This window comes from Xenopus laevis, chromosome 2S (assembly GCF_017654675.1).
Source record: "Xenopus laevis strain J_2021 chromosome 2S, Xenopus_laevis_v10.1, whole genome shotgun sequence".
Lineage (NCBI taxonomy): Eukaryota > Metazoa > Chordata > Amphibia > Anura > Pipidae > Xenopus > Xenopus laevis.
Genome location: NC_054374.1, coordinates 24,447,886 through 24,519,974, shown reverse-complemented (window position 1 = coordinate 24,519,974; position 72,089 = coordinate 24,447,886). Strand labels below are relative to the sequence as shown.

The window sequence follows — 72,089 nt, the reverse complement described above, 5'->3', positions numbered from 1 at the left end:
TTGGTTCAGAGATGAAATTTTATATGGTAGAGTGACTTATTTGCAGTGTAAACAGTGTGATTTAGAAATAAAAACGACACCATAAAAATCACGACAGAATCACTTTAATATTATACCCCTGCTAGTATTTTAAGATATATTTGGTAATAGATAAATTAAAATTCTTTCTGGATCTTACATACAAAAACTGTCCATACCATTATTCAAAGCAAATAGGGAGGATCATCAGCCGCTGCCAATGAGAAAGTGTCTGAGGGAGGAGAAGGAGAGTTATTGGCTATACGCTTTTTCTATATACACACAAACCATGAAGGAAACAAAAACATGTTACCAATATTTGAAAAACACATGAAAATAGAATTGCTGATTTAAACACCAACTTCTCTCGCCCAGCATTTCCTTAAAGGTCCATTAGACCAGCTGCAATATCCCCTGCTGAAAAACCCAATAACACCAGTGAGGCTCCAAACCCTTTTTCTTTAAAACATACCTAGGTAAAGTGAAGGCAGCAATAACTGAACAAGGATACATCCAAGTTTTAACATATTCAATAATGTTCAGATGGTAATAGCTCCTCATGTTTGCCACAGTTCCTATTGGTCTTCTTTTCAGTAGGAGACTCGTTGCACTGACATCAGGGATTCCTAATCCTAAGGGAAGATTTATTAATGCGGGCTCAGGTTCTTGTTCTGATCTTTCTCAGTCTGGCGAATATAGTTCATCGTTATCTGAAAGGCTGCTCCTTTGTTCTGGATATATATATATATCTATATACCTATATATCACAGTCTGCTGGCTTGTTTGCATCAGTGAGTGGGAAAAAGATAACAAACAAAAGAAAAATGGTTACTGTTTCCCTTTAACTTTTATTATCTTCCCCTCCCATGCTTTCAATGCATTTATTACAATGAAGGGAGGGTTATTGCATAAAGCGAATGTGACACTTGGCAAACTCTCCGCTGATGAAACAGACTGTATCGCCTTTAATGACGGGATTTTTGCCATTAAAATGTATATTGACAGTTTGCAAATCAAGTAAATGCCACTGGTCAATAAATGAATCCCAGTATTGGCCATAGATTTTACTTCGCAGGACTTTGGTCCAGAGAAAATATTCTTGAACTCTAGCTGCAGAGTAGAGATGTTGAGTCCAAACATCAATTCAGGTTTAATATTAATGTTCATTGTTATGTTAAACCACTGGAGTTACAGATTCTGGTAGCAAAGTGATGGTGGTTAATTAATGTCTATTTATATTTAGGGTTCATGTTCTGTTTTTTTATTCTCACTTTAACTTAAAGGAAAACTATACTCCCAAAATGAATACTTAAGCAACAGATAGTTTATATCAAATTGAATGACATATTAAAGAATCTTACCAAACTGGAATATATATTTACATAAATATTTCCCTTTTACATCTCTTGCCTTGAGCCACCATTTCGTGACTCTATCTGTGCTGCCTCAGAGATCACCTGACCAGAAATACTACAACACTAACTGTAACAGGAAGAAGTGAGGAAGCAAAAGGCACAACTCTGTCTGTTAATTGGCTCATGTGACCTTACATGTGGTTTGTATGTGTGCACAGTGAATCTTACGATCTCAGGGGGCGGCCCTTATTTTTTAAAATGGCAATTTTCTATTTATGATTACCTAATGGCACATACTACTAAAAAAGTATATTATTATGATAATGGTTCATTTACATGAAGCAGGGTTTTACACATGAGCTGTTTTACTCAGTATCTTTTAATAGAGACCTACATTGTTTGGGGGGTATAGTTTTCCTTTAATCACATTCCAGTTGGTTTCAAAATGCAGCACTGATATATATATATATATATATATATATATATATATATATATATATATATAGTCCACGAGGTAGCCAGCACTCTCGATAAAAGGTTTGAGTCGCCTGGGTGCAGTATCAAAATATAGATATATACCAAGCAAGAGAAGGATCCGCACTCTCAGGTCTTAAATACTGTCAAAAAAGTTTTATTAAAACATGCGAGTCTGACGTTTCGGCCTCCTCCGAGGCCTTTGAGAAAGGCCTCGGAGGAGGCCGAAACGTCAGACTCGCATGTTTTAATAAAACTTTTTTGACAGTATTTAAGACCTGAGAGTGCGGATCCTTCTCTTGCTTGGTATATATATATATATATATATATAATATATAAAAAGTACCCCCTCTTTACAAGATATTCATGGCTTTTGTGTATTTGTATATATATATATATATATATATATATATATATATATATATATATATATATATATATATATATATATAATATAATATCTACAGATCAACAAATTTCCTATGGGCCAGAATGTAATTTATAGACTTATAAACGGTTCATTTCTAAGTCAGAACATGCCATTTACATCTTATATATTTTACATTTACATTTATATTTATATCTTAAATTATATCTTACATTTCCATTTATATCTTAAAGAGACAGCAGTTGTTACTGCCGCACTCTCCAGCCTGTCCACCTCACGTCTGACCTCTTCCTTATGCTCCTCCTTCTTCATTCTTGCTGTCTTTCCTTCCCTCTCTGTTCTTGTTCTTTCTCCCACCGTCAGTCCCTGTCTTGCTCCCTCAGCGTCTTTCTCCCTTTTCCACTCCCCTCTCCTTCTCCTTTCCTAAGCAGCTTCTTTCTTTCTCCTGACAACGTCCTTGACTACTTGGTGGTCAGAAACTGACCAGTGGGTGGCAATGTTGTAACAAAACTAGTCCATGTTAACAGTACATGTAGCCTTTAATAGCTTGGAATTAAAACAAAAGAAATAATGAATGTAAAATGCTAAAGTGCTTAGACTATTTTACATTAACTTATTTTAGAAGTTTACTTATCCTTTTACATTTATTTTTTTAAATGTATAACGTCACGTGATACATCTTAACCACATTTGTATATCCCAACAATGTGGTGTACAAAGTGACGGGAGTGATATCAAGAAAAGTAATAGTGTTAGTGTGAAAGTCAGAGTTAAACTTTATATCACAATTGTTCATTTTTTATATAAGCTAAAAATTGTTTAAAAAGTTGTGTTGAATCTTACGAAACTGAAAGTATATCAATATACATCAATGACACTAAAGGTATATTGATGATATACTTTTAGTTTGATCAGGTTCAAGGCAACTTTATGTTAATGTTATCAATGAGAACAATTTGAATTGACAGTTGAAGTCTGACTGTCACGCTAACGCTATTAGGAATGGAAATGAATCTTTGGTTCCATCTAGTGGCTATAAATATAACTATATCAACAAATTACACTGACTCATTGGGCACTGGGTAGCTGGCAGAAACAGAAGAACAAATCAGCCCTTAATTCAGACAACAGATGCACATTATGCAGGTGGTCTTGGCCGTGTCACAGCACCATCCATGGTATAAATTTAAAAACCCTTTATTTGCATCAAACGACTTTAATCTATCGCAAACCGCAACATTTCAGGCCTAAGCATGACTTTTTTTTCAAGCCACTGGTTCACACGAGGTAACACAGCTTTATACATTTTAAGATATCGCCATCTGTCGGCATATTCCAAGATTAGCAATACAGATAAACATATGCATTTTTGACATTGTTATTGTTGAAACCGCTTATTTGACTATATATATATATGTATGCATAGTACAGGGCCATGAATATGAATAATTTTCAAAATAAAGCTTTATTTATCCAAATAAGTGGTTTCATTTTATCGATGATGTCTTCTCTATATGGATGGGAGCCCATTGAACCCAATGGGCCTTCCGTGATGATATTAAAGGATAAGTAAACCTTTAAAATAAGTGGATGTAACTTTAACGAGGGTGATATTGCCAGCACTTTTGTAATTTACATTCATTATTTATTTTTCTTACATTTCAAGATATTTAGGGATATATGTACTGTTAAGATGAATGAATTTTGTTACAACAGCACCATCAAATAGTAAATGAAGTTGTCAGGAGAAAGAAAAAGGCTGCTCTGATGTTCTTCTGCTTAGGAAAGGTTTGATAAAGGTTTTTAAAAAAGCAGAAGAACGTCAGAGCAGCCTCTTTCTTTCTCCTGACAACTTCCTTGACTACTTGGTGGTCAGACTGGTGGGAAACTGACCATCAGTTTAGGTGGGTCTGTTTTAACAATATTCATTCATATTTAATAGTATGTGTATCCTTTTATATCTTGGAATAAAAAATAAATAAATAATGAATGGAAATTACAAAGTGCTTAGAATAGGCTCCTTATCAATTTTACATTCACTTATATCAAAGGTTGACTTATGCTTTAATAAAAGTCACGTTCTATTCTTTGAAGTCTGAACTTTACCCACTTTCCCCTTTTTTATATGCTCAACATTGTTTTTGTATGAACTTTCTCAGCCATAAAGATTCCAGAATGCTTGGGAACTGGGGTTTTCTGAATAAGGGATCTATCTTATCATTTGGATCTTCATACCTAAAGTCTACTAAAAATCATTTAAACATTAATGAAACCCAAATGAATTAATTATATCTTAGTTGAAACCAAGTACAAACTGTTTTAATACTACGGAGAAAAAGGAAATCATTCATAAAAAATGGGAGATGGTCTTCCTATAATTTGGAGCTTTTTGGATAATGGATCCCAGACAACGCCAGTAGATGGCGCTGTTAGACTGATAGGTGTCATTCTGTTCTGCTGGTAATTGTTTTCCTAGCATTTGACTCTTTATCTGTTCCTTCCTCCCAACTTGTAGGCAGTTCAACAATGTTTTGTCCTAAGTAAAATTAGCAGCTTCTGTGGACCTCTCCTGTTCTAATACACGGTCCAGAATATAATAATTACTGTCAGTTCCCTGCAAACTGTAAAGATCTGACTGTGTACAACTGTCAGTTGTCTAATTTCACTTGCCATCCCTAAACCTTCGCTCCCACCGATCCACTGGGAAAGTACCTGCAGCTCCACCTAGAGGGGATTCACACTATTTTGCCCGTTCTGTTGAATTTGTCACAACAACAAGGGGATTTCAGACCACTGACTCTTTTTTCATCAGGGACAGTGAATCACATGGATGTAGGAAAGTTCTCAGACTGTATACAGATATTAATGTGGATTTAAAGGAGTCAGAATTAAAGTAACACTATCATCCACTAAGCTGTTTGTATTATTTTCAGGCACAAACTATCCTTTTTTTGTTCCCGTGCCTTATGACAGGCTTCACCCTACCTGATACTGATTGATATCTGTGATGTCACAGAAACTGATGTAACGCTAGGGACTTGTAGTTCACTGAATAGAAAAGTCCCTTTATCTTAAGCTGCTCCATGTTTGTATCTTCCTGGTTCTTGCGAGCACAGACCTCCCTGTCTTCTGCTCATTTGCAAGTACAGGTATGGGATCCATTATCCAGAAATCTCTAAATTATGGAAAGGCTGTCTTCTATAGACTCCAATTTATCCAAATAATCCAAATTTTTAATTAGTAATTAGTAAAACAGTAGCTTGTACTTGATCCCAACTAAGCTATAATAAATCCTTTTGGAAGCAAAACCAGCCTATTGGGTTTATTTAATGTTTTCATGATTTTATAGTAGACTTAAGGTATGAAGATCCAAATTACAGAAACATCCGTTATCTGGTCCCGAGCATTCTGGATAACAGGTCCATTACCTGTAGCCACACAGAGAGGTAATGGAGGGTAATGTTGTATCTGGGAGCACATTATTTCAATGAACTAAGCTAAAATAAGTGGGAGAGCAAAACTATTTTCCATTACTGCTTGATAATAATTAATAATAATAATAAAGCAAGAAAAATGCATTTCTAAATTTTAAGTTCTATTTATACTATTGAAAAAGGATTATATAGAGTGAACAAAAAGCTTTTTGGCCTAATCAAAAAAAAAAAGTAACACCAACAACTTTCCATTTCAAATTAACTAATTTTCACAAATTGTTCTATTAAAATTGATTTAAAGGAACAGTAACATCAAAAAAATAAAAGTGTTTTAAAGTAATAAATATACAATGTAGTATTGCCCTGCACTGGTAAAACTACTATGTTTACTTCAGAAACACTATTATAGTTTATATAAACAAGCTGCTATGTAGCCATGGGGGCAGCCATTCAAGCACAGGATACATAGTAGATAACAGATAAGTACTACTATAGTTTATATAAATAAGATTCTGTGTAGCAATGGGGGCAGCCATTCAAAGAAGAAAAGACTCAGATTATACAGCAGATAAGCTCTTTACAACATAATGGTGTTAGCTGTTATGCACTATTTAACCTGTGCCATATAGCTGTTTTTTAAATTTCCACCATTGCTACGCAGCAGCTTGTTTATATGAACAACAGTAGTGTTTCTGAGGCAAACAGATCTGTTTTACCAGTACATAGCAACAGTATATTATATTGTCATTTCTTTAAAACACTTTCATTTTTTGGTGTTACTGTTCCTTTAATTAACCAAATAAGCATTCCTGGGGCTTTCCTTAGCCTTGTATCAGTGCTAGGAACATGCTAACCTTGTCTTTCCATCATCCTTTGTCTTGTTGATATGAGCCCCAGGGTCTAAGTGATCCAACCAATATGGCCAGTGGCCTTCTGCACGGTTCTCTGCTCTTGCTGGTGTGTAAATGGGGGAGTTTTTTGGGGGGCAGTGATCATTATTATGGGTTCTTTCCAAAAGAAGTCATTTTGAACGTTGTTGTCATACGCTGAAGGAAAGGTGGTGTGGACAGCTTGCTAGGTAGACTTTACAGCAATTTTGGTGGGACAGTTGGGTAGACCCATATAGGTCAGGGCTCAATAGGAAGTTGTTTGGATGGACTGGTCTTAACTGGGTGTGGCAAGTGAATATTGGGGTGTTGACTTTAGCATTAAAACATAGGTATTTTTAACCATGGGGAAAGGGGAATGCTACAACAACAAGGGGTTTAATTAAAGGCATACTGTTATGGGAAAAAAAGTTTTTCCAAAATGAATCAGTTAATAGTGCTGATCCAGCAGAATTCTGCACTGAAATCCATTTCTCAAAAGAGCAAACAGATTTTTTTATATTCAATTTTGAAATCTGACATGGGGCTAGACATATTGTCAATTTCCCAGCTGCCCCTGGTCATGTGAATCACTCTTTACTGCTGTACTGCAAGTTGGAGTGATATCACCCCCTCCCTTTTCCCCCCAGCAGCCAAACAAAACAACAATGGGAAGGTAACCAGATAACAGCTCCCTAACACAAGATAACAGCTCCCTGGTAGATCTAAGAACAACACTCAATAGTAAAAACCCATGTCCCACTGAGTCACATTCAGTTACATTGAGAAGGAAAAACAGCAGCCTGCCAGAAAGAATTTCTCTCCTAAAGTGCAGCCACAAGTCACATGACTGGGGGCAGCTGGGAAATTGACAAAATGTCTAGCCGCATGTCAGATTTCAAAATTGAATATAAAAAAATCTGTTTGCTCTTTTGAGAAATTGATTTCGGTGCAGAATTCTGCTGGAGTAGCACTTTTAACTGATGTGTTTTGAAAAAAACATGTTTTCCGATGACAGGGTCCCTTTAAGAACGGAATAATAAATCCCTTTGTATCATTGTCTGGAGTCTGAACTCTTTGTATCTCCACTGTGTGTTAATATTCTATAAATATCAGTCTCTTATGATTGGTGTAAATTCCCCTTTCTGTTCTTCTCTGACACTTCTTAGAATGCCGACACTTCCTACATTGCCTTCCAGGTGAATGTGATGGTTCCGGGCAGAGCCGACCGGTCAGAAAACACCTTCAATGCATTTAAAGGTTATGTTCCCACAGGGCTGATTTAGTCACATTCACCCTGGGGAATCTTATTGGGCTCCCAGATGAGACACCTTCATCACAGTTATTAATTCATTCCTGACTGTCAGGGAAAATTCCTATTAATAAATATTTAATATGTAAAATAAACCCTGATACATTTCCATGCTGCCAGACATTTTCAATAATGAGATGACAGGCAGTTTGTGGCTTTAAAACAGATATTTGCACTTTATGTCACCAACAGCTACCAGCTCATACTATTATGTTTAGGGGCCAAATCATGCACTGACACAACCATCAATGGACCACAGCAGGATCTCAAGGGCCGCTAATGATAGAGTTTTGGAGAAGAGCCCTAGGAGGAGGCTGATTGGGAAACAGAAGCTTTTATTCAGCAGAACAAAGATAAAAGCAGAGCATAGAGTTTTGGTGCACATTATTGGTAATTTAAAAACTTTCCCTTTGGATAATATGCTATAGATGAAAGGTAGAGGATCCATGACTCATGGACTTGACCTGGCACTGCCAGCATGTGATATCCGCCCCAAGAATCAGTTCCCTAATGAGCTGCACAACCAGTGTGACATCACACATCAATATATGTGTAAGCAGCGAGCAAACTCATATAGGCAAACAGCACCCCAGAGGCAAGCAGCACCCCAGATGCAAGCAGCACCCCAGTGGAAAGCAGCACACCGGGGCAAGCAGCACCCCAGAGGAAAGCAGCACACCGGGGCAAGCAGCACCCCAGTGGAAAGCAGCACACCAGAGGCAAAAAGCACCCCAGTGGTTGACAAGAACTCCAGATGCTATAACTACCTTTATAAAACCACAATGTATCCAGTTGATATCAAAATGTTGAGGCAAACTCATTGCGTGTATCCATAATTATACTGTAGTAGTGAAACACACAAGTTTGTTTGTACCATGGGTATCCCCTGCATGGGTTGGAGGGGCCTGAAAATATGTTTATATGGGAGGCTTAGGCTATAAAAATGTGCCCCTGTTCCCAAAGAAATAGAAAAAAATAGATCCCGACAAAAGAAATTATCCATAATCATTGTCTCATCATGTAGGTGACTGATACATGAAACGGGAATACATTTATATTTTGCAAGTCTCATCCACAAAGAATTAGTGAAAGAGGATAATTATCTTGATTGTAATCTTTATCCATTCACATACAGTATTTTGGTTGAGTTCAAAAAGGGTCAAGTGAGGACAACGATTGCGGCACCTGTACGGCATATTTTAGCACAGTGCGGCTGCAAGTGCATCATCTTCCAGGGAATGTGGCGTAACTAGAGTTTGGGAGGCCCCCCTGCAGACAAACATGGGGGGCCCCCTTCCCCTTGGAGAACTAATGAAGCACATGCCAACATTTTGGAAAGCGGGATAAAGTAAAGGGTTGTTGGTGATCTGTACAGATGATAAGGAATTGAATGTTCTGCTTCCAATTAAGTTGCTCAGTGCCAACAACTCCACTGTGTCAGTAAATCAAAATAGTAAAGTAAAGGAAGGAGAACTCCAGCAGACTCTCTGCAAAACGTTTATTCCAGGTTGTGGTTACACAACATGTTTTGGGTTGATACTTGACCAGAGGTAAACAGTTAGGACCACCGTACGAGTTTTACCTTATCGTGGTATGGTGGCTTATCAATTTTATTATCATAATTTTGTAACTAAAAAACCCTGTTTTGCAAAATACATGCATTAGCTTAGATACGAAATTCATTTGTGAAACAGGGGACCAGGGAATGTGCATTGATCAATTTCTTTCCTTTTTGTATGTTTGTAACTATCTTGGCCAGATCAGCTGCACTTCCTTTGTATTTTTATTGGCCTTGGAGTGCTCCCACATATCCAACTTCAACTTTGATAAATGCAAGGTTATGGCAGAAATAATACAGCATAAATGCAAGTTATACACTAAATGGCAGTGTGTTGGGAGTTTCCTTAAGTGAGAAGGATCTGGGTTTTTTTGTAGATAACAAGTTGTCAGGCAGTGTCATTCTGTGGCCACTAAAGCATATAAAGTTCTGTTTTGCAAAAAAGGGCATAAACTCAAGGGATGAAAACATAATTATGTCTCTTTGTAGGTCCCTGGTAAGGCCACATCTGGAGTATGCAGTGCAGTTTTGGACTCCAGTCCTTAAAGGAAAACTATACCCCCCAAACAATGTAGGTCTCTATTAAAAGATACTGAGTAAAACAGCTCATGTGTAAAACCCTTCTTCATGTAAATGAACCATTATCATAATAATATACTTTTTTAGTAGTATGTGCCATTGGGTAATCATAAATAGAAAATTGCCATTTTAAAAAATAAGGGCCGCCCCCTGAGATCGTACGATTCACTGTGTACACATACAAACCACATGTAAGGTCACATGAGCCAATTAACAGACAGAGTTCTGCCTTTTGCTTCCTCACTTCTTCCTGTTACAGTTAGTGTTGTAGTATTTCTGGTCAGGTGATCTCTGAGGCAGCACAGATAGAGTCACGAAATGGTGGTTCAAGGCAAGAGATGTAAAAGGGCAATATTTATGTAAATATATATTCCAGTTTGGTGAGATTCTTTAATATGTCATTCAATTTGATATAAACTATCTGTTGCTTAAGTATTCATTTTGGGGGTATAGTTTTCCTTTAAGAGGGATATAAATGAGCTGGAGAGAGTGCAGAGACTAAGTGACTTAAATTATGAGGGGAGACTGTCAAGGTTGGGGTTGTTTTCTCTGGGAAAAAGGTGCTTGTGAGGGGACATGATTACACTTTACAAGTACATTAGAGGACATTATAGACAAATAGCAGGGGACCTTTTTACCCATAAAGAGGATCACCGTACCAGAGGCCTCCCCTTAAGACTAGAAGAAAAGAACTTTCAGTAGAAGAAGAGTAGGTGGTTCTTCACAGTGAGGACAGTGAGGTTGGGGAATGCACTTCTGAGTGATTGCATCTTGGAGTCAGGAAGGAATTTTTCCCCTTCTGATGCAAATTGAAAAGGCTTCAAATGTTTTCTTTGCCTTCCTCTGGATCAACTAGCAATTAGGCAGGTTATATATAGACTAAAAAAGGGTGAACTTGATGGACGTACCTTTTTTTAACCTTACTATGTTATTATGTTACCTCCCGAGCTTTGTGTTTAGCTCAAAATCCTCTGGGAAGAAACCAGAAAGGCAAGTGTCCTTGGACCAAGGACACAGGCCCAGATTTGTGGCGAGGCAACAAAGGCCCAGGCCTAGGGCGGCAAAATATTAGGGGAGCCATGCCGCCCAGCTGCTTTCTGGGGAGCACTTGGGCCATGCAGCTCTCCAGTGCTCCGGCACATGTGTTTGTGTGCTCGCAGGGAGGCTGGTAGTGCGGGCAGTCTCTAGGACTGTGCAGCCTAGGGATGCCCGCTCGGGAAATCTGGCCCTCCAAGGACAAGTCCAGAGAAGAGACCCTTAGAAGTTGTTTAATTGTCACGTCCTTAGAATCATATTTGCTTTCATTAGACAACATATTTATTTTTGTGTTTAAATTCCCTTCAAGAATAGAGATAAGGCGGGTGAGGCAACAGAATCATTTTTCATGATCTCAGTTTATTGTTTCCTATTCCTTTCGGTACCTCGTGCTCATTTTATGGCTTTTTATAGACTTCATAATATGATGGCTCTGTGTTACCATAAGTAGAGCTTTCAGGTAAGACACACCTTCTGCATTCCTTCATCTGCTCATGATTGTATAATCACATCATTACTTCTATTCCTTCACCCGTGTGCACCACGCCCCTTGGGGAATTTCTCCTTGGCTTAAAGGGGTTGTTCACCTTTAAATTAACTTTTACTATGATGTAGAGAGGGATATTCTGAGACAATTTGCAATTGGTTTTTATTTTTTATTATTTGCAGTTTTTGAGTTATTTAGCTTTGTATTCAGCAGCTCTTCAGTTTGCAATTCCAGCCATCTTGTTGCTAGGGTCCAAATTACCCTAGCAACCATGCACTGATTTGAATAGTAATAACAATAAATCTGTAACCTTACAGAGCTTCCCCATCTCCACATCTCACAAATGCCCTTAACTTTTTACTTACCCTTCTGAGTTCACGGCAGCCATGTTCTTCTTTTCGGTCTTCACCGGGAAGTAAGTTCCGTATCAGCGCATGCGCACTTGGAGCAGTCTTCGGGTTTTTGTCAACTGCGCATGTGCCAAAAGTCACGAAAATAGCCGAAGCGCCAGAAGAAGACCCGATGAAGACCAAAGAAGGAGAAGATGGCGCCCGTGAACTTGATACCGTAAATCTGCACCGAGGGGTAAGTAAAAAATTAGGGGCATTTGCCCAGAGTAGCAGCTAGGATGGGGGGGGAGAGGGAGGGGGGTCTATGTAGGGTAGGAGGGTAGGGTTTTTTTTTTTTAATAAGGGCTTCACTTCTCTTTAAGTAATATTTTCCATGGAACAGAATGCTAAAAAATCCTATTATGGATGTAGATCATAATGGCCAAAAAAACTTTACTACTCAACTGCTGCAGTCTATATAGGCCTGTCAAAAAGGGCCAAGTGCTGGAATATAGCCCCCAACTCCAAAGGGCACTCAATTCAAAAATTCAAAGATATATTTCCAGTCAATTCTCAAAGTTAAAAAATCACTTTTTATTCATCATAAATATTAAAAAAGTAGGCATACAGACCAACCGATACTCCGCCCTACGCGTTTCGCACCCACAGGCACTTATTCATATGAATAAAAAGTGATTTTTTAACTTTGAGAATTGACTGGAAATATATCTTTGAATTTTTGAAGTAGATCATAATGGGACAACGTCACTAAAAGTAGACTTTGCATTAGTAAAGTATGGGCAGTCCTGCACTAGCACTTTATTTATAGTATTGAAAATATTAATAGAGTCCTCTTTCTATGTTGTACCCCTCCCTTAATTCCCAAACCTAATTAGCCGGAAAGCATAGCAGGAAGTACATTTTATTTCACCTAACCACATTGACATAAGGTTTGATGAAATGTTTTTTTTTAAATATGTACCAGCTATTACACCATACCTGAAACTGCTTGGAATAGTTACTATTATTCACAGTTGGGCATCAACTCAACCACAACTTGGCAGCAAGGGGGCACATTGTTTCTCATTTCCCTGTGGCACTTCTGCCTTTGTTCTGTCTTAGTGTGAATGTTCTCAGTGGGCTCCAGGTCTGGCCTAGAGTAAATATGTCAATTAATTGTCTTGTAATGAAAGTGTCTCAACTGTGTTGGGTCTTTGTGGATAGATGGACTGTCGCATGTATGTACTGGCAAGAAGAGAAGCAGAACCTGGATTGGGGAACTTCATGATAGAGTGGAACTGGGGGTGTGGGATTTATTTGAAGCAACACATTGCATTGCTGAGAGACCTTGTTTTGTTAGATGCTGGGTTGGACAATGGAATGATGTTGGGGGCAGGTCCGGACTGAGAATTAAAATAGCCCCTGACATTTCAGGTACACAGAGGCCCACTCAGCCCACACAGAGGCCCAAACAGCCCCCACCAGCCCACTAGATACAGAACTCACAGTTTGCCAGTCCGGGCCTGGTTGGGGGTGTAAGTGAATATATTACAATTAGGTGGTGCACCATGGAAATGTTAGGACAGCAACTGACCCTGATGAAGAGGTTGAAGGCTGGTGAGAATGTTGGTTGTGGAACTTTTAGGTTGGCAAAGGCTGTCACACAATATTACTATTGGGTCTAGGGAAGTTATAGTCCAGATGGGTGATGACTGTGCTACCAGGTTATGGTACATGGGTAATGAGGCAAAGAAACTGCCCCACTAACAAACATTTGAATGTCCTGAATAAGTCGACATATGATGTACCCCGAGGTGCCAGGACTGGTCATATAGCAGGTACACTGCCAAACTGTAACAGGAAATACCATATTGCTTGGAGTAGACATCTCACTGCACACTTGGCAATGTGATTCTACCATTGGGAAGCATCTGAAAGTGTAGCCCTGAGCTGCTGAGTAACTGTGACTTTAATGTAGGTTACGTGTATTACTTATTATACTATAAGGAACAAACAAGCTTAATATGCAACCTGTGTGCTTTGTACTCTATAGCTCCTTCTATGCTTTATATGTATGTACCACCTTTACATTATTAGTGTTTCCAAATATAACAGGTGACAGTGAGCAACCATGATGTACCCTTTGCATTAGAGACAGAACCTGCTTTCTCAAATGGGTTTATTCCTTGTTCCACCAATTACAGGGATGGGATTCGTTATCCAAAACCCGTTATCCAGAAAGCTCCAAATTATGGAAAGGCTGTCTCCCATAGACTCCATTATAATCAAATAATCCAAATTTTTAAAAATAATTTTCTTTTTCTCTGTAATAATAAAACAGTACTTTGTACTGTATCCAAACTAAGCTTTAATCATTCCTTATTGGAAGCAAAACCAGCCTATTGGGTTTATTTAATGTTTATATGATTTTATAGTAAATGGTGAAGATCCAAATTACAGAAAGATCCATTATCTGGAAAAACCCCAGGTCCCGAGCCTCATCCCAAAATTGAATCAGTGGGGCTTATTTATAAACAATGGGCACATTAAAACCAGGGCAATCACCCCTGGAAACCAATGAAAATGTTGCTATTGCTGTTCAAACTGCAGCTGATTGGTTGCTACAGATTACTGCCTACATCACAGTGTACACTTAAAGGTTTAAAACCTTCAAATAATACTAAGCAACGCTGTCCCATTTCTCAAAAAAAAAAAAATTCACGAAAGCTTCAAAATTAAATGGGCGTCCGAGGGCAAGTATTGAGCATAGACATTAAAAACAGAAGTTCAATTTGAGCATTTAATTGACCATTAAAGGACTGATTTAGAATCCATAGCATTTGTTGTATAGAATTGGTTTACTAGAACTGCTAATAATTTCTGCACCAAACGGTATGGCATCACCGCTAGTTATTGTTGTGCTTGTAGTGAAATGCGTCAGTAAGAGTAGAAAATCAAGGTGTGACCCTTTGGGTTACTTGGCGTGTGACTGAATCATTATTGTTACCAAGTTACATCACTGTCACATACGCAACTCGTTAAACCTATATAGTAGTATCTTGTGATCACATGTGATTTGGGAATTTCCTAGAGCTTAGTCATGTGGCATATATGCAAAGTGAAAGCTATAACTCCATTGGAACCTCAAAATGTGCCTTTAATACAGGTAGAGAGGCATTTGTGGAAGACATTGCTGAAGGAGCCACAGGCGAGAGCAGGAGAGATAAGATTATTGCCTGTGAAACGCGTGGGTGAGATTATATTTGATCCATTCCTTTATGTTATCCATTTGCCTCTTTTATATGTTTTTAAGGATTCTGTATGTGGAAATTTATTGCGTTAAAATGTGATAAAATCGTTGCATATCTTCATTGTCTGTAGACAAACAGCATGCCTCTGTTTTGTGTGTATATATTTATGTACTGAGGTTCTGTAGGTTACAGTTTGACTGTATTATTGGTCTATATATATTGGTCTAAATAACTGGGTACAACTGTGGGTCAGGCTGAGGCGAAATAGCCCTGTGCAGGGTCTGGAGATTCATCCTATATGTTTAAAGGGATCCTGTCATCGGAAAACATGTTTTTTTCAAATGCATCAGTTAATAGTGCTACTCCAGCAGAATTCTGCACTGAAATCCATTTCTTAAAAGAGCAAACAGATTTTTTTATATTTAATTTTGAAATCTGACATGGGGCTAGACATTTTGTCAATTTCCCAGCTGCCCCTGGTCATGTGACTTGTGCCTGCACTTTAGGAGAGAAATGCTTTCTGGCAGGCTGCTGTTTTTCCTTCTCAATGTACAGGTAGCTGAATGTGTCTCAGTGAGACATGGGTTTTTACTATTGAGTGTTGTTCTTAGATCTACCAGGCAGCTGTTATCTTGTGTTAGGGAGCTGTTATCTGGTTACCTTCCCATTGTTCTTTTGTTTGGCTGCTGGGGGGGAAAGGGAGGGGAGTGATATCACTCCAACTTGCAGTACAGCAGTAAAGAGTGATTGAAGTTTATCAGAGCACAAGTCACATGACTTGGGACAGCTGGGAAATTAACAATATGTCTAGCCCCATGTCAGATTTCAATAAAAAAAAAATCTGTTTGCTCTTTTGAGAAATGGATTTCAGTGCAGAATTTTGCTGGAGCAGCAATATTAACTGATTCATTTTGAAAATTCTTTTTTCAAAAAAAAAAAAAAGCCTACTGTATCATATTTTGCATTGCAATACGTGAACCACACCCCTATCTGCATCAGCCATGCCTATTTTGGCACACCTCCATTCTGCCAAAACTGATATCCAATAAACCATATTCCATTTTACCTGGAAGTCATACATTTTCACACTTAAAACTGCCAGGTAAGGATATCATTTTGCAGCTTTATTCTTTATTCCCCTGCACTAAGCACAATTCAGCAGGAACAGCCCCTAAGTTTGCTCATAACTTGTACAGAGAGATCCCATAAAACTATGGCAGCCTATACTCCCCTGTATTAAGCACAATTCAGCAGGAACAGCCCCCTGAAGTTTGCACATAGTCTGTACAGAGAGATCCCATAAAACTATGGCAGCCTAGATATTCCCCTGTACTAAGCACAATTAAGCAGGAACAGACCCCTAAGTTTGCTCATAGTCTATACAGAGAGATCCCTTAAAACTATGGCAGCATAGGTATTCCCCTGTACTAAGCACAATTCAGCAGGAACAGTCCCCTAAATTTGCTCATAGTCTGTACAGAGAGATCCCATAAAACTATGGCAGCATAGGTATTCCCCTGTACAGGGCCGGACTGGGGGTAAAAAGCAGCCCGGGCAAAAAAAATCAAAGCAGCCCACGCAATGTCCTTGTACTCATCCACTCATATATTGGGGTAAAACTGCAAACAATTATGTGCATAAAGAGCTGCCTTTCTCAAAGTGTAACAAATAAAAAAACAAACAAATACAAAAAGTATTGTAGAAATTATACCTATATTGGCTAACAATAAAAATACACTGCAAGCTTTTGGAGCACCAGCAACAAGGCCCCTTCGTCAGGCAAAATACCTGACAAAGGGGCCTTGGTGCTCTGAAAGCTTGCAATGTATTTTTATTGTTGGCCAATATAGGTATAATTTCTACATAATGCATAATTTCTGCATAATTTCTACAATACTTTTTGTATTTGTTTGTTTTTTTTATTTGTTATTTTTGCTACTGCCTAGGCTAGGGGGAGAAGGGAGGGGGTCTATGTAGGGTAGGGGATTTTAATAAAAAGGGGTTGGTTCTCCTTTAAAGAATGAGTAAAAAAATGAGTAACAAGTTTAAAGGACCAGTAACGCAAAAAAATTATGTAAAAAATCCCTTCTACCCACCTCCAATAACACATCTGACCTTGACAGGGTTAACTATCTTAAATTTTTTCCACCTAAATAACGACCAGAAAGCCCTCTTTTGGTTGTACTGCTGAAGTTAGCTTCTCTGGATTCACGGAGCCTGCACTGTTCTCCTTCTTTCCATTCCTGCCGGTTTGGAGAGTGTGTGGGTAGTTATATTTGCTCAGCCATGATTTATATGCAACAGTACAGGCTCAGTGAAACTAACTTCAGCAGTAAGGGCAGCAGCAGCCAGGCCAGCCATAAATATTCCAAGGACTGCAGAAAGCCCTGAACAAAGTCAGCACGAATGTACTCACTCCCTTAACTGCTCGCAGAGACAGAGTATTAGATACAGCAGCCTGTGCAGGAAGCAAATAAGCCAGTTATCTATGAGCAGCAGGTCTCCTACACGGTTTGCGCGTCTCCCAGGGAGAGAATGAATCCTTGCGCCTGCTTCCTCCTACACATCGTGACGTTGCTGTGATCTACGACGAGGCATCGCTGGGTTAAGGTGATTAAGGGGTTGCGGCCGTGCTCGTTCGCGTGTTTACAGGATCACTCACTGTCAAGTGCAGAGCAGTTTCCAATTAGGATTATCGATCAGGAGCGGCCCAATTGAATAAAATAAAGAGCGGCCCCTCGGGCAAATGCCCGCACAAACAGATTGCCAGTCCGGGCCTGCCCCTGTACTAAGCACAATTCAGCAGGAATATGTGGACAGAAACACACAGGGGCTCATTTATACTAAGGTACTAATTCCCCATAGTGAGTAACTTGGTGCAGGAGAGAGCCAGGCTTTGGTGCGAAGGAGCTCTAACCCTTGGCCAGGGCACAAGTACAAGTCATACCTGTAGCTAATAATAAACATGATTTACAGTAAATGGTTGTAGAGTGCATGTGGTGCTGTATGACTCCCTATCTTTTTTTATGTTAGATTTCTCCTTTGTATGGCCGCCCTACTCTGCCCGCATGATTACTCTACAATCCAAGGGTGTGTAATTCAGCCCTGGGAGAAGGACCTGTTTGGCCAGTGTGGTTGGAAATCCCCACTCACAAAACAGGCTGACGGTGCTACTGTATCCTTACAACAACCATAAAGCAACAACTGTGCCTTTGCAAATCTGATACATCCTAATGGCTGAACTCAATGCATGCTCGTTTTTTTTCAACGTCACCTGTTATATGATAAGTAAACCTTTAAAATAAGTGAATGTAAAATTGATGAGGGTGCTATTCTAATCACTTTTGTAATTTACATTCGTTATTTATTTTTCATTAATTCCAAGATATTAGGGGATACATGTAGTGTTAATATGAATGAATTTTGTTACAACAGCACCACCTGCTGGTCAGTTTCCCACCAGTCTGACCACCAAGTAGTCAAGGAAGTTGTCAGGAGAAAGAAAGAGGCTGCTCTGATGTTCTTCTGCTTAGGAAAGGTTTGAGAAAGGTTTTTATTTTTTTTTCCTAAGCAGAAGAACATCAGAGCAGCCTCTTTCTTTCTCCTGACAACTTCCTTGACTACTTGGTGGTCAGACTGGTGGGAAACTGATCAGCAGGTGGCGCTGTTGTAACAAAATTCATTCATATTAACAGTACATGTATCCCTTAATATCTTGGAATAAAAAATAAATAAATTATGAACATAAATTACAAAAGTGCTTAGAATAGCACCCTCATCAATTTTACATTCACTTTACTTATCCTATAGCAGGTGACATTTAAAAAAGACCCACATGCATTGAGTTCAGCCATTTGGATATATCAGATTTGCAAAGGCACAGTTGTTGCCCTTGTAGATGTCTCTGCTTGTTGTGTATAGGAACAAGTTGGTTCAACCTTGCGGATATTCCAATGCTGTTTGGCTATGAGTTTGTTTTAGCCCTGCCCACATCAGCGCAATTTCACATATGAATCTTTCGATTTTCTTAGATAATTTATATAATATAGCTATAGGCTATAGCAAACGGTATGCATATATTATATGTACTAGTTGTTCATCCCATTCCCTTCATCAATGTAGGTATTTAAATGAATTATTGCTACGCTGGCTTTCATCCTTATCCGCAAAATTGTATCATCCATCGTAAATTTAAAAAAAAATAGCCCCTTGTTTAGAATACGTCAGTACATTTTATTGACAATAGCGTGAAAGTAATCTCTGCTTGTCAAAGGGAAACTAATTTTTTTTTTTCAAAATGAATCAGTTAATAGTGCTGCTCCAGCAGAATTCTGCACTGAAATCCATTTGTCAAAAGAGCAAACAGATGTTTTTATATTTAATTTTGAAATTTGATATGGGGCTAGACATTTTGTCAGTTTCCCAGCTGCCCCAGTCATGTGACTTGTACTCTGATAAACTTCAGTCACTCTTTACTGCTGTACTGCAAGTTGGATTGATATCAACCCCCTGCCTTCCCTCCCCAGTAGCCCATCAGCAGAACAATGGGAAGGTAACCAGATAACAGCTCCCTGGTAGATCTAAGAACAGCACTCAATAGTATAAATCCAGGTCCCACAGCTACTCCTTCAATTACACTGAGCAGGGCCGGAACTAGGGGTAGGCAGAGTAGGCACGTGCCTAGGGCGCAAAGCTGGGGGGGCGCCAGGCACGCACCTCCTCTGTCGCCTACCCCCAGTCCGGTGCCCGACTCTTTGTGGTGTTTTCCCCAGCAATTTGCACATGGGCACATTCGCAGAAGCTCAAAAGAAGTAAAAACTACCACTTTTCTTGAGCATGCGCACGCAAGCGCCACCTTGCGCATGCGCACTTGGGCTAAGCCAGCGACGCGTCCGTCGGCTTTCCTTGGGCGCCTGTGCGGCGCGGCCCGGCCCTGACACTGAGTAGGAGAAACAACAGCCTGTCAGAAAGCAGTTCCATCCTAAAGTGGTGGCTCTTTCTGAAAGCACATGACCAGGCAAAATGACCTGAGATGCACCTACACACCAATATTACAACTAAAAAAAATACACTTGTTTGTTCAGGAATTAATTTTTTTATTGTAGAGTGAATAATTATTTGCAGTGTAATTTAGAAATACAAAATACATCATAAAAATCCTGACAGAATCGCTTTAAAGACGGCAATTTTCCACATTGATGAATATTATCCCTCTGTCCTAAAAAAAAAAGAGAAAGTAAAATTCTTTTCCCCTGTTTCCAACACCAGGGGGCAGTGCATTTCTATGGAGCTCACTGGATGAGCGCACAAAGGATTTCCAGGCTGCATTGCGAGTCTGAATGGAATGAATAGTGAGAATTACTCACTGACAATATTACTCAGGACACATGACCTTGATGGCTTTCTGTGACATGGGATTTCTAGGAACATACTGATTTAAAAGAAATGAAAAACAAACAAGAAAAGGTCCTATTTTTATTGTAAGAAAATTCAGGAATTGACAATAAAAAGAAACCTATGTATATAACGTCAACATATGAATAACGCAGGGCACTGGGGTCAGTTAATAAGTGAAAAGTTCAAAAGAACAGGTACAACTTCTCATATTTATTTGCACTTTCCACCCCTCCCTGAGCTGCCGAAAAATTCCTGCAGGTTTGACCTACATTTGCTGTCAATGTATAGTGGGTGCTGAGTGCAGAGCGCAGCCCGACCCCAGATCATACCTCCCAACATTTAGAAAACAGAAAGAGGGACAAAAAAGGAGTATGGCGAAAATTTTTGACCACACAATTTTTTTGTGGCCACACCCCGTAATTACCATGTCTATTTTAGAACATTGGTAGGTTATGAAAGTTTGAACACATTTTTATGGTTTTTATATGTTATTACAGTTGTGCTAATGAAGCTGAATTGCCCTTTAAGCTGTGAGTCTGCATTCTTATCTTATCTAAAACTGTTACAAAAGTGTCTTAAGTATGTGTTCCGGGCTCTCTGCCAAAAGATCTTTTTCTGGCTGTTCAGTGCAGCAGATCAAAGAGAAATTCAGGAAATATCAGTACAAATCCGGGACTGGAGGTTGAGCTGTTAAAAGTGGGACTGTCCCGCTTAAAACGGGACATTTGGGAGGTATGCCCAGATGCAATCTCTTTTAAAATGACCCCCTACATAGAAATGAATCAGTACATCAGTAGCGTCTTCTAAAATATTTTTAACCCATTACATGCTGTGCACTGTAGAATCTAATCCTTGTGCAGAATTCCCATTATCCAGCATGTGATTTATTCTACCTCCTCCTCCAGCATAAAGTGCTATTATTATACAGAACAATTAAGGAACTCTCAGCACCTCAAGCTCAGTGTCAGAACCAAAGCAAATAAGAGCGGGTGCCAAATCCTGACGCAGGAATGTTCATTAACAGGAAAAACAAGGAAGCTGGAAAGTGGAAATCATATTCATTGTTATGGTGATGATTCTGTTTCCTTTTATACTTCCATTACACTTGTGTAATTTATCACCAATGTTAGTGTCTCTTTTATACCCCACTGACTTTAGGCTGTAAGCTTATGGACAAAGCCTGCTCTATCAGCTCTCTTGGTTGAGCTGTTCTTTATCTTACAGTTAGCATTATGTTACAGATAGTGGTATTCTAACACAGTTTGCAATTGGTCTTCATTGTTTATTTTTATGACACTTGCCCCCAACCACTCATTCTCAAACCAAGGGCCAGATTTACATATTGGGTTCCCCTAGCCCTGCTGCCTTTGTCATCCCCGTCCCCTCCCTTTTATTTGTGTAAATTTTCATCATCACGACTGGCGCATGAGAAATTTTAAAAACGATTGTATCTCCTGCGCATCCCCAGTGTTTCTGAACCAATGTGGCAGCATGCCCTCCGCTAAAATCCTGCCGCCTTAGGCCCGGTCCTTGGTGGCATTTGCACAAATTTAAGGCCTGCTCAAACCAAGGGGATTGATATACAGGTTCTCCTCCCATTGCTGCTATAACTAGGGTTGCCACCCGGCCGGTATTTTATCGGCCTAGCTGGTAAAACACCTGCCAAGGCCGGGGCCGGTATTACAAATTTACCGGCAATGTAGCTGCCGGTAAATTTGTAATACCCTTAAAAAGACCCCTCGGCCCGCCCCCAATCCCCTGTAAACTTAGCTTGTACTTCGGCTTTTGTCCTGGACGCGATGTGGCCCCGCCCCTTTGCATCACAACCCCGCCCCTTTGACATCACACCACACCCCTTTTTATACCCGCCCCCCCCACCAGCCAGAAAATATTTTTTGCAAAAGGTGCCAACCCTAGCTATAACTGTCGCTACTCTTCTGGGAAGGTTCACAGTAGATGTTGGAAGATTGTTGCTGGGAATTGCTGCCACAAGAGCATTAGTGAGGTTGGGCATGGATGTTGGGGATCAGGCTCACAGCTGGTGTTCCATTTCATCCCACTGGGGTTCAGTTGTGTTGAAAGTAGAACTAAAGCTTAACTAAAGAACTAGCTGGAAATGTTGTACAGGGTCGGAACTGGGCCGGTGGGGCACTGGGCCCGCCAGCCTAGACCCGCTCCCTACTTGAAGCACCGTAGTTCTACCTACCTTCCTCCCTGGCTCTGGTCACTGCTGTTTGAAGGAACAAGCAAACGTGGGAGGGCCAGAGGGGGGTTGCAGCTTGCGTCTAGGGGGCCCAGGGGGGTGTCCGACACTGATGTTGTACATTAAGTTTTCGTCTTCTGTACCAGCCCAAGGCAATCACAGCCCTTTAGTAGTAAAGATCTGTTTCTCCAAAGATGCCCCAGTAGCTCCCCATCGTCTTTTCTGCTGATTCACTGCACATGCTCTGTGCTGCTGTCACTTACTGAGCTTAGGGACCCACTCACAATATACAGTACACATAGAATAGAAATGTCACAATATAAGGCTGATTAGTAATTAATACAGGTAATTATTACATGGCAGCACAGAAACCAGTGCAATTAGCATCAGAATTTAATAATCAGCCCTGTAGCATCAGCTTATATTACAGGCCAACCTAATTTTCTGATGGATAATTAGTGACGACCCCAAAGCTTAGCTTCTCAACAGCTGCTCAGAGCCCACTGATACTCAGCAATCCCATTTCACAAAGTAGGACAAACCGAATTGTCATTGTTTGTTAGTCTGAAGGTTTCACTGGGACCAGGGACCCAAACTATGGAAACATCCTGAGACTATGACAGATTAAATGACTATAGCTCTTAGAAGAAGAGTGTGCGTAACCCCGTACATCCGTTCATAGACATCATAATAAAGAACACGCAGCTTCTTTCACGTCTGTTATTTATTCCACGCAATAAAGGTTTATTACTTATTTTTGGTTTACTCCAATGTACACTTTAATGTAGCTTATATTTAGCTGCAGGAAATGATTCAGTGTAATGAAAATATAATAAAAGTATAATAAAAGGATAATGGGAACTTATTAACTGTCCATCTGCACTTGTTCCCCTTTCCTTGCGTATATCGCATGGACAGGGTTCCCTTTTCATTTCACTAGAAATCAGGAGTGTGTGATTAATCATAGGAGTGGCGGTATATATGTATATAATACACAAAAGCCATGAATATCCTGTAAATTATATCCTTATAAACGGTGAGTTCTGATGTAATTTCTGTCACATGACTCACTGAAACTTGTGTATTATAATAAATAAAGTACCCCCAGTTGCAAAATATGAGGATATTAGACGTTCCATGACCTGTATAAAAGGTATATTATATGTATAGTATATATATTATATGGTCATGATACTCCTCGGTAACTTATAATATCCTTATATTTTATAAGAGGGGGAACTTTATTCACTATATATGGTATAGACAGTTTATAAATGTGACTGTATGGATACTGTATGTCTGTTTATGTGTGTGTGATACATTGTGCAGTATGTTACAGTAGGGAACACTCTCTGTTACTTCTGTCATTATTACACCCCTTTTCTGTGCCATGACAGTGTGTTGCTCACAATATGATTCGATGCAGATTCATTTAGCTCACTTACCGTATATACTCGAGTAGAAGCCGTCCAGAGTATAAGCCGAGGTACCTAATTTTACCTCCAAAAACTGGGAAAGCTTAATGACTCGAGTATAAGCCTAGGGTGAGAAATGCAGCAGCTTCTGGTAAGTTTCAATCAAAAAATTGAGCGTTTCTGCTCCCATTGAAGTTGCCGGCGCCTCATTTTTGGATGCCGGCGACTATTCTTAGACGCCAGCGACTATTCTTAGACGCCGGCGACTATTCTTAGATGCCGGCGACCGTTTTTGCGCTTGACCCGAGTATAAGCCGAGGTAGAGTTTTTCAGCATATTTTGGGGGCTGAAAAACTCGGCTTATACTTGAGTATATACGGTATATGTGAATATGTAGCCTAGTATCACTCCAGGAATGCAGATTGAATAAGTGCAGCAATTACGCAGAATAATGTTCCCCAGAGCTTTGTTGTCATTTTTCCACGAGTTTTTGCGCTCACTTTTCACACACCTTAATACAGTATTCTTAAACTCCTCAGTGATTTCTAATATCCTTATCATTTACAGTTGGGGGTACATTATCCCTTATAATATATGAGTTATACTCAGAGTTACATGTATAACTCAGCCTGCAGCCTTGTGCCTTTATATGGTCACAGAACCCCTCAGTGACTTCTAATATCCTTATCATTTACAGTAGGGGTACATTATCCTTTATAATACATGAGTGATACTCAGAGTTCCCTGTATAACTCAGCCTGCAGCCTTGTGCCTTTATATGGTCACAGAACCCGTCAGTGACTTCTAATATCCTTATCATTTACAGTAGGGGGTACATTATCCCTTATAATACATGAGTGATACTCAGAGTTTCCTGTATAACTCAGCCTGCAGCCTTGTGCCTTTATATGGTCATAGTATATATATATATATATATATATATATATATATTTATATACTGTGCATAGGTATATATATATGTGCTTCCTTTCAGTCTTTGGGTAAATACAAACTGTGCATATACAGAATATTTATATACAGGCACAGGGAAGGGTTCTTTGATTCTCTTTGCCATTGAGGTTCCTATGTTCCACAGCAGGCTGCAAGTACAACAGGCATTTCAGGTACTTACCACTTTCAGAACAGAGGATAGTGCTGGTAAGTCTGATCCCATTCCGGAGCCACAAGCCCTGCTGCAGATGTTGCCTGGAATTTACCATTAAATCACTCTGGAAATTACCATGAAAGAGCCTGTAAATACGTATGCAAGTGGCCCGCTAAATAATGTTTATTAAAACACTGTTTAATTTACAGATTAGAATATTTAATATGTGTATCCAGTCATTAATGCTGTGATTATACTGTGTGTGTGATGGGGCAGGGGGAGATTTAGTGAAGTTGTGGGTGGAATGGGGAATTGAATTTATGCGCATGGCTCAGATTTTGCAGAATTTCTCTGCAGGCGCTGACCCAGAGTTCTATATTCACATGAATTCTGCAGCCTCAGAATCATGAAGAACCTATGCACCAAAATATAGATTGCTCATTGGCATTAACAGGTATTCATATCTGGTCACTTTTTCACAGAAGCAAATGATCTAATGATGGCATGCGCCAACTGCTGCCTTTCACAGGGGGTTAATCGAGGGTCTTTGCAGCAGGTTTTTGTCCAGGAAAAGGCAAGCTTTATGGATTAAAACTACAGAGGTGTTTTTAAAGGGCTTGTTTACCTTTGAATTAATTTTTAACACAATACAGAGAGTGACATTCTGAGACAATCTGCAATTGGTTTTCATTTTTTATTATTTGTGTTTTTTGAGTTATTTAGCTTTTTATTCAGCAGCTCTCCAGTTTACAATTTCAGCAATCTGGTTGCTAGGGTCCAAATTACCCTAGCAACCATGCATTGATTTGAATAAGAGACTGGAATATGGATAGGAGAGGGTCTGAATAGAAAGATGAATAATAAAAAGTAGCAATAACAACATTTGTAGCCTTACAGAACATTTGTTTTTTAGATGGGGTCAGTGACTCCCATATGAAAGCTGGAAAGAGTCAGAAGAAAAAAACAAATAATTCAAAAACTATAAAAAAGGAAAAACTTGCTTAGAATTAGCCATTTTATAACACACTCAGGGCCTTTATTTATCAATATATTAAGTACAAATGACAAACTATAAAATACTATAAAATCCGAAGTTTAAGTGGAAAAAAAAAATCAAATTTTTCGGGAATTTAATAAATCCAGAAGTCCGAATAAATCAGTTCTCCAACTCAGACCAGCTGAGTTCATGTAAAAGTCAATGGGAGAAGTCCAGAAGATATCCTGATCTGCGCTGAGTTTTGCGCATTAATCTGATTTTGTGGTTTTCAGGCAAAAATCGAAAAAAAAAGTTTTCTGGTGTCAAATCTGAAAAATTCATATGATTTTCATTTTTCCAGAATTAAATAGAGTTTTTTCCAGCACAGGAAATTTTCTGAAAAAATGTATTAATAAAGAAGGGGGAAAAAAATCTGTGCGGATTTGGTTGGACTATTTTACCGAAAATTATCAGAAATCTTCAGATTTTGATAAATAAGGCCCCCCAAGTTAACCTAAAGGTGATCCACCCCTTTCAGTAATAATCATTTCACAAATTTGCGTTCTCAACAGAAGCAACAATAATTATGACTCACACACATGTAATTTCCTTGATATATTTCCATCGCTAGTGTTTTGCCAACACAAATACAATGAGTAAATGTCAGATTTCAGTTTCAAACCAAGGTTGTGTCTCTGCATTAAAGCTAATGATTGTTTGTGTAGTGGCAGTCGTATTGTGAGTGTGTGGTTTGGCAGGGACAAGGTTACCTGAGGTTATTGAATGGGAGCTGTAACAAGTAGTTTACATACGCTTTGCAATATGTTGCCTTTTCCTATTCAGGGGATCAGTAATTAAAATAAAACACTCCAGACATTTGCAACAACAAACCAAAATCTCTGAGAAATTGGAAAAGTGGAATTAATTTTTATTTAAAGTTTTTTAAATTATCTAGCTCTTTGTTCAGCTGCTCTTCAGCGAGGGTTTCAGCCGCTAACTGGTTGCTAGGGTCCAAATGACCATAGCAACCAGGTAGTGGTTTTCATAAAAATCTAGAATTTAAAAATGAGAGGGCCTGAACAGAAAGATGAGTAACAAAAATAAATCATAACCATGAAATGGTTGCCTCATAGAGCATAACTTTATGGTTTACCGGGGTCAGTGACCCCCATTTGAAAGCTGGAAAGAGCCCGAAGAAGCCATCAAGAAATCATTCAAAAACAGGAAAATATAAAAAATGTAGACCAACCCAAAAGCTGCTAAGAATTAGCCAGACTATAACATACTAAAAGTTATCTTGGAGGCAAGTCACCCCTTCAATACAAACTGATGCCAGATTGACACTTTATACATTAACTGGCAGAATCGTGGGCCCAATGTTGTGCACTGAACATCCCTGAAATAAGGTCAAGGGCCCTCCAAATTTTGGTCCCAAAACCCAGAGCAAACATGCACGGATAAGGGCCCAGTCCGACCCTGCTAAGGTCCATCATGTATTTAGTTTAGGCAGAAGTCACTGTGATCCAAACCATTGCCCCTACTTACATAAATCACTGCCAGAATGTCACTTCTTACAAACCCTTGCTAGAATCACACAAAGCATTGCCGGAATGTCACAAACTATTTCCCTGATGTCACTCGATACAAGAAATGGACAGACTGTCACTTGGTAGGAACAATGAGCAGAGTGCCAGTTGCACACACGATCCCTATGAATTTCATAATGTAATTCATGACTCATAGGAAAAATAAAGCAGTCTGATAAGCACAACTGTCAGTTTCTTTAATGCCACTGCCTTAAAATAAAGGGAAGTCGTTGAAGTTCCTCTCCGGTGGTCTCTTTGAATGACGCAAACCATGGGAAAGTGATGTTTTTCCCAAAGCATAGAGTGAACCCCAATAGTTTATAAGGTCAGTGTGTGTAGAAAAGAGCAATGCAGATTAGAAATATACCCCCAGGAGCACAAGGAAATGTTCAGTTCTAAAGCTATAAGGTATTTAATAAGTCAATGTGGAATAAATCAGCTCTAGTGTTGCACTGGATGAAGCCTAAACAGGAGACCCTTATGTACACAGGCAATAGGATTTACCTTAAAATCAACAATTAATATGAAACGGTCGGTGGTGCCTTAATACAACTTGATATTTGTCTGAGCTGATTAATGGAGTTTCATGGGTGGTTCACTTTTAAGTTACCCTTTAGTAAGTTATAGAAAGGCCAATTCTAACTTTCAGCTGCCTTCATTTTATCTTTTTCTTTTTTATAGTTTTTTAATAATTTGCCTTCTTCTTCTGACTCTTTCCAACTTTCAAATGTTCTAAAAAGAAAACGAATGTCCTGTAAGGCTCCTTATTTATTGTTAAAGGAATTGTTCAGTGTAAAAATAAAAACTGGGTAAATAGATAGGCTGTGTAAAATAAAAAATGTTTCCGATATAGCTATTTAAAGTGGACCTGTCACCCAGACACAAAAATCTGTATAAGAAAAGTCCTTTTCAAATTAAACATGAAATCCAATTTCTGTTTTTTATTAAAGCATTCATAGCTGTTGTAAGATCATTAAAAAATCTCAGCTGTCAATCAAATATTGTCTGCCACTCCTCTATGCCCGTGGCATAGAGGAGGGGCAGACAATTACTTTCACTTTCAATTCAGCACTTCCTACATGTCACTGCTCCCCACACATTCCCCCAGTTCTCTTCACCATTTAACTGTGTAGCCAGGACATGGGGATGGACATCAGGTCCCCCATTCTGGTGCACAAACAAGATTCTGAGATGATGCAAGGCTTGTCTTAATAACAGTGTCCACCAAATGGCTGCTGCCTGCTTGCTATAATTCTGAAATCCCAGACTGAAGGAAACAAGATTCAAATAATTTATATAGTATAATTAAAGTTCATTATCCTTGACTAATCTGATAAAATAGAATTTTGAATAATTTTTTTGGGTGACGGGTCCCCTTTAATCAGAAATGTAATGTATAAAAGCTGGAGTAACTGGATGTCTAACATAATAGCCAGAACACTACTTTCTACTTCTACTCCCTCTACTCCCCACACCCCAGCCTCTTTCTATTCTTACCCGGCACAAGTGGGGGATGTAGTGTTGCCACCTGTCCAGTTTTCACCCATACAGTCTGATTTTTAGTAGAGCTGTCCAGGTAAAACTCTGGACATGACATTGAAGTTAATGGCATGGAGGTCAATGATTGGCATAACAACCAACCTCCATTGTAACCTGCCCTGCCTCCGACGTCACCCACCCACCCCCTGTTCAGAGTGGATCTAATGAAAAGGTACAACCCTAGGGGGATACAAGCGGGTGGAGGTAGTGCCCAGTTAGGAGCTACTGTGTGGAGGGCACGTCTGAAGATTATTTTGCAAGAGGGCCTGGCATTGTTACACCCATGAGTGGGGCTCAGCCTGAAGGCCAGTTAGGGGGTAATTCTAATTTGCTCTCCAAGATACACCTGAAAACCCAGCCTGAATATCAATAAAGGTGGGATTTTGGGAGATAACATATTTACTTTCAAAATATTCTTAGAACTATAAATAAAAAAATCAGGGAACAGGTTGAACCTCCAAGTAGGGCTGCAACTGAAACATTCCAACGAGGAGGGTCTTCAACCCTCCTATTCTTGCTGTAACAGGGACTATGGGCAAGAATAGGAATGGGCGAATTTTCTCACCTTGTTTCGCTGTGGAAATGACGCCCATAGACTTGTATGGCGTTGTGCGACAAAAAAAAAAGATGCGCCGCCCATAGACTTTAATGGGCGTCGGTGATATTTTGCCGGCGGCTAATTTTCGGCAAAACGAAACGGGTCAAATTCGCCCATCCCTAATAGACGAATGGCTTGACCAGTGCATCCATCTATGTTTAGGGAAACAGATTTAACAGACTTTATTGATGAACAATCGTTTTCTGCTGAATTGTAAGTGCAATATATCTGGGAGATGGGAGCGCGCCCCTTAGCCAGTAATTGATTCAAGAGCAGTAAATCACCCACAGTTCATCCATCGGGCATCTTGTATAAAAACAATACACGCTTTTGGGTTCCGTGACTATTATTGTCTAATGAAAAGGGGAGAAAAACTAGAACATGAAAGTGTGTAGGAGGGAAAAGGACCAAGTACTGAAGGGGATTGGGATTGGGAAACCCCTAGATAAAGGGACTACCTCATATCAATTTCTATTATAACACAGAAAACTAGAAATATTAGAAATCATAGCAGGAAGGCAAAATGTACATATTCCATAACTACCATGTTTTTTGTGCATCTTTTGTGCTTTACAGAGATTGCCATTCAGTCCCTGCCGCAGAGGAGCTTACACTTATTGGTTCCTTTTGCACCCAGAAGGCAGTTACCCCATTTGTTATGTTTATAGTGCGTGGGAGGAAATTGCAGGAAACCCACGCAGCAATGGGGAGAATATTTTTACTTACACTTTCTTTTTGCCTAATTACAGGCTAGGAGAAAGGGGAATTTACTTTTCTATTTATGCATCCAAATAGTTCATCAAATTGCCATCATCTGCCTAATAGTAACAAACCAAGTTAAGCTGCCAACACACTAATATTGTCATTGGATACAAGGTTTCGTATAATATTTGGGACATGTGTATTGAAGGAATAATTGGAAGAGATGCCCTTGTACCATAGATATCTGTCATTTCGTTGATTGGGTGGGTTTGACCCTTTCAATGGGTTTGGCTTAAACAAACAATGCAATCTGTTCAAGTTTGATTATACTGATTGAACCATAGGGCCAAAGCTTGATGTTTCCGACTGATTCCACACTGGCATCTTTGAATGTGTGGCCTGTCTTCCAACCAATCTTTCCTATGAGCAATCAGATTTCCAACACAGCAGTCTTCATAATAATGAATTATGGTTCTAACTACATATATGACCTTATGGTCTTAAGAACAAAAGTTTAGTACAGTGGTTCCCAAACTGTGAGGCTTGGAGCAGGGGTGGTGGGACTCAGCCTGAAGGCCAGTTAGGGAAAGACAAGGGGAGAATGGTCATTTGCTCTCCTAGATACACCTGAAAGCTTAGATTGAAGGTCAATAAAGGAGGCCATACACATAACAATTATGATCTCTCCCACTTTCATTGATTGAGCACCTTCCATCTTGGCTGACTGATAAGATACCCAAGTCTTTTTCCTATTTTGGTCTCCTCATCTCCCACTATACACGTACTGAATATAGTGCAAAAGGTTGTTTCATATGATAATATCTGTGTATGACTACCTTAAAGCTGGCCAATCACAGAGAGACCGCTCGTTTGGCGTCGTCGCCTTTAGGTTGGCAATATTGGGCCATAGGGCCCAATTATCGTCAGGTATACTGGTGGCCGGATCGCGAAACCGCGATCAGACGGGATTTTTTACCCTGCCCGATCAACATCTGCCAGACTTTCGGCCACATATCAATCGGAGGGCCCTACTTGGCCAGTCAGCATCTTTTATTGGCCCGTGTATGCGGGCTTTTAGAATGAGATTTAGGGTGAACATGTATTTGCCATCATAGAGGTACATAAAACTATAATAAATGACTGATATTTTCTGTACTCACGGAGCCAAGGAGGCTCTGGCCAAAGGTTGGACCTTCAAGTGGGGCTTGAACCGAAAAAGTACGACAACCACTGATTTAGTATATGGAAAGCAAATACCCAACCTACTGCAAGCCAACTGTTGTTCAACAGTTCAAGAGTTACAGTTCAAGTTCAAGAGCTTACCATAATCAAATGATAGTGCTTCAAAATTCCGTTCTCTTTAATGTTTATTTCAAGATATTACACGGGACACATGGCTGTGCAAACTTTAAGTGTTTTTCCTCATTACAATGCCTGAGTCACATTGCATCATTGGGAACCTCTACATTAGTTGACTTATGGGGAATTCCATAAGAGACAAGGTAGCATCTAGTATGGGGTTACTCTCAGGCCACTTTTTTGAACCCTTCCTCTGCTTAGGAAAAAAATTAAAAACCTTTCTCAAACCTTTTCTAAGCAGAAGAACATCAGAACAGCCCCTTTCGTTCTCCTGACAACTCATCATATCTGGCAGCTCCGCTCTGAAGCAAGCAGGCTGCGCAAGGAGTTCATAAACTGGTCATGAACTGGACACTTTCCTGTTGGACTTGTTCTCTCTTTTTTATTTTTGTTCAAAGGGTAAAATCGTTGGTGTCACGGAAAAGGATACATCACAATAAAGCAGAAAATGCCACCGTGTAATGAAAGGAGTGATGAGAAGGCTATAGAAAATGTCATAAAACCATATACATATTTATAGGCTTCTTGCACAAGAATCTTGCATGGAACTGACCCTGACACTCCCGTGAGCAGTGTCCAAGAGCATTCCTACAGGAAGCCAGGAGCAGATCAGCTTCCAGTGCTCAGTGATGCAGCCATGACAGCCAAAATACTATTTTAGTTTCAGGTGTAGAACTTTGATCCTATTTTGGAGGCACAAGAAATTGTACCTGACAATATATGGTCCCACCATACCACTGGGGACATTTGAATGTCTCACCATTCAACAAGTTCGACCACTTTTGAGCATAAGGTACAAGGGCTGCATTTGCTGCACCACAGTCTACATGTCTGTGATTGGGGAGGTCTTGGCTGCTAGAGAGTTAACTATTACAATATAGTTGTACATGTAGTGAGAAGCAGCAGTGCAGCAAATAGCAAAGCAAAGATAGAAACTGCTTTCAGAAGCAATCAGCATTGACTGGGTTGTCCAGGGCCCTGACGATCTCATGGGTGCCCTCCCGGCTTCCCCCCCAAAACCCTTTACATCTTTCCGCCTGCCTATTTTGTGGCTGTGAATGGGCACGGAGCATCTACAGAATCCAGGGTGAATAGGTTGGGTTGGCATGGCCCCATTAATGCCCACCAGGTTTTTCCTGGTGTCCTGCCAGCCCAGTTCGATCCTGGAAGCAACTAATAACTTTAAAATCATTGGAAATAATACCATAATTGTTCTACGAGGATTTACAAAACTGAGCAAGCTCCAGGGCCGGATGAAGTACAACCACAGGTACATTGAGAGCTTTGCTCTTTTGTTGCCAGTTAATTTTTTCTGATTAATGATGAGCAAAATGTTTCACCAGATTTCGCCACGAAAAATACACTCATCGACTCCAATGGGTAAAAAAAAAATTATGCCAATAGACTTCAAAGCGCCATCACTGTTTCTGATTTGCTACTTGTTAGACTCTCTCTTTGATTTTATATGGTAAAAGACTCTTTGAAAAGAGTCATAGGCCTGTAAGTCTGACCTCTGTAATTAGGTGATAATATAAAGGTTTGTTCAGTGATCATGTTTGGGTTGTGCTTGACAGACTCAGGAAGGGATTTATATTTCCATTCTGGCTGTTTAAAGGATAAGTAAACCTTGAAAATAAGTGAATGTAAAATTAATGAAGGTACACAGTTCTGCTTCTGACCTGTACACACATGCAATTCATAGCATTCTGTTCCACCGAGGTTCCTCTTATCTCTCAAATGATATCTATTCTCCTCCGAATGCGCTTCTTCTTGTAACTCTCTGTCGCTGAACCCTGGAATCAGTCTCACTTTTCCTTTCTTGGTCTGAACAAACGCGGCTCTGTCAAGTTCAACCTTCTACCTACGTAAAACCTATTGTAAAGGATAAGTAAACCTTTAAATTAAGAGAATGTAAAAAAGATGGTGCTATTCTAAGCACCTTTGCAATGTATATTAATTATTTATTTTTCTTTAATTCCAAGATATTAAGGGAAATGTGTACTGTTAATATGAACAATGTTCTTCTGCTTAGAACCTTTCTCAAAACTTTCCTAAGCAGGAGAACATCAGAGCAGCCTCATTCTCCGGACAATTTCCTTGACTACTTGGTGGTCAGACTGGTGGGAAACTGACCAGCAGGTGGCACTTTTGTAATAAAATTCATTCATATTAACAGTACATGTATCCCTTAATATCTTGGAATAAAAACAAAATAAATAATGAATGTACATTGCAAAAGTGCTGAGAATAGCACCATCGTCAATTTTACATTCACTTATTTTAAAGGTTTACTTATCCTTTAAGATAGATTTTACGTAGGTAAAAGGTTGAACTTGACAGAGCTGGATATGTTTACAATCCACTGTGTATGACACAAGTGTTCAGACCAAGAAAGGAGAAGTGACCCCGAGGCTGATTCCAGGGTGCAGCGACAGAGAGTTACAAGAAGAAGCAAAGTCGGAGAAGAAGAGATGTCGTTTGAGACATAAGAGGAACCTCGGGGGAACAGAATGTTAGAAATTGCATACGTGTGCAGGTCGGAAGGAGAACTGTGAAACTGGCTTTGTGCCAGCGTTTGAGAGACTTGTACTGTTGTGGGGAAGGATTTCAAGACATTTTGTTGAACTTCATTTGTTTTTTATGGTCTTGACATTAAAATAAGTATAAGAAGTCAATTCTCTGCCAGGTGTATAAATTGGGGTCTAATTCACTGTATAGGCTTTAACAAGAGCAAATCAGTGCTAGTATATACTTTGCATCGTTATTACTGCTCACAGATCACAAACCACCATTTCTTTTGCAGTTTGTGCCCTGTCCTGTACTTTTGTGCCACAGGTCTCCAAAACTGAGAGCGGAGACTTTTGTTACCCCCATGGATACGCTTTCCAGTATCATCAGAAGTGAATAGGAAGAAGCACCTGTTCCCTATTCGTCATAAACGGCAGCTTTAGGGCCAGAAATGGAACTTGTAGTCACAGGGCTGCAGCCAGTTCTGGTTCAGCAATAGCTAGGGGACAGTAGGCTGACCATCCGAGCAATGAGGGTCAAGCACAAAGTATGCAATGATATCATTTTGCTATGGAGGATTCTGATGGATACACAATTGCCCTGAACAAGAAGACAATGGTGTTTGCAGGTAAATACCCTACAGGAAAACAATCCAATTCTTTTAGGCCAGGGTAAGGCACATTCCACTTCCATAGCCGTTGCTACATCAAACAGCAACACAGGGTGGGGACTTGGTCCTCCTCTTCCTACACCTGGAAATTAACGTCGGGCCAAGGGCCCTTCTCTGCCCTTAAGCTGCAGAAATACAAAGGGCTCATCTCTTTGCACAAAAGTTTAGGAAGTTGGGTGCCAGGCAGCAGTAAATCAGATTATAAACTGAGTTTGAAAGCATGGCATTTACAGATATTTGTATGATACTATACCTAAGAGCTAGTGAAGAGTCCTGCCACATTTTCTATACTCAGATAGGGGCTGAGGGGCTGCTTCCATTGTGCATAACAGGCAATTAAGCTTTTTGCTCTAGAGTTTCAGGTTAAAAAAGAAAAGACAATTCATCTCCTAAAAGGATTGTAGATGATGTAGAGGGTGATATACTGTGGAAATTTGCAACTGGTTTTCATTTTTTATGATTTGTGGTTTTTGAGTTTTTTTTTTTTATTCGACAGCTCTCCAGCTTGCAATTTCTGGTTGTTAAAACCTATAAAAACTGTGAAAATAAATAACGTTAATTTCTGGTTGTTAAAACCTATAAAAACTATGAAAATAAATAACGATGACCATTTGAAAAACTGTTTAGAATTGGCCATTCTAAAACATACTAAAAGTTAATGTAAAGGTAAACCACCCCTTTAAATGTATCACTTTTTATTGTAAAAAAAGCTCTGCTCCGCACACAGTCTCATGGCAGGACCATCCGAAGGCATTAGGAGAGCGCTGAAAACATACAAACACAGCATTGTATTAGAATGATAAGGATTAGAGAAGCATAAAACCTTAAAAATATTTTTAAAATTTTGTGCAGGAAAGGACATTTAGAAACTTTACTTTTTATCATACATGCTAAGCATTTTATCCCCACCCAATGCTTGAGTCACAGACTCACAGAATCGTCCTTGTAAGTTGCCATCAGAGTGTTTTAGACCCACCCACTGCTTGAGTTACTGACTCTGACCCCTCCTACTGTCATAGTGTTCTAGTGCAGACTAGTAACAGACTCACTGTACCTCCCCTGTAAGCCTCCATCAGAGTGTCCTAGCCCTACCCACTGCTTGAGTCACAGGCTGCCTGACCCCCCCCTGTAAGCTTCCATCAAAGTGTACTAGCCCCACCCACTTCTTGAGTCACAGGCTCCCTGACCCTCCCCTGTAAGCTTCCATCAAAGTGTACTAGCCCCACCCACTGCTTGAGTCACAGGCTCCCTGACCCTCCCCTGTAATCTTCCATCAAAGTGTACTAGCTCCACCCACTGCTTGAGTCACAGGCTCCGTGACCCACCCCTGTAAGCTTCCATCAGTGTACTAGTCCCACCGACCGTTTGTGTGACAGGCTCCTTGTCCCTCCCCTCTAAGCTTCCATCTGAGTGTCGTAGACCCACCCACTGCTTGAGTCACAGGCTCCTTATCCCTCCCCCTGTAAGCTGCCATCAGTTCTAGTCTGTGTGAGTTACAGACTCCCTGCTCTCTCTCTCTCTCTCTTAGCTGCCATTTAGATCTTTAGTCAGACCCACTAGCAAGTTTTCCCCCCTCAAACACTTTAAAATCACTTTTTGCAAGGCTTAGTGGCAGTGAATGGAGATACACACTGCAGACTGTAATGAATTCTGTGCAGCCATGCATGTCAATTTCTTATTAGAAAGTGACATGCACAGGATGTAAAATTAAAATATGTCCGGTTTAAATGAGGTAGCAACTCTGACCATTGCTTGGGTTGTGAGCTGCCCTGTATACTACCTACTGCTCAAATTAAAGGTTTCCTGCCACTATCTCCGAATTCTCCAGCAGGGCAGGGCAGTGAGTGATAAAGAGGCATCCATTTATTGATTTCCTAATTCTGTTTCAATTCTAAAAATATATTTACTGCCTAGTTCCCCTTTAAGAACTTGATATCAGTATGTCCCATAGAGGGAGACAAATAGGATCAATCCGGGATGGGGATTTCACAGTTATTAAAGAGGAAGCTCCTCCACCCACGCCCACTGTGACTCCAAATGTCACTCGCTGACTGCCACTTCCTGCACTTGCTCTGGATTTTCCTTACAAAACTCAGGAGCAAAATCTTTGAGCTCTCATTTTCACCAACGCTGCCACCCCGACTGGACTCGTCCTTTGCCCCCTGGCTGACTTTACCCCCCCAGGACTACAGTAAGTACAGTAACTCCCATCAGATTTTGGATCAAGAGATTAACCCCAAAGTGCCTGTTTGTGTACTGATAACACTAGCACTGACAGGGCACAGTGGGTGTATATATATATATATATATATATATATATATATATATATATTAAATACTGCATTTCTTTCCTCCTATGAGCTCATGGAACCAGAATAGGCTGGCTATGCAAATTGTTGCTTGTCAGGGAGAAGGAAATAATGTTTTATGTACAGAGACAGTTTAAGTGAAAGAAGTGATTGATTTAGTCTGACTGTGGTTAAGTGATACTGGGCCAGAGTTGAGTTAATAATAATAATAATAATAATAATGGGAAACGTTATACCTTTATTAGTACGTGGAGCACAGGAAAGGGGAAATTACATCTCATCCGACCCCCTACTAGCCCTGACGCACAGCTCTGCCACTTTGTAATGTAACTGCTGAGACTGTGCCAAGAAGAGTGGCAGTCAGTCATTTTGGGCCAATGGAAATCCTTCTAATAAGGTGAGACAACATTTCAGGGACCTCCCTTGTGGCCCCTGACTTCTGGGAATGAGATGAGCCGTCTGTTTCATGCCGTTGATAATCATGTGAAAGTTTAGTTATTTAGACTGGAATAAGATTTAAAAGGGTTGTCCACCATCCAAACAGGTTTTTTCAATTCAGCTGTTTTCAGATTTTTCTCTAAAAAGAAAGACTTTTTTCAGTTGCTTTCCATCTTTTATTTTTTTTTTTTTACTGTTTTTCCAAAGTTTAAACCAGAAATTCGGCTTTATAGTGAGAGAGATCGCTATTGGGCTCTCTGCACTAGCGTTGCTGCCTCCCCCGACGGAAAGGTGAGCGAGCAGGGGGGGGGGCATTACAGGACGGCTCTTTCCTGCGAAATGCCGTTGGTGTTGGGAGTTTCCTTAACCGAGAAGGATCTGGAATTTTTATGGATAACAAGTTGTCTGATTCCAGGCAGTGTAATTCTGTGGCTACTAAAGCAAATAAAGTTCTGTCTTACATACAAAGGGCATTAACTCAAGGGATGAAAACATAATTATGCCTCTATATAGGTCCCTGATGAGGCCTCATCTCGAGAATGCAGTGCAGTTTTGGGCTCTAGTCCTTAAAGGGGTTGTTCGCCTTTAAAATAACTTTAGTATGATGTAGAAAGTGATATTCTGAGACAATTTGCAATTGTTTTTAATTTTGTTATTTAGCTGTTTATTCAGCAGCTCTTCAGTTTGCATTTAAGCAGTCTGGTTGCTAGGGTTCAAATTGCCCTAGCAACCATGCATAGATTTGCATAAAAGACTGGACTATGAGTAGGAGAGGGCCTTACTAAAAAGACAAGAAATAGAAATTAGCAATAACAATACATTTGTAGCCATACAGACCATTTGTTTTTTAGAAGTGGTCTGCGACTCCCATTTGAAAGCTGCAAAGAGTCAGAAAAAAAGGCAAATAACTATAAAACTATAAAAAATAGATAATGAAGACCAGTTAAAAAGTTGCTTAGAATTGGCATTTCTATAATTAACTAAAAGCTACCTTAACGGTGAACCACCCCTTTAAAAGGGATAATGAGCTGGAGAGAGTGCAGAGACTAAGTGCAACTAAACTGGTGAGAGGGAGGGAAGACTTAAATTATGAGGGGAGACTGTCAAGCTTGAGGTTGTTTTCTCTGGGAAAAAAAAGCCACTTGAGAGGGGACATGATTACACTTTACAAGTACATTAGAGGACATTATAGACAAATAGCAGGGGACCTTTTTACCCATAAAGAGGATCACCGTACCAGAGGCCTCCCCTTTAGACTAGAAGAAAAGAACTTTCATTTGAAGCAACGTAGGGGGTTCTTCACAGTCAGGACAGTGAGGTTGTGGAATGCACTGCCGGGTGATGTTGTGATGCTGATTCAGTTAATGCCTTTAAGACTGGCTTGGATGATTTTTTGGACAAGCAGAATATCCAAGGCTATTGTGATACTAAACTCTATAGTTAGTGTATGAGTATATATAGTTTATATGAGTATATGGAGGGGTGTATGTGTGTATGGATGCTGGGTTTCATTTGAAGGAATTGAACTTGGTGGACTTTGGTCTTTTCTCAATCTGATCTAACTATGTAACTCACTATTTTAGTGGTCCTGTGTTGGGGGCGGTTTTGGCCTCTGTACTTGAAGGGTTTATTTTGAAGCCCAATTCTTCTTCCTACAACAGTGTAGTTTGGTTGTTCTGAGGGTATCAGCACCCAATTGGCTGGTTTTGCCTCCAATAAGGATTAATTATATGTTAGTTGGGATCAAGTACAAGCTACTGTTTTATATTACAGAGAAAAAGGAAATGATACACCAGGTTGTTTAATTTCAACTTCTTGTAGATTCATGACACTGGGTAATAGCTTTCTACATCCTCAAACTGGTAAACATTTCCTAATAAGACACCATAACATGCACAACCACACGTAATATATATCATCACCTGCCCTTGTGGGTTATCATATGTGGGTAAAACTGACCAAACATTACGCTTACGTATGGATGCAAACCGCTCCATAATTAGCACTGCGTTTCGGGACGGCCACACTAATAAACCAGTGGCTAATCATTTTTCCGAAGTAGGCCACAGACTACCCACATTGCGATATATCGCTATTGACCATATTCCCCCTCCGAGAAGAATAGGGGATAGATCAAATGTTCTGGATACGAAGTTTAACACTTTGGCGCCAGCAGGGTTAAATGAGCATTGCTCCTTCCTGTGTTTTTGAATCAAAGATAAAAGTTACATTGATAGGAAGTTAAGTGCTTGAATTTGTAACATTTATGATATGAAATTGACGCATAGTAGTTATTGACACTTTTGCCTGTGGGTTTGATTGTGTTTTCTCCATTCTTAGGCTATGGCTCAGGTGGCGTCTTGTTTAACCTCCACTTTTTATCACATGTCCCATGGGGCGGCAAGTGGGTTTTACCTATTTCTTTGTATAATATTTTACTGGGTGTTAATGATCTTAATAAGTGTGTTAGGAACACACCAATACGTTGACCTGTTTTTACCATGTATTAACGAAAATATGAAATTTTAGATTTTGAAAAGTTCCCCAGTGTACATCCCATTTTTGGATTCATTGTATGCAGCTCTGGACGGTTTCACCTGGGTCAGATATTTACTGATTAGTGGTGTGCTGAACCATTTGGACTAAGTATATATATATATATATAGGTGTGATTTGGAGGTTGAGGGCAGCGGTTATTCCCAAAGTTTGAGGGGCCTCAAATAATTTTATTGTGGGATGTAGTTACTTTTAGTTACACTGCTTCTTAGGGCCACTTTGTTGCCTTGTAGGCTCACACAGATAAAATGTATATGTGTATAATATGTAAATATTCTCTATAAGAACAAATCAGCTCGGAAGCAGTTTCCTACTAGTGCAGACATGGGGCTGGATCCACTTCCAGTTTCTAAGGCGGTGTCGGCTGCCAGGGAAATCCTCCTTCCCTGTAATGAGCTGCTCAACCTCTACCCAGATATCCCAGGCCAGTGACATCATCGCACAAGTGAAATACTAGTTTGTGTTCATCATCTTCTTCTTCTTCTATACCTTTAAAGCATAGGCACATGGGTTGATTTTGGGCGCTCTGTCCATCCCATGTATATTGTATGTATATTGTATGTATATCATGTATATCTGCCAGAAGGGCACATTTAACCCACCCCAGTGCAAGTTACTGCCACAATGTGCTGGAATTTCCCACTGTTCTTCCCAATGAGATCAGGGAAATATTAAGGAGCGACTAAAAATAACTGGATAAATAGGTAATGTCAAGTCAGAGATCTACAAAAGAACTGTGCCAGGACAAAGGGGATTAACCTCATGTTTGCTGAGCAGGTTTCAAACACGGAGTTGAACCCTTTGAATGTGCCTGTTGTATAGATATATACTGTATATGTGTGTATGTATATTTCTATTTGTATAGCGCTCCTAGAGGGCAAAGCACTGTACAGCAAAATAATTAATTAGCGGTAACAAACAAGGGGGTCACTGCATTAAAGGAGAACTAACCCCTCATTAAAAAAAACACACCCATTACCCTAGAGCCCCCTCCCTGCTCCTCCGCAGCCCCCCCTGCTGTGTAGCCATGGGGCAACCATTCAAGCACTAGAACACACAGTAGATAACAGATAAGTTCTGAAGAATCCCATTGTATTCTAAAGAACTTATATGTTATCAGCTATAGAGCTTATCTGTTATCAGCTGTGTATCCTGTGCCTTTCCTCCTTTTTCAGCTTTGAATGACTGCCCCCATGGCTAAACAGCAGCTTGTTTATATAAACTATAGTAGTACTTATCTGTTATCTACTGTGTATCCTGTGCTTGAATGGCTGCCCCCATGGCTACACAGCAGCTTGTTTATATAAACTATAGTAGTACATATCTGTTATCTATCAATAATTGGGGTTACTGAGAGAAAGGACAACACTGCAGTGCTAGCTGCTGAAACTCGTGCTTTTATTCCACAACATGTTTCGGGCCCCAAGGCCCTTTATCAAGTGTAGCGTGAACATAGTGAGGTACATACATTTATACAATACATGGTAAAAAAACGTATTAACTGTACCGCCCATTTTTTGGGGGGTAGTGCAAGTGAGGCGTCTCTTTGGATTTCCATTGGTTCAAGTGAGGGGCGTGGATTAACCCTGTGTGGGTATAGAATCAAGTCCATTTGTGAGAATTAAAATAACAAGTCCTTTGGTGAGAAATTAAAATAACAGGTACTGCCAATGCATGGCCTGCCTGTGTTACACCTGTAAAGAAGCCTCACTAAGATTTATATAATGAGATATAATCTCTTAACCTTATACATAACTCAATCACTATATATAAATATATATAATTGCCCTTCTTACCGGTAGCCGTATTCTATTTATCCTTATAGGCAATATAGTTATCTGTGGAAAAGGAACAGTAATAGATTTAGTATTCTGGAAAGGTAAATGTCAAACACTGATTATAATACATTGTTGCAATAAAGTTTCACTGAAGTGATTACAAGTAGCATTTTACACTACAACTGTCATTCATGCCTAGAGGCTGTAATGTATCGAGTCTTTTTATCCAAAAAGTCTCTCTCTGTGAGAGATATTGTTTCATATCCCCGCCCCTTTGTGGTGTCTGAATGACTTCTAGTACCATCCATTTTAATTGGGTCTGGTTGTGGTTTGCCAGATTAAAGTGTCGGGAAACTGTAGTGTCTGTAGGGGAGCCCTGTTTGTAGTTCCGTATATTTCCCCTATGCTCCTTTATTCTGGTTTTTATACTTCTGCTCGTTTATATAGTGATTGAGTTATGTATAAGGTTAAGAGATTATATCTCATTATATAAATCTTAGTGAGGCTTCTTTACAGGTGTAACACAGGCAGGCCATGCATTGGCAGTACCTGTTATTTTAATTTCTCACCAAAGGACTTGTTATTTTAATTCTCACAAATGGACTTGATTCTATACCCACACAGGGTTAATCCACGCCCCTCACTTGAACCAATGGAAATCCAAAGAGACGCCTCACTTGCACTACCCCCCAAAAAATGGGCGGTACAGTTAATACGTTTTTTTACCATGTATTGTATAAATGTATGTACCTCACTATGTTCACGCTACACTTGATAAAGGGCCTTGGGGCCCGAAACATGTTGTGGAATAAAAGCACGAGTTTCAGCAGCTAGCACTGCAGTGTTGTCCTTTCTCTCAGTAACCCCAATTATTGATGTATACTCCTTGCACCTGAGGTGGGGGTGCACACTGAGATTGAGAGGATACTAATTTGGACTCCAGAGGCACAGTCAACCCAATAGTGTGGTAACGTTTCCCACCAGACTGAGAAGCCAAGGAGGAAAGCATGACGGAAGAAGGAATACCCTTAACAGCCACCACGTTCGCATATGATGAGGAAGATATCGATCGAATCCTAAGCGGAATTAAAATTGATGATCTGCTTAAAACTGATACAGCCCCAGCCGGAGATACCAGTAAAGAATTGGGCAATCTAAAAAGGAAGGAACTGCATATCCAACTACACCTCAGTACCCTTGCTGAGTATATCAAGGTAAAAAGAATCCCGAGAGGTTTAAGATTAGACATTCGACCCAACCTGTGTAACGAGGACCCCCTCCTACAGCAGAGATGGTACGAAATTTGCAATAAATGCAGCCTAGATCTAATGCTCCTCACGGTGGAGAGGTTATCGGCACAGCTGCAAGAACTACAACTAACAATCTGTAAAGTACGGGAGAAATTGACAGCCGAAAAAGGAGCGTCACACACAGAGCGAGTACTCACAGAGTTAAACGAACCGCTCTCCAAATTACGCGAGACCATCGTTACACGCAAGAGAAGGAAGTTCGACCGCGACGCAAGAGATTACACGGAAGGACACGTGTACAACTGGCGCGAGGAGCGCCGCGAATTCAGGGCCCAGCACGAACGCTATACAAAGCAGCCGGAACAACCGCACTGGAGGCAAGGAGCACAGAGACCACGACCCCCCACAAATTGGAGCTCCAGGAGGAGATACAGGAACCCTCGACCCCAGTATACGCCAACGTCGCAGACCAGCGCATCAAGCAGCGATGAATGCTTAAGCTCAAGTACACAGTCGTCAGTGCCTTTTTTAGGGGTAACCACAGACTGCCAAGACAGAAACAAACAGCGCAAGCCACAAGCAGCGACCACCAGAGACCAATACCCAAAAAGGACCGGGAACAAGACAAGGTAAACAACCTTGTATTTAATATTTCTTCATATGAACTGACACCCATAGAAATGACTGTGCTAAATAAGGGACTAGGGTTTATACCAACCTATGATGTGGAATATGCTACATGGGACATAATGTTTCAGAAATTTCTGAGAAATCTTAAATTAAAGATACACTTTGCGGGAACGGAAACAGCTGGCAAAAATATAGAAAGACAACCTGAAATTATTCTTAATAAGTTTAAAAACAAAAGTACATTTATCCCAGATGTGAACAATGACTCTTTATCTGCCTTTGAAAATATTGTCACCCATGAGGTAAAACAATTATGGAACAAAAATCCTAAAAGCAATAAATGTAATTTAACGTTCAAAGAAAGAACAGCCTTAAAAACATTAAGAAATAAAGACAATATAGTCATAAGAAAGGCAGATAAAGGGGGAGCCATTGTGGTAATGAATAAACAAGATTACGACACTGAAGTACAGAGACAACTTGAAACACCAGGGCATTATGAAAAATCCCCTGTAAATCCAACAGATATCATTAAAAAAGAAATTGAACTTATGGCCTCTCAGGCCTGGGAAAATAACACAATCCCAAAGCATGTGAGAGATTATTTATGTAAACAAAACCCACGTATCCCGGTACTATATATTCTACCTAAAATACATAAAACATTGGTTAATCCTCCAGGTAGACCAATAGTATCAGGGATAGACTCTGTATTGGAACCTCTATCGAAGTTCGTAGATGGTTTCCTACAACCACTCGCAACTGGTATCCAAACATGCTTAAAGGATACCACAGATCTATTATGCAAATTGCAAGATCTGGGGAAGGTGAATACTACAGTACAACTCTGTAGTATCGATATACAGAGCCTTTATACCTCCATCCCACAAGAGGAAGGAATAGGGTATGTAGAAGAAGCTCTCCTTGAAACCAATATACCACACCATCTCCTTTATTTTATAATCGATTGTCTAACTATGGTATTAAAGAAAAACTACTTTCGATATGCAGGGGCTTACTATTGGCAAAAACAAGGGACGTCAATGGGAGCTGCAGTGGCTCCCTCATTTGCCAATATTTTTGTGCACAAGATAGAAAAAGCAGTGTTCCTCGACTCCCCTTATAAAAAGTATATAACCAGTTACCATAGATTTGTGGATGATATACTGATAATGTGGGATGGCCCAATAACAGAGTTTACAGAAATGGTGAATAAAGCAAATAAAGCGCATCCAACCATAAAATTTACTACAGAAATAGGGGGGAAAAATATAAATTTTCTAGACGTATCAATTAGTCTGGATAACGGAAATATAAGCACTGGCTTATACAGGAAGGAAACAGACCGTAACAATGTATTATTGGCAACCAGCTTTCACCCACAAAAAGTCATTAAAGCAATCCCCAAGGGACAATTTATAAGAGCTAAAAGGATTTCCTCAAATGAAACCAGCTTTACACAAGCAATAAATGACCTAACCTCCAGATTCTGCACTAGGGGTTATAAAAAAGTAGAGATTGATAGAAGTGTGAAAGCAGTGACACAAATTGAAAGAAAAGAACTCCTACAATACAAACCAAAAGGGTTAAATAACAAGACTTGCACACCATTTGTTAGCCAACACTGTACCCTAAGCAAACAAATTGAAAGCATCATGTCAAAGTATTGGCCGTTGCTCCTACAAGATAGGACACTAAAACAAGAAATCCCTACTTCCCCTTTATTCAGCTATACAAGGGGAAAAACTATAAGGGACACCCTATGCCCAGCTGAGGTTTTCCCACCCAAAAGACAAGGCACCCAAAGGTTCTTAGGCAAACCTAAGGTAGGCACGCATGCATGTTTAGGGTGTATTTGTTGCACCTCCATAATTAAAGGGGAAATAGTGAGACACCCAGTACAAGGTACCCCAATAAAAATTAAACAGTATGCAACATGTGAAACAGAAAACGTAATTTATTTATTAAAATGCCCCTGTGGCAAGGGTTATGTCGGCCAAACGAGCAGAAGTATAAAAACCAGAATAAAGGAGCATAGGGGAAATATACGGAACTACAAACAGGGCTCCCCTACAGACACTACAGTTTCCCGACACTTTAATCTGGCAAACCACAACCAGACCCAATTAAAATGGATGGTACTAGAAGTCATTCAGACACCACAAAGGGGCGGGGATATGAAACAATATCTCTCACAGAGAGAGACTTTTTGGATAAAAAGACTCGATACATTACAGCCTCTAGGCATGAATGACAGTTGTAGTGTAAAATGCTACTTGTAATCACTTCAGTGAAACTTTATTGCAACAGTGTATTATAATCAGTGTTTGACATTTACCTTTCCAGAATACTAAATCTATTACTGTTCCTTTTCCACAGATAACTATATTGCCTATAAGGATAAATAGAATACGGCTACCGGTAAGAAGGGCAATTATATATATTTATATATAGTGATTGAGTTATGTATAAGGTTAAGAGATTATATCTCATTATATAAATCTTAGTGAGGCTTCTTTACAGGTGTAACACAGGCAGGCCATGCATTGGCAGTACCTGTTATTTTAATTTCTCACCAAAGGACTTGTTATTTTAATTCTCACAAATGGACTTGATTCTATACCCACACAGGGTTAATCCACGCCCCTCACTTGAACCAATGGAAATCCAAAGAGACGCCTCACTTGCACTACCCCCCAAAAAATGGGCGGTACAGTTAATACGTTTTTTTTACCATGTATTGTATAAATGTATGTACCTCACTATGTTCACGCTACACTTGATAAAGGGCCTTGGGGCCCGAAACATGTTGTGGAATAAAAGCACGAGTTTCAGCAGCTAGCACTGCAGTGTTGTCCTTTCTCTCAGTAACCCCAATTATTGATGTATACTCCTTGCACCTGAGGTGGGGGTGCACACTGAGATTGAGAGGATACTAATTTGGACTCCAGAGGCACAGTCAACCCAATAGTGTGATATCTGTTATCTACTCTGTATCCTGTGCTTGAATGGCTGCCGGAACTCGGATGAAGCAGCGCACACTCTCCTCACAGTTTGGTAGTTTGAGCCCGGTGCACAGTGTAGAGGGCACGGCAACCCCCAGGAATACGTACTAGACAAACAGAATCACTGGCACACGTGGCAATTCAGGTGCCGGGTTACCCCGTGCTCTTTATTGTGCGGACGTGCAACGTTTCGGGGTGACAACCCCTTTATCAAGCATGCTTGATAAAGGGGTTGTCACCCCGAAACGTTGCACGTCCGCACAATAAAGAGCACGGGGTAACCCGGCACCTGAATTGCCACGTGTGCCAGTGATTCTGTTTGTCTTGAATGGCTGCCCCCATGGCTACACAGCAGCTTGTTTATATAAACTATAGTAATACTTATCTGTTATCTACTGTGTATCCTGTGCTTGAATGGCTGCCCCCATGGCTACACAGCTGCTTGTTTATATAAACTATAGTAGTACTTATCTGTTATCTACTGTGTATCCTGTGCTTGAATGGCTGCCCCCATGGCTACACAGCAGCTTGTTTATATAAACTATAGTAGTACTTATCTGTTATCTACTGTGTATCCTGTGGTTGAATGGCTGCCCCCATGGCTACACAGCAGCTTGTTTATATAAACTATAGTAATACTTATTTGTTATCTACTGTGTATCCTGTGCTTGAATGGCTGCCCCCATGGCTACACAGCTGGGTGTTTATATAAACTATAGTAGTACTTATCTGTTATCTACTGTGTATCCTGTGGTTGAATGGCTGCCCCCATGGCTACACAGCAGCTTGTTTATATAAACTATAGTAATACTTATTTGTTATCTACTGTGTATCCTGTGGTTGAATGGCTGCCCCCATGGCTACACAGCAGCTTGTTTATATAAACTATAGTAGTACTTATCTGTTATCTACTGTGTATCCTGTGCTTGAATGGCTGCCCCCATGGCTACACAGCTGGGTGTTTATATAAACTATAGTAGTACTTATGTGAAAGCAGTTTCATTGTGAAGTGCTGGCTCTTTCTGAAAGCACAGGATCAGACACAATGACTTCAGATAAGTACGTGCCAAAATTACAACATGCATGAATTACGTGAAATGTACACAGTACAATCTAATAATAAAAAAAAACTCTACCTAAACTTTTTTAACCCACTTCTATCATTGGTATTAGCAATAATTTCAGAATGAATCTGTTTTCTGATAAAGTAAGAAAGCTAGAGAAAGTCAAAATAGAAAGAGCCATAATCATGATCAGTTATTTATTCTCTTTTTTTTCCTGTAGTTAAAAAAAGACCAATCACAATGCATCAGAAAAAAAAATGAATGTCCCCTTTAACTCGTGGCATTTGAAAGTTATTCACTTTAATAACAATGAATTGTGGTTTGTAAACACAATACATAACTTTACTTTTGATTTAGCACAGGTATAATATAAAGTATTGCTGTTTTTGTTGGGATGTCTCCATTCTTTTCTATAACATCTCTTTGTTTCTGCCTAGGACTCTGAAAATGATGCGGCCCGTACATATTTTCCTTTATCTGATCTTTCTGACATGTAAGTGGCTAAGGTTTATTTGTTTTAAAGGTAATGCAAATCTTGGTGATTATGGTTTAGGGATGCCCAACACTAGTAAAAGGCCTTTTCTAACATGTTGCCATTTCCTCTATATACTCCTTTAAAACGTCCCCTCTAAGTTAGGCACTCAGACACTTAAAAACTATTGGTTTGCATTTAAGGCAATTGTAGTTCCTACCTAACAGAAACTCCTAGCTTAATGTCCAGTGTCCTGGGGAGGGAAGAATTCCATTTGGCCCAGGGTTGTGGGAATAGTTCCTGTTCTCTAGTCTATAAAATGGGAAGGTACACATGGTTCTGTCTGTAAATACTGCTGGAGAGCCTGGGGCAGGAGGCCTCAGTAGAGCCTCAGGTGGAGGAAGGCATCAGAAGTGAAGAAAAATCTGCCCTAACGTAACCAGGACCAAGTCAGGGATATGAGGTGAATTGAGTAAAAAGATAGCACCTGTAATAGGAATGTTAGATAGATAGGGCTATCAGGTAGAGTAGTTTTGTGCTGCACCAAGGAGAAAACGCCCCCCTAGTGCAGAGATTTCAGCTGGTAGTAGTGATGGACAAATTTATTCGCCAGGTGCGAATTTGTGGCGAATTTGCGCGATTCGCCAGCGAATAAATTCCCGAAACGCCTGCAAAAATTTGCGGGAAAAATTCGCCGGCATCAAAATTTTTTTTTTTCAAATAACGGACGCCGGCGGCAAAAACGGGCGCCGGCGTTTTCAAAAAACGCCGGCGCCGTTCCGCGAATTTTTAGCCGTTTTGCGAATTTTTCACGAAATTCGCAAATTTTTAGGCGAAGCAAAACGGCGCAAATTCGCCCATCACTAGCTGGTAGAGTTACGTTTATAGTGATTCCCTTAGGAGACATCAATCTAGATCATTGTAGTATCATATAAGGTTGTTGAGGTTAATGTTTTATTGTGCTTTTTGGCAGTGCTATATAAGTACATGTAAAACTGTACTGGCAGCCTCTAGTGATGTGTGGGTCAAGAAAAACTCAACCCATCCTGGCCCTAACTTTCTGCTCCTCCACCCACCCACACCCGACCCTAACCTAACCTGGCGTGCTCCGACTTTATAGACCTGCAGCCGCCCCGCTATAATGTCACAAAAGGGAATGGGGCCAAGCAGGCACGAGTCTATAAAAGGTGCACACTTGGAGGCAGAAGCCAACACACAAAGGTTGTGGGCAGGGAGAGCAGAAGGAAGATCTTAACCCAAACCCACCCGCAACCCAACAAAGTTGTGTGGAAATTGACCCAACCCGCAGGTAAACCTATGGGTCCCACAGGTAAACTGGCAGGCGTGACGGGTATCGGGCTGGCCCGCACATCACTAGCCCTCTAAACTTTTGACATGTCTGCTTGGCAGCAAGGAGTTTCCTATGAACCTTAGTCCCTGCCTTGATCAGACTTCTCTCACTCTTGACTGTCTCATTTAGTAAATAGAAGGGCCGACCTGAGCCTGGTAGTAAGCAATGCCATTCTGGATACAAGATACCTAGCAGTGGCACCTTAAATAGAGTCACCATAATGGTACTGGGTGCACCATGACAATGTAAATGCTGCTCCATGCTAATGAACAATCATAATGAAGGAGAGCAGTTCTTCATTCTATTGTTCTTAAGTAGGGATAGAAATGTAACCCAAAGTCAATGGAATGACAATATCAACTCATTTTCATTCCTCTAGCATGCACACAGGGTATGACTGAGAGTTCTGGCAGGGGAAAAGTCCTTTATGGTGGGACTGCCAAACTGATGTGTTCTCCCTCTACAAACCTGAGCCTCCGAAAGGCAACATTTCACTGGCAAAAGCAAAGGAACGAAGCTGAGCCCGTTTTTGATATGAATGATGGTTTCGAAGAGTCGCGGCACGTTGGGGAGAAGTACAAAAATCGCACTAAGAATGAAAACTGGGATTTGTACCTGTACAACGTTACCATCGAGGATGAAGGACAGTACGAGTGCTACATTACAATAAAACAACCATGGCGAAAACATGTCCATAAATGTTCGTTCTACCTGAAAGTCATTGGTAAGTCATCCCATCGCACATGGACGTTTTTTTACTTATATTTATATATTATATAATTATATTTATACTGGAGAGGGAGACAAGGCAGATGAAACTCACTGGAGAGGAAGAAAAGGCAGGTGAAAGATCAGAGTACCCCAAGCAGTTAACTTGTAAATGCCCCATTGACTCTTCACTCCTGAAGTGATGTCACTTTTGATTTGCCAGAATGTTAATTAGCTTTCATGGTGATGTATCAACTGTTATGGACACCAAGTAGCAGCACCACGGCCAAGCATTCATTAATGAACCCCTCTGTCATTTATTTTACTGGGTTCAGAGCAGCAACACTCCATCTGGTGGGGAGAGGGCAGTTCAGGGGTACAGTCCTGTGTTTTCAATCCTAACATAAGGAATTTGGCTCCTCACTGATGTCATGAGCATTTTACTACTGGGTTATACCCAGGGTGGTTTTCAAATCATATCTTCTGCAGTTTATATTGTAGACAATATGGTGACATAGTACAGGTATAGGATCCCTTATCCGGAAACCCGATATCCAGAAAGCTCCGAATTACGGAATGGCTGTCTCCCATAGACTCCATTTTATCCAAATAATTCAAATTTTTAAAAATGATTTCCTTTTTCTCTGTAATAATAAAACAGTAGCTTGTACTTGATCCCAACTAAGATATAATTAATCCTTATTGGAAGCAAAACCAGCCTATTGGGTTTATTTAATATTTAAGTGAATTTCTAGTAGACATAAGGCATGAAGACCCAAATTACGGAAAGATCCGTTATCCAGAAAACCCCAGGTCCCGAGCATTCTGGATAACAGGTCCCATACCTGTAGTTAGTATTGCTGCCTTGCAGCCCTGAGGTCCGTGGATTCAATCCAGCCAGGACTAGGGATGGGTGAGTAAATTTGCCTGGCACAAATTCGCGGTGAATTTCTGCATTTCGACACCGGCTAATACATTCGCGAATCTCCAGCGATAATTCGCCGGTGAAAATTCGCCAGCGTCAATTTTCGATTTTCAAGATTTTCCGTGAAAATGTCCGATTTTCACGATTTTTTTTGTGAAACCTTCAAATTTCACGATTTTTTTTGTGTAACCGTTTGAATTTCACTATTTTTTCGTGAAAGCATTTGAATTTCACGATTTTTTCGCGAACTTTCCGATTTCACTATTTTCCGCAAATTTTTCGCCGTTTCGGGAATTTTGCGGGAAATTCGCTAATTTTTCTGCGAAGTGAAATGGGAGAAATTCGCCCATCACTAGCCATGACACTATCTGCCATGAATTTGTATGTTTGCTTTGTCTACAATTAGTAGCACTGGGCACCTCCAAAGATTTTTTTACTGGGGATCCAGCGCCAAGTAGTTACATCACTGTATGGTTTGAACCTGGATGTGATTTGGGTGGGTCTGGGTTTGTTTGAGACGATCACCTGATTGCTAGGGTCCAAATTACCCTAGCAACCATTCATTGATTTGAATAAGAGACTGGAATATGAATTGGAGAGGCCTGAATAGATAGATGAGTAATAAAAAGTAGCAATAACAATACATTTGTAGCCTTAAAGAGTATTTGTTTTTTAGATGTGGTCAGTGACCTCATACCACCCAACATTTAAAAAATGTAAAGAGGGACAAAAATATCAGGCTTGTGAAGTGCGGCTAATTTTTTCTGTCCATGCCCATTTCATGGCCATCCCACTAATTACCATGTCCATTTTACAAAATTTGGCAGATTATGAAAGTTTGAACACATTTCTGAGAGTTTTAGGGTCATGTTTTATGTGTTAAAACAGGTTTGCTAATGACGCTGAAATTGCCCTTTAAGAGACCTGCTAATCTTAAATTGTTACAATTGTTTCTTTGCTTATCTTAAATTGTTACAAATGTATCTAAGTGCAGCTGCTCAGTGTTCTGGGCTCTCTGCCAAAAAGCATTTTAATTTTCAGAAACGCTGTATCTTTCTCTGGCGTCAGTGCAGGAGATCAAAGGGAAGCTGTCCCAAGTCATGTGACTTGTGCTCTGATAAACTTCAATCACTCTTTACTGCTGTACTGCAAGTTGGAGTGATATCACCCCCCTCCCTTTCCTCCCCAGCAGCCAAACAAAAGAACAATGGGAAGGTAACCAGATAGCAGCTCCCTAACACAAGATAACAGCTGCCTGGTAGATATAAGAACAGCACTCAATAGTCCCACTGAGACACATTCAGTTACATTGAGAAGGAAAAACAGCAGCCTGCCAGAAAGCATTTCTCTCCTAAAGTGCAGGCACAAGTCACATGACTGGGGGCAGCTGGGAAATTGGCAAAATGTCTAGCCCCATGTCAGATTTCAAAATTGAATATAAAAAAATCTGTTTGCTCTTTTGACAAATGGATTTCAGTGCAGAATTCTGCTGGAGCAGCACTATTAACTGATTATTTTTTTTCCCATGACAGTATCCCTTTAAGGGTTTGGGTTTGGTTTGACAAACCATAAAAGATCCAGCTTAATTGAAATTCTTAAAAAAGGCTGGAATTTGTCCCAAAGATCATGATAAAGCTATAGTGTTATAAATGTTATAGTACTTTGTGTTATAGTAATAGTTTCAGATATAAAACAGTCTATTTTTCTATATTTGCAGCCAACTTTACTCCTACTGAATCCCATTCTCCTCCAATACACAACATGACACAAGGAGAAAACCAAACCCTGGAATGTTCTTTAGCAGGGGGTTATCCAAAGCCACGTGGGCTGATGTGGACAGTGTTCAACAGCAGTGGAACCTTTACAATGAAGGAGAATGGCACTATTTTTGAAGATGCTCAAACCAGATTATACAACATTTCCAGCAGATTGTTCGTCCTGATAGATGGAAATACCACCATCTCCTGCGTGATTCTGCAGGGAGATCAGAACAGCGATATCTATAATTTCAATATTATAGTAGGTATGTCATCAGCAATCCAGTCATAGGTTGGTTTGCTTCATCAGGACTATGATACCAGGGAAGACGCACAACAAAATATATATATTTAAGCACTGTTCAGAGACTGAGCATTCTGCTGCAGGGATGAGCCTATTGTATAGTTGCAAATAGGGGTGTCTGCCCTGGACATTTCTATAATTAGGTGTAAAAGCGGGGGAGAGCACATATAGATGGTGACAAAATGACAGTAATTCAAGCTCAACCTTTGTGGTCAAACATTTGGTCAGGGCCCCTCTTACCTCAGGAATGTCTAATACATATGAGCAACTTTCAATTCTAAAAAAGAGTTGGGGAGCAACACAAGCATGAAAAAATTTCCTCTGGGTGCCAAATAATGGCTGTGATTGGCTATTTGTTAGCCCATAAGTGGTCTGGCAGTCAATAGGAGGTTCTGTTTGGCAGTACAGTTTTTTTGCAACCATAACTTGCCTCCAAGCTTGAAATTAATAAATAATCACCTGCTTTGAGGCCACTGGGAGAAACATCCAAGGGGTTGGAGAGCAACATGTTGTACATGAGCCACTGGTTGGGGGTTACTGGTCTTGTACATTAATAATTGTTCTGCCCAACATCATCCACCTCCAGACAGGGCTTACAGGAATATATTGGTGTCCAGGCCTAGTTTCCCTCCTGCATGCCACATTCTACCTGTCAAATGATTGCTTTATTATAACCTATCTGTACATCTGTATTAATAAGATATATTTCTATCAGTCTCAATAAACTATAAACTTGCTTGTGCTGAAATTAGCTACGTGACCAGACAATAACAAAAAGCAGAACCTAAAGACCGTCAGCTTGCAGAAAGGAAATCAAGATAACAACGGTTATTTATGAATTAAAGTTGCCTAGATATAGTTTTGCTGCATAATGACTAAGGGAATATTAACCAAAGAAATGATGTCCAATAACTGGCTATGGTGTGATACATGACAAAAAGAGCTCAGGGGTCAGAGATCTCTCCGAGCTACCGAATGCATTCTGTCTTCTGTGCTTGATCAATAAAGCTTCCTTCTCTGATGAAACCCTTATCATGGCTCTGCTGAAATTCTTGGGAAACCTATCAACCAGGTACAGACCCAACACTGACAAATAAGCAATCACCCCTTATCATTGTGTCAGAGTGGTAATACCCATCCACTGCTGTAGTCCCACAGCTTTGGAAACTTTGCTCTTACAAATCATTATTCCTTAGTCATGATTTACCAATCAACATTTATCTTATTGCCTCTAAATATTTGCCTTCAACTCAGTCCTTAACCTGGTCTAGCTGTCGCTCATCTCTTTTAATAAGGGTTTTTCGTCACCTGAACCTGAATGCTTCTCTTCTACTTATGGTGAAACCACCTTAGTATCAGAGTCTCCTTATAATTTTATCCAGAGTATAGATAGCGTGAAAGTATAAAGGGTTCATTAAGACTTTCACCAGTTGTATGGGTTTGTTGTACAATCCATATTAATATTTTAAACAGACTAAAATGTGATGTGATGGTGTACTGTTTGTATGACACAAAACATCCGATGAGGGTTTATTAATTCAGAAGGCCACTTTCAAATTGGAATATGCTGGCAGACTAGAAATAGCTCTATAAATGACCAATGTTCTCTCCTCATTCAGTTCCAGAAAACATTTCTACAACAGTCCCACCTGTAGTCCTACGTCCCTTTATGGAAGTCTCTCTATGCATAACTACTGGCTTAGTTATAATAATCTTAATGGTGACCATACTTGTGAAGTTTCTAAAGAAAAAGAGAAGGAGAACCTGTTGCACAGGTAAGATGTTTTCATATACATGTTGGTGGAGTTCAAGTGCCATCAAACAGGTAGAAATGTATGTCAAGCATGGAAAGAAATATATGCCCCTGTGCAAGTCTGTTTTGGGCTTGAGTTTGGTCCCTGATACCTAGGGTTACCATCTGGCCAATATTTTACCGGCCTGGCCGGTAAAAATGATGGTTGATCCCAATGTTATTAATAGGGAAAAAAGATAAAGATATAGGAAGGCCGGTATTTTTTTCCGGAAAAGGTGGCAACCCTACTGATAACTGATATCTGCCTCAGACCAGATAGGGTGGAAATCATCACTACTTACTGCATAAGTCCCCATCAACTCAGTTTTATTATCACATTCAGTGTATGGGATAGAATATATGTGTCAGGATAGCGTTTCCCAAGGGAAGAAGATTAGTGATGGGCGAATTTATTCGCCAGGCGCGAATTTGCGCGATTTGCCGCCAGTGAATAAATTCGCGAAACGCACGCGAAAATTCGCGGCAAAAATTCGCCGGCGTCAAAAAAAATTTCCCGAAAAACCGGGCGCCGGCGTCAAAAACGCCCATCACTAAAGAAGATAATAGGAGAGCTAGGGTGGTTCCAGTAAAGGTGTATTTGTTATGCGACCCCCCTAGTGTTGAGAAATTAAAGCATATTCTTTCATCTGGATTACACTCAAGCAAGGAAGGAGAATGTAGAAGATGCCCTGAGTAGGAGTCTTCAGGGAAGAGTTTCCTATAGCTTTTGACCAAGGAGCATGAATGGGGTTTATGTATTTGGTTGGATAAGGAAAGCCTTATGTTTAGACTGAGGGTGAAGGTGTTCATCAAAAGATTGCTTAAAAGGTGGTCTATAAAGCCTATTGTTTGAAATGTATATAAGTAACCAAAGAGCTATTTGCTGTCTTTGAGTATCTTGAGTCCACCATGGCTCCTGTATTTGTCTATTTGTAGTTTTATAAACCTTTATTGACTGAGAGCCTATGTTTCCTATGTTGCGTGTTTTTACAACACAACAGACACTGTACATCATCCTCCACTGTAGGAAGGGTAACCTTAGTGCACGAGGAGTCAGAAATGTTGCCTTCTTCTGCTGGAGGAACCCATAAATGGAAAATCAAAACAGCACTGCGTATAATTACAGGAAATGCGGCTGGTTGCCTTTTCTCCAAACTAATTTTTAAAAGAAGAAGTTTGGTCTGTTTTAATTTCTGCTTAGGAAATTATGAGCTGTTGAGCTGAGTGAAAATGCAGCCAACTGATCTCCTGTACATAGAGGAAAGTACGGGGAATTTCATGGAGTTTGTGGACTCCATAATGAAGATCTGCTATAGATCAGCACTAAGAATTCCCATTATACTGCAGCAGTGATCAGTGTAGAACTATAGACATGGGGCAGCCATCCCTCCAACTGTTATAGAACTGTAGCCCCCTGCAGCTTCTACCCATTTTAACTGGTGGCAGTGTATTAAACTGCAGCCCGCTATATCGTATCCCTGTCCTCAAGGCTTGCCCAAAAATTGTCAGTATATTTTGGAGTAATGTAATAACAAGTGCAATGTTTGCACCAATCAAACAATCAACCAACCCATTTGGTTACTGTCCCTGGTGCACTGTTGATTCTGCATCCAAACGAGCCACGAAAGCATAATTAAGAGAATATATTTGCATTCAGTACAGTACATTGGTATAGTGGTGCTAATTATTCTTATAATTCTTATAATATTCTTATAACAGTTTGCAGTATTTATGATTTCTTATTATTTTTATTAACCTACTGTCAAGAAGGCTGTGTAATGAATCCGAAGCAGCAAAAAGATGTGAGTTTTCTCCGAAAATAAAGGCCAAAAATTATAATTAAAAGTTCAAAGTTACTCATGAGTAAGTGCCCCAGTAGGTACGAAACGCGTTAGGCGATTATCTGTAAGTCCTAATAAATGTATTGAACTTTTAATTATAATTTCTGGCCTTTACTTTTGGAGAAAATTCACATCTTTTTGCTGCTTCAGATCTTTGCACCCATGGACTGGGGTGAACTGTGAGTATTTTTCTTCCCTTGTTATTTGCTTTTTTTTCTTTTTGATTAAAAATGGTACTGTTATTGGAATTGCGTACCATATTTCTAATGTTTGTGTAATGTATCTGTCTTGTGCGCAGACGCCTGTAAATGCCACACTCCTGTACGGCAGGCAGAGGAAAACACAGAAGAGACACTTCATCAGTAAGTATCCTTTAACTTATAATAGAATAATATAATAATATAATAGAATACGGCATCACTTATTTATCCTTAGTCTTTTAAATTAATTCTATTGACATTTGCTGGTTAAAACAGTCCCATATAACACAATCATATTAAATGGCCAATAGCCGAACATAGAATTAGAATAAGACAAATGTACAGAACCAGGTGACTGCAATAGATGCTTGGTGCCCATCCAGAAGAGCATATTAAATAGGAAAGTAATGCCTGAGTGCTGGGAATAAAAGGTTGGTATATACCACAGAAGCCTTGTGGGATATGAGCACCGATAAAAGTAAATTATAGGTTTCATTTCTGACCGACCTGTGGTAGTGCAGTTTACTGCCTTCTATTGGCCGGGTTAAATGGGCTTCATTTAAAATATAAAATACACAGCGGCATTCTAAAACAAGGTGCATTAGGTCTTTATCTTTGATTTATTTGGAATTATAAATACTGTATCTACAGCTAGGAACTGTTTTGTAGCTGCTAGGACCCCAAATGGCAAACTGTATCTGGAAAAAAATGTGAACCAAAAAAAATGTACTTTCCATTGTCTAGAGCTTTAAAATCCCATTACTTAAAGGTATGAATTTGGTTAACTAAAGATTCAGTTGAATAAAAACCCTTTAAAATATGCTGGAACTTTTCTGAATCCCAGGCATTTTCTGGGTTGGGTTCAAACTTGGTACTTAGCAAAATGCAGTATGGACAGCCCCTGAAGCTTACTCGTTGTTTGTTGGTATTTCCCTACACAAAGCTTAGTTTAACAGGAAAAGCCCCAAAAGTTTGCCCATAGCCTGTACCAAAAGCAATTTGTTATTCAACCTTGATTTTTATATTTATAAGATATTTTACTTTTTATAATTTGCCCCGTAGAAGCAAATTATGATTGGTCAGAGAATTGAACATGCCAGATATTCTAATTGTATTTTATGTTATCTTTTTTTTTTTATTTCAGGGAGGAAGCAATGGAGCTTGTCAATGAAGGCCACCAGAATGGATCATGATATTCTTCTACCTTGTAAAGTCCTTGTGTTTCCCATGTTCTGACTGCGTATCAGAAACAACCCTGATCAGAAACAACCCTGCGAGTGGATAAATCCCCAGCAATATCTTCTTAAGGAACTGAAATTTGCTGCACTAGGCTCTTCTTGAAATTATATATTTAGTATTTCTTCTGAAAAGTTTCACATAGCAGAGAACTGAAATCATGGCAACAAAAAAAAAACAAACAAAACAACAATTCAGCTTCATGAAACCAAAGTATTGTTAGGATACATTTCGAGATTAAAAAAAAAAAAAAAAAGTTGGGTTGTGAAAACTTTTGGTATCAAACTTCAACATTAAAAACTTATTTTTTTTAGGAGAGATGTTGGTATGGCCAAGTTGCATTAAAGAAAACTGAGAGCGTTGTTGTTGTGTTTGGCACCACAAACTCTCAGCAAAGCCAGAAGCTGAGGTGTGTTTAAGCTTGTTGAAGAGAACTATGAAGACATCTTCAGCATATTGCTGGATATCTCAGGGCTCACATTTATACTTTTACTATACAGAAATGTAATAACCTAGTTCTCAAAATTGTGCAACTTTATTAACATCTTTATTAAAAAGAATGTGAGGAATGGTTCAACCAAGGAAGGGAATATAGTCACCTCATATGTAGGGTCAAAGAGCTGTTTCTTAGGAGGCTTGTGGCTACAGTATGAGACCAGGAGCATCATCTATGGATTCAAAATGCCTCAGCCTGACTTACCATGTGGTGGTAAATGTCCCTCCCAAAGTCAGTTTAAATGCTACATTTTTCTACTTAATTATGCTTATATGCAAATATCAATGGTGTCATAATTCATCTCATTTGCCTATGGACTATTTTCCTGTGTTACCTGACTCTTCCAAGTTGACTAGCTATGCATCCAATGAGGATAAGAATACAATACCAAGGTCCATGGAAAAACTATAAGTTTTGGCCAGACAGCCTGAGCTTCACTAAAGCTTGACACCTTCTTAGAAGCTACTACTTCAGCAAATACAAAGGGAAATTTAAAAATTGGAAATCATCAAGCAACACCAGAGTACTACGCAAAGGACTTCTGTTACAGTTTTTGTCGTTGTGGAAAAAAGGGATCTGTAAACTGTGACAATTCAACTTTTTCTTGATTATGACACCCATTACCCTCAAGTATCTACTGAATTTACTGCCTGCTACGATACAGCCTAAACATCTCTATACAGGGACTGCAGAATCTGTTAGAACCAAGATGTTCAACATGGTGGCCTTCTGAACTTTTTTTTCTGAACAAAAATGATAGTCTGGATAACCGCCAGGTTGCACAGCCCTTCAAAGCTGGTGCATAGTGCACATTACTGCTATAAATTCATATTTCAAGCCATTCTACGGTGCCATGACCATTACTCTAGTTAAAGTAAATGTAAACCCTCAACACAAATGAATTATAATATATAATTCATCAAAGTGGTCTTTTAAGCAATTTTAAAATATTAATTTTTTTAAAAAAATTCAAAGAGATAAGCAATATATTGAAACCACTGTGCCATCTGCTCATCAGTTCTTCTGACCATCCTGATAGTCAGGTGAAAAATATCAGAAGAAGAAGAGCAGAGTCTTCTGATGTTGCTCTTTTTACAAAAGAGTAGAGAAGAGTCAATTGATATTTCATCTTTTCTGAAGGCTCTTCTGCATCTGAAGTGTTCTCCCACCTGGGAAGAACTGACCAATAACCGATGGTGCTGTTCTCTCAAATTCATTAGATTGCCCATGTTGAAATGACTAATTTGAACACTTTTAAAAAAGCAAGTATGCCAATTTTGGATTCATTTGCTTTGAGGGTTTACATGTCCTTTAATTTATTGTTCTTTTTCATACAGATAGCTTTGGCAGTTATACAAATTTTGCATATCATTTTCTGCATTTATTTATGTTTATATTAGGTAATTTTCTAAAATTTAAATTTTTTCAAGTTTTTTTTTTTTATTACTTGCACCTTAAGTCATATAAGTCAGTTAATCATGTGTAGGTATGAACTCATCTGTCATCTCAGGGGTAAGGGTACCTTCTGTTCCTTTCTGTCTCTAGACAGGTCCAATCACTGTAAAGGATGCTCTGGTTTCTGTTGATGCACTTTCTAGATGTAAGAGGCCCTTATTACTCATACTAACTAATGTGATACTCCGCATGCAGCATACTGTAAATAGGGTAAGAAAAGGGCTGACTTTCACAAGGCCCTTGCACAGTAACTAAACCCAGCTGGGTAATTTTACAAAAACAGAGAAGCACCCATTATTCTTACTTTGCATGGTGTTTGGTTAGACAGGTATGGAATCCGTTATCTGGAAACCCATTATCTAGAAAGCTCCATATTACAGAAAGACAGTCTCCCCTAGACTCCATTTTATTCAAATAATCAAATTTTTTAAAAAAAGATTTCTCTGCAATAATAAAACAGTAGCTTATATTTGATCCCAACTAAGATATAATTAATAATAACAAACCTTATTGGAAGCAAAACCAGCCTACTGGGTTTATTTAATATTTACATGATTTTCTAGCAGAAGTAAGATGTGAAGATCCAAATAACAGAAAGATCTGTTATCCAGAATTTTTCAGTCTCCTGTAGAAAATGATAGCATATTATAGCATATCACCAGGGCTATGTTAGTGAACAAAGTGCACTGATAGTTTAGTTAAAAAGGAAGCCATACTAATAAATTCATTAGAAAAAATAATAATGAAAAAATACTGTAACTTAAAAAAAAAACGATCAAAGTAGATATGTGTTAGAAAAGAAACATGTCCTTCAATCTGTAAAGGGAAGCGTAAGAACAATTAGAGGATTTGACCAAATATGAAAAAAATCCTACATGTTTATATATATATATATATAAGGCCCAGTGAGGCAATTATGCATTTTTTTATATTGATACAATAATTTTGTATTGTGAATGTACTGTACAGTATCCTGAATATTAAAATGCAGGCTCGCTCTGCTTTTTTATACTAGTTTCTTTGGGAATTCTAGGAACGTGAAGCTTGGATATTTTATGTGCATGTGCTACTGACATTCTAGAATGGGTTATGGATTAGACTGTAATGTGTATTTGTTTTGTAGCTCTTTGTAGTGAAACGCATAAGACTTGTATGATTTTCTGATGTTATTTGAGCAAGCCTATGTTATTTGGTCTTTTTAATAACTGACTTGGGAATAACTGAGACATTTGGAATGTGTACATATGGGAATAATGTATAATATATATATTTATACATATATAGTGACCCTAGTTGTCCCAGTTTATTGTTATATGTTTATGACTTCTTGTCTTAAGTCCATTAGAGAGATCATCAAATGTTGATACAGGGTTGGACTGGGCTGGTGGGACAATATTGCAATGCCATGAGAAGTCACCATTTTGCCGTTGTTGCCTGGCAATAAGCTGTAGCTCTATATTTGGGGTGACAATGGCAACTGAAGGCAACTTTTAGCTTTGCTGTTGTTGGAAAGTGACCTCATGAGCATGAGAAGCCATGGATGACCCACCCAGCTCTCATTGGCAAACATAGGCCTTGCACATTTGTTATACTTCCTTTATACCTTCCTAAACAAAGCACAGGAACACTGGTACAAAAGAATGAAAGCCATCACTAGATCCACTCCAGAATGTTGTTCATTATTTATTTATCCCCAAATTGTCGTTATTGATACTTAGGGATAATCCAATATTTTAATGTCTCTAAGAGAACGCATGTTGCCTTTCTGTATTATTTTACAGACGCTATTGCCAGTGTTAGTTATGAACTCTCTGTATGGGATAAGGCTGGCTTCAAACAGAACTTTCTGACAAATTTCTGACCCAGGTGTATTGCAGGTATTTGGCCAGATTGGTGCACCACGGATGCTCTCGTTTAAACAAATCGCACCAGAATCCAACTGATTGCCATGAAGCCAGATATCAGCTAATATGTAGACGTGAGCAGCTTTATTTTATCCAGTACACACATTTGCTTGTCAGCATGAGCTAAAAGGTATCACTGGACTTTTCTTATTCCCGGTGAGATGAAGGAAAGCTTTGTATTATTTAATGATGTAATTCTTTTTTCTCTTGTTCACGAATATGTTAATAAATATACATTTGTTTTACATTGTTCTCTGCTTTGTATTTTGTTTTAGAAACTTGAAACTTCCACGACAATTTCATAACATCATATAAGCAAAAAAAAAAACAACGATTTTTTTATGTGGGTAGGCTAAGTCTAATGATACTTCAACAGTTTCTTCACCTGTGATTTTCCACTGGTAGAGAAACAGCTGATTCAGTCCCATGCTATAAGCATTGGTCAAAGTTGTAATTCACCTGTCTGAGCACACATTTGGATTTTTGTCTGAACATGTCCTTCATTTTGAAATTGGTGCCATACACGGTCTGACTTAAAGAGATACTGACACCTTAAACTAAACTTTTTTAATATCTATCATAACATTATCTTTGAATGCTATTTATAATTTTGCCATAATATATCCCTGATGCTTTTACATTACCTTTCTTACCCCCTTTTTTCTCTAGGAGGGGCTGCCATATTTGTACAGCAGCAGCCTGTTAGCATAAGAAACACTAACTGACAAGTTGAAATGGGACAGTCAGGCTGACAAAAGTCAGGTTTAGGATCTTCAAGTAACAGTTACTTACAAAAGCAGAACTATTAGCGATGATCAACATGACCTTTTTCATATTTTGAAATAACATTTTAAGTGTCAGTATCACTTTAAGCGCTACTAACTGATGCTCCCACAGACTGCCTGGTTAAGTACTAAGTAAGTTTCCACTTGACCTGGACGAAGCCCAGATTTTTTTTTAAAATTCATATTGATAGCACTCTCTTATTCTCAAAATGATAGAAAAAGTTCAGTCCATCCCATTACTGGAAATCAGGGCCAATGATTGGGTTCTTTAACATTAAACTATGTTTATTGGTATATTTTTACCAAAAACACCAGGGATATGCTAACAGTGTTATTTAGGAGACATCTGACATGCAGAAAGTATAACGCAGATTTTCCCCTTGCAAAAAACTGTAGATGCTTTTTTACTGCTTTTTCAAAGTAATACAATATAATAGTAGATGAGACTGAAAAAAAAACAAAGTGAAAGTAGCCAAACTGATCTGCTTGCTGACCCAGAGTAAGGGGGAAATACAGTAAAGGTATGTGTGCTACACACAGTCTAAGCTGTGATACAAATGAAGGGCAGCACTTCAGTAAGAAGGAATGGCATATTTATTTGGTAGGCAGGGGTGCTTTGCCAATGAGGTGAGTTGAGGCTGTCGCCTCAGACGGCAGTGCCCCACTAGGTACCAGGGGTGCCAAAAATGCTGCTTCTGGTACTTTAAGAGCGAATTTCCGGGGGAGGGGGGCAGCAGGAACTGCTGCTGCCTCAGGCGGCAGAGGGGCCAGGATCGCCCCTGTTGGTAGGTAGCTAAGGATGCAAAGTCTTTAATATCCACCAATAACCAATAACAATGGTTTCATTGAACTGGTAAATTTTGGTGAAACTCACAGAGGTTTGAAAGTGTTATCTGGTCACAATGGTACCATAACGACTGCATCACACCTTCACGGTTTCAGCTAACACCTATCTGAATAGTAACCCCGTGCTATAACTTCTTCCAAAACCATTTATCCAGGATGAATTCAGATGCAATGTAAATTGCACATACCAGACAAGCAGGTGGAGGATGAGTAGCTGCTTTGTCTCTTGGCCCTGACCTCGGCACACACAGCCATCCTGGGTAAAGCTCAGTTACACCTAGTCTCTAACAGTGCCGGGCACATAGATCAGCTCATAAACTTTCCCACCTGAAATCTCACAGGATTTTCATTGCAAAATCTCATGATGACATCACTGGAGTCACCAGGTAGGGATATTTTTCTAAAGACACTAGTCAGCAGCACCCTCTACCCTATCCCCAGACAAGCTCAAATAGATATATTGGTGAGACAGAGGATTTTTTTTCTTTTAATTTTTAGGGAAACAGTTTTGGGGAAAACTTAGCCTCTCCAAGCCTTAATGAACATCTGCCTATGAGGACCTTGGTGGTCCCCATCAGACCTGTGTATATTGTCCATGCCTTACTGCACAATGCAGACCCTACTTTTAAATTTGAGATTCCGAAAGTTGCTAAAAAAACAAAATATTCTGCCTTATGTTGGTCGATATCGGCCACTACCCCTCGAAACTGATTCAAATATTTGCCACCTAAAACCTGCCGAGTTCAAGTACAAGTCAATGGCAGACGCCCATTGAACCATTTAAAAATGTTAATTGCCTTCCTGACATTTGAGTTTTTTTTCGGAGGAAAACTCAATTCAAATTAGATTCAAATTTTCTGGTTGTTCATATTAAATTGAATGTTAAGCTGGCCATAGATGTACAGATTTTCAACAGATCCAATCCACATCGTGAGACCAAGATCTTCTGAGAACCATCGTACGAACGTTCGAACTGTCCATCAACTAAAACGACCAATTTACCAGGAAAACAAAGGGGAGCTGCCTGCTTGGCCCTGCAAACATCCATAGATTGTACTGGGACCGACAAAGATTTTTTAACCTGGCCGATCAATTTCCTGGCAGATGTCGGACGAAAAATCGTAAGATGTTCGATCGTTTGAATCCCACTAACCGCACGATAATTTGACGAATCGGTCGGGCTGCGCTGAAATCGGTCGTTTCGCAAAGAAGAATCGTCGCGTCTATGGGGGCCTTTAGATGTAAATGACCTCCCATTCAAGGGTGAGGAAACTCAAATTTATTAGAGTTAAAAAAATTCACATAAATTCGAAATTCGACCTTTGGTAAAGCCACGCCTTAATTTGTAGAGTTACAAAGCATTTGTTCTTAGATGGGGTCACTGACCCCCCATTTAAAAGCTGGAAAGAGTCAGAAGAAGAAGGCAGATAATTCAAGAACTATTAAAAAAATAATAATGAAAAGTTGCTTAGAACTGGCCATTCTATAACATACTAAAAGTTAAAAGTTATTTTTATTTGTCTAAAAATCTTGTCTGTTTGTTTTTTTTCTCGCTCCTCCATTTTTTGGCCTACCCCTACCTGGGGCGGAGATTATGGAGGGTTTTTGTATTACACAACAGGAAAATAAACATTTTGAAAGGTTCTAGAGAAATATTGCCGATCTTTGATTTTGTTTCAGTTCCTGCACAGAATGTTTTGGCAAAGAACGCTAAGTTATGAAATAAAGCATGCCAATAAAGAAACACACTGAAGTCACAGCCTTATTTCTAGCCGAAAACACATGTGACGCAAGTGGAATCATGTGAGACGAATGAGGAAAATTTATTTCCGAGGATTTCTGTGGATTTCCTCATATGGTGACAGTTTAGGTTTTTATGCCGAGGCAGCAGGGAAGTGTATAAAATAGAGACTATTGTGCAATTATTGTTTTTTTGCCCCACAATATTTGCACTAAATGTATTTTTAAAGAAATTCTGTGGGGCACATGTTGACCAAGTATCTATTCAGGCCCTGGAGAAAGAGTTTGAGTGAGTCTCAGCATCTATTGGCTGTCCAGTTCCATACAAAACTGCCAACTGGGCCGCATTCACAATACAATACCTGGTTTTAGTCCTGGTACTGTAGGTTTTGGCCCATGAAAAAAGAAGAATTCCTACCATACTTACCGTAATTCTCTTTTCCTGGCCACTCTCCATATTAGCATTACATACGGGGGATTCCCCGTCCCCGCCCCCTGACCAGATAGTCCCTCCCTCCTAAACCTTTAAAAGGTACCCCTGGAGCACACTCACCTTGTCTAATAAAAAGCATCTGTACTCACAAAAAGGGGTGGGAAATGCTAATATGGAGAGTGGCCAGGAAAAGAGAATTACGGTAAGTATGGTAGGAATTCTTCTTTTTCCTGGCCACTCCATATTAGCATTACATACGGATGTATATAGCCATGTCCCTTATGCAAAGGGGTGGGAAAAAAATGAGAAGTAAAATCTCCACTAATATGCAAAGGGTTTTATTGAGTCGTAAAGGCCAAGTGAGCTCCAGTAGCAAAGGAATGATTGCTCGAGGAGGACATATCCAGCCTGTAATGTTTCACAAAGGTTCGTGCCGAAGCCCAGGAGGCCACCTCACAGATGTGTGGGGTAGGAACCTCTGCCAATGCTGCCCAGGATATTGACACAGCCCTAGTAGAGTGGGCCCTTAAGCCCTCCGGAGCTAGCTTGCCCTGTATTTCATAGGCCTTGGAAATACACAAGGAAATCCATCTACTGATAGTAGAAGAGGCAGCGGCCTGCCCCTTTCTACTCCCAGCTGCAATAACAAAAAGAGTATTTGACTTTCTGAAGGCAGCTGAAACTTCCAGATAACGTCTTAGGCAGATGACCGGGTCTATCTTCCTTAATTCCTCTGACTTTTCTAAATTCTCCGGAAAAATGGGAAGAGTCACCTCTTTTCTCAGATGAAATGTGGAGACTACCTTCGGCAAGAAGGATCTTGCAGGTTTTAAGGAAACCCTGTCATGAAAAAAGGAGATATGTCCTTGGGCACAAGAGAGGGCTTGCAACTCTCCTATTCTACAAGCTGAGGCAATGGCCAGCAAGAATAGAGTCTTAAGAGTGAGTAGCCATGTTGATATTGATTCCAAGGGATCAAACGGTGTTGTTGAAAGAGATTTTAGGACTAAAGGAAGACTCCATGCCGGAGGAGATTTGGTGACAGGAGGTCGTATCCTTAAGACTGCCTTGAAAAATCTTTGTACTGTCGGGTCTGTAGACCAAGTGGATCCAGATAGAGCTGACAGAGCTGAGGCATGTACCCTAAGGGTCCTATATTGTAGGCCCTTGTCCAGACCTGACTGTAGGAATCCTAAGACTTGAGGAAGGGAGATGTTATCCGAGACATATTCACTGTGTGAGCGCCAGAGCATAAATCTTTCCCATATCCTGTAGTATGTGCGAGATGTTGAAGACTTCCTTGCTTTGAGTAAGGTGTCTACCACCTCCTTGGGGAGGCCTAGTGTAGCCAATCTCTTGCGCTCAACCTCCAAGCCTGTAGGGATAGGGCTGCTGGGTTCGGATGCAGAATAGGGCCTTGGCTGAGCAAATCCTTCCTCATTGGTAGTGGCCAAGGAGGAGTTGTTGTCAACTTTAGGAGCAGGGGATACCAAGGCCTGCGTGGCCAGTTTGGTGCGATCAGAATCAGATCTCCTCTCTCCTGAATGAGCTTTTGAAGAACTCTCAGTATTAGAGGGAATGGAGGAAATGCATACGCCAGTTTGAAGGACCATGTCTGAAGTAGAGCATCTGATCCTGCTGCTGTCTGGCAGTATCTCCTCGAGAAGAACCTCGGGACTTTTGCATTGAGGTGAGAGGCTAGGAGGTCGCACTCTGGTAGACCCCAATTTCTCACTATGCTCTGAAAAACCTCCATGTTCAATGCCCATTCGTGGCTTGAGATGCTGTTTCGGCTCAGGAAGTCTGCCTCCTGATTCTTTACCCCTGGGAGGTGTTCCGCCGTCAGAGCAGACAAGTTGCTCTCTGCCCACTGGATTATAGGCTGAACCTCCTGAAAAAGAGATCTGCTCCTTGTTCCTCCCTGCTTCTTGATATAGGCCACCGCACTTGTGTTGTCCGTGAGGATCTTCACTGATGATCCCTTTAGGACTCTGGCGAAAGAGAATAGAGCTAGTTTTGCCGCTCGTATCTCTAAGATATTCGAGGGGACGTTGGTTTGGAGAGACGGCCAAAGCCCCTGTGCCCATTCTGGTCCCAGCCGGGCTCCCCAACCCCGGGATGATGCGTCCGTGGTCAGAATCTTCCATTGAGGTTGTGACAGTCGAAACCCTCTCGCTAGGTTTCTCTCTGAAGTCCACCAGTGTAGGGAATTCTTGAATGATTGGGAGAGGTAAATCCATTGCTCCCAGTCCTTCTGTTCCCTGTTCCATTGCTCTAGAAATAAGGCCTGGGCTGGACGCATGTGCCACCTTGCCCATCTTGTTACTGGTATGGTAGAAGTCATGGATCCCAACAAAGACATTAGATCCCGGGCCGACAGCCTGTCCTTCGAAAGAGTCTCTGAGGCTAAGTTGACCAGACTCGAGATCTTTTGGGGAGGAAGTGAGACTAAATCCTCCAAAGTGTTGAACCAGGCTCCTAGATAGACCAGGGACTGGGATGGGACTAGTTGGCTCTTCTCCCAATTTATAATCCATCCTTGGGATCTCAGATAGGAAAGGACTCGATCTCTGTCCTTGATCAGAGTTTTCTCCTCTTTGGCTGATATTAGGATATCGTCCAGGTAGTGCCAGATCGATATTCCCTCCAATCTTAGTTGGGCAATGAGGGTGACCAGAATCTTGGAGAAAACTCTCGGGGCCGTGGACAGGCCGAACGGAAGGCATCTGAACTGGAAATGTCTTCCCCCAATGGCGAAGCGAAGGAAGCACTGATGGGAATTTGCAATGGGAATATGTAGGTAGGCATCTCTCAGATCGATGGAGAGGAGCCAGTCTCCTGGAAGGACCGCTGAAATGATGGAAAAGATGGATTCCATCTTGAACTTCTGGATCCTCAAGTGTCTGTTTACCACCTTGAGGTCTAGAATAGGCCTCCATCCTCCCGAGATCTTCCTTACTAGGAACAGTGTTGAATAATATCCCTTGTTCCTTTGTTCCTGTGGGACTGGTAATATGGCATCCTCCTTTAAAAGCCACTGCAGATAGTGGTCTATGGCTTTTCTTTTTTCCCCATCTTTTGGAAATGTTGAAGTTACAAACTGATTCCCCGTAGGAACCCTGAGGAATTCGAGACGGTATCCTCTCGACAGGATATCCAACACCCATTGGTCTGTGATGGAAGATCGCCATTGTTCTTGAAAAAGCTGTAGTCTGGCCCCTACTCCAATGGTATCCGACGGATAGTCAGGAGGATTTCTTGCTAGGTTGTGCCTGTCTGGATCTATCGTTTCCCTGAAAAGAGGTCTGTCCTCTTTTCCACTGAAAAGGTCTGAACCCCTCTGCAGAAGACCTGTTTTGCTGGTGTCCGCCCCTGAATCTTCCTGAGCCGCGAAAAAAGGGAGATTTGAAGTGCACGGGTTTTTTATTTTTCTTTTCCTGAGGCAAGAATTGGCTTTTCCCCCCGAGGCCTTGGTTATGACATCATCTAGCCTGGGGCCAAAGAGTCGTCCCCCTTCAAAGGGTAAGGTGCAAAGACTCATCTTTGAAGAAACGTCAGCTGACCAGGTTCTGAGCCAGAGGGCTCTTCGTGCTGCAACCGCAAGGGACATAGATCGGGCTGCAAGTCTAGTCAGGTCTATTGCCCCTTCAGAGATGTATCCGGTCGCCAACTTGAGTTCTGCAAGGCTAGAAGAAATTTCTTGTTTGTCGGCGCCCTCCGAAAGGGCTTTGTCAATGCCTTCTATCCAAAAGGACATGGCTTTGGCCACCGAAATGAGGGCCACTGCTGGCTTACATGTCGCTCCAGCCACCTGAAAGCTCTTCCTGAGGTCTGATTCTGCCTTTCGATCCATAGTATCTCTCAATGCTGAACTGTCATCTATTGGTAGGGTAGTCTTCTTTGCCAAATGGATAACAGCCGGGTCTACGGCAGGGGCAGCGATCCAATCCTTGACATCTGATTCCTTAAAAGGATAAAGTTTTGAAAATCTCGTACCCTGAGATAGAAATGACACTTTTTTGGCTGACTTTTTCCACTCCGTTTTTATGAGGTCCGAGACCTCTTGGAAGAGAGGAAAAGTCTGACGGCTCTTAGAGGGGTTTGGGAGCACCTTGAGAGAGACTGTACCCTCTGGATCCTCTTCTGCTCCCAGGGTCAATTTAACTGCCTTAATGAGAGGAGAGACCAAGGATAAGTCAAAGGAGCCGCTGGACCCGTCAGAGTCCTCATCTGAATCGATGTAAGAATTTGAAAATCTCTCTTGTTGCGATTCCTCCTCAGAGGAGGCTTCCGCTGTGTCCCAGACTGTACCCCTGGACGGAGAGTTCTCCTGGCTATCTTCCCAATCCTCCGTAACTCTAGTTGAAGGAGGAAAGGCTGAACTGCAGAAATCCTTCCAGCAGGTGCTGCAGAATTTTTTGCCCGGAAGAGGAGGGTTGAAACATCCCATGCATTCTGGATGGTGAGAGGAGACAGCAGTGGCTTTGCGTTTCTTAGAAGTCCCTTCTTCAGGCAAGCTGAGGAAGAGAGAGAGAGAGAGGACAGCCTAATTAGAAAAGGAGAGAGAGACAAGTAAGATAGAAACAACCCAAAGGAGGGACCTACCTAGCTTGGGGGACAGAGGCATTGGAGGCTGAGGAGTCCATGAAGCCAGAAGGACAAGGCCTAGCAGGAAAAAAGAGCATGAAAAAATGCACTTGCCTAAGGGCTAAGGATGCCACCCTAATTGAATCTCACCTGTAAGGCTGAGGGAAGAAGGAAGCACGAACCTTCCCTTGGAAGGCAGAGGGTGGAAGTGAGCAGCACGAGGGCTGCCTTGTCGGGGCCTTTTATACTGCCGGTGTGGCAGCAGCCCTCTACAATCTGCCCCTCAAAAACATGGCCGCCTGGAGAGAGTGCGCCAAGCACAACATGGCCACCGCCTGCGCGAGGATGCGCACAGGGAGAGCGCGCTAGGCGCTAATGAGGAGGCGATTCAACAGTAGAGACCGCATTGGCCTCTGAAACCCCCTGTGTGCCGGAGCGGTCGCCTCCTCCCCATATTAAGGAAAAAGTTGGCAATATGCCAACCTCAAGATGGCCGCTGGACAGGAAGTTGGCTGGTCGGAAGGAGCGCAATGCGCCTGCAAGCATAGCCAGCCTCTTGGAAATAGCCCGCGTCGTAAGCAGCAACCATCCCTGGGCCGGGGATTGATCTCTATAATAGTACTAAGAGAAAAGGAAAAGGAACTCCTCGTGACACAGGCAACTTTGAAGAGTTACCTCCATGTCACACCTCTCTCAGCAGGAAAGGCAGGGTCGTGTTGTGGTAAGGATGTCCCTCCTGCTCAGGCCTTACACACAGACGTTCACAACGAATGGGGGGAAGGCATAGCACTCTGCCCAAATTCACCTGTGAAGCTCGAGGGCTTAGGGAATGATACCCAACCAGGAGAAAACCCTCAGGTCAGAAGAAGAGTGAGGACAGAAAGAAAAAAGTGAGTGTGCTCCAGGGGTACCTTTTAAAGGTTTAGGAGGGAGGGACTATCTGGTCAGGGGGCGGGGACGGGGAATCCCCCGTATGTAATGCTAATATGGAGTGGCCAGGAAATGCATTAGTCTAGCCACAATCTTTAAGCAGAACCAGATAATAATATTGGATTTATTTCAGTATAAGTGCAGATTATATTC

The 72,089-nt window shown here is 40.3% G+C and overlaps 1 protein-coding gene across 4 annotated transcripts; it reads left to right on the top strand.

The window, feature by feature from the left end:
• Nucleotides 1–37,090: 37,090 nt before the first annotated feature.
• cd86.S (T-lymphocyte activation antigen CD86 S homeolog) lies at nt 37,091–61,109 on the top strand. 4 transcript variants are annotated; one of them, XM_041583487.1, is made up of 8 exons: nt 37,130–37,335; nt 46,485–46,526; nt 48,612–48,667; nt 50,377–50,721; nt 53,348–53,653; nt 55,311–55,466; nt 57,623–57,686; nt 58,669–61,109. In XM_041583487.1, the coding sequence occupies exons 3-8, from the start codon at nt 48,622–48,624 to the stop codon at nt 58,715–58,717; spliced, it is 966 nt and encodes a 321-aa protein (XP_041439421.1). In that variant the 5' UTR covers nt 37,130–37,335; nt 46,485–46,526; nt 48,612–48,621; the 3' UTR covers nt 58,718–61,109. The 4 variants fall into 4 exon arrangements, with proteins under 4 accessions (XP_041439423.1, XP_018104446.1, XP_041439421.1 ...); XM_018248957.2 differs by lacking the exon at nt 46,485–46,526 and having other exon boundaries at nt 37,129–37,335; XM_041583488.1 differs by lacking the exon at nt 37,130–37,335 and having other exon boundaries at nt 46,441–46,526.
• Nucleotides 61,110–72,089: the final 10,980 nt, after the last annotated feature.

Excerpts from the sequence above, each read along its gene's own strand:
- cd86.S (XM_018248957.2), top strand. The coding sequence starts at position 48,622 with ATGATGCGGCCCGTACATATTTTCCTTTATCTGATCTTTCTGACAT. Across the intron at positions 53,654-55,310 it reads TAATTTCAATATTATAGTAG|TTCCAGAAAACATTTCTACA; the intron begins GTATGTCATCAG and ends CTCCTCATTCAG. Across the intron at positions 57,687-58,668 it reads ACAGAAGAGACACTTCATCA|GGAGGAAGCAATGGAGCTTG; the intron begins GTAAGTATCCTT and ends TTTTTATTTCAG.